This window comes from Abramis brama (assembly GCF_963993115.1).
Source record: "Abramis brama genome assembly, chromosome: 2".
NCBI lineage: Eukaryota > Metazoa > Chordata > Actinopteri > Cypriniformes > Leuciscidae > Abramis > Abramis brama.
Genome location: NC_139964.1, coordinates 27,888,042 through 27,952,610, shown reverse-complemented (window position 1 = coordinate 27,952,610; position 64,569 = coordinate 27,888,042). Strand labels below are relative to the sequence as shown.

The 64,569-nt window shown below is 42.0% G+C and overlaps 1 protein-coding gene across 1 annotated transcript; it reads left to right on the top strand.

Annotated features, from left to right (window-relative positions):
- Window positions 1-4,934: 4,934 nt before the first annotated feature.
- Window positions 4,935-41,630, top strand: LOC311077988 (uncharacterized protein; the record flags this gene model as incomplete). Its single annotated transcript, XM_084106634.1, has 5 exons — window positions 4,935-5,079; window positions 38,667-40,033; window positions 40,291-40,352; window positions 40,524-40,681; window positions 40,880-41,630. 5 exons carry the CDS (start codon window positions 4,935-4,937, stop codon window positions 40,996-40,998), a joined length of 1,851 nt encoding a protein of 616 aa, XP_083962760.1. The 3' UTR covers window positions 40,999-41,630.
- Window positions 41,631-64,569: the final 22,939 nt, after the last annotated feature.

The window sequence follows — 64,569 nt, the reverse complement described above, 5'->3', positions numbered from 1 at the left end:
CCAGCCACAACAACTGTTAGTACAGCAGAAACAACTACACCAGTCACAACAACTGAGAGCACAACTGTTAGTACAACTGAGACAACTACACGAGCCACAACAACTGAGAGCACAACTGTTAGTACAGCTGAAACAACTACACCAGCCACAACAACTGTTAGTACAACTGAGACAACTACACCAGCTACAATAACTGAGAGCACAACTGTTAGTACAACTGAGACAACTACACCAGCCACAACAACTGAGAGCACAACTATTAGTACAGCTGAAACAACTACACTACCCACAACAACTGAGAGCACAACTGTTAGTACAACTGAGACAACTACACCACCCACAACAACTGAGAGCACAACTGTTAGTACAGCTGAGACAACTACACCACCCACAACAACTGAGAGTACAACTGTTAGTACAACTGAGACAACTACACCAGCCACAACAACTGAGAGCACAACTGTTAGTACAACTGAGACAACTACACCAGCCACAACAACTGAGAGCACAACTGTTAGTTCAACTGAAACAACTACACCAGCCACAACAACTGAGAGCACAACTGTTAGTACAGCTGAGACAACTACACCACCCACAACAACTGAGAGTACAACTGTTAGTACAACTGAGACAACTACACCAGCCACAACAACTGAGAGCACAACTGTTAGTACAACTGAGACAACTACACCAGCCACAACAACTGAGAGCACAACTGTTAGTTCAACTGAAACAACTACACCAGCCACAACAACTGAGAGCACAACTGTTGGTACAACTGAGACAACTACACGAGCCACAACAACTGAGAGCACAACTGCTAGTACAGCTGAATCAACTACACCAGCCACAACAACTGAGAGCACAACAGTTAGTACAGCTGAAACAACTACACCAGACACAACAACTGAGAGCACACCTGTTAGTACAACTGAGACAACTACACCAGTCACAACAACTGAGAGCACAACTGTTAGTACAACTGAGACAACTACACCAGCCACAACAACTGAGAGCACAACTGTTAGTACAACTGAGACAACTACACCAGCCACAACAACTGAGAGTACAACTGTTAGCACAGCTGAAACAACTACACCAGCCACAACAACTGAGAGCACAACTGTTAGTACAACTGAGACAACTACACCAGCCACAACAACTGAGAGCACAACTGTTAGTACAACTGAAACAACTACACCAGCCACAACAACTGAGAGCACAACTGTTAGTACAACTGAGGCAACTACACCAGCCACAACAACTGAGAGCACAACTGTTAGTACAACTGAAACAACTACACCAGCCACAACAACTGAGAGCACAACTGTTAGTACAACTGAAACAACTACACCTGCCACAACAACTGAGAGCACAACTATTAGTACAACTGAAACAACTACACCAGCCACAACAACTGAGAGCACAACTGTTAGTACAACTGAGACAACTACACCAGCCACAACAACTGAGAGCACAACTGTTAGTACAACAGAAACAACTACACCAGCCACAACAACTGTTAGAACAACTGAAACAACTACACCAGCCACAACAACTGAGAGCACAACTGTTAGTACAACTGAATCAACTACACCAGCCACAACAACTGAGAGCACAACTGTTAGTACAACTGAAACAACGACACCAGCCACAACAACTGAGAGCACAACTGTTGGTACAACTGACACAACTACACCAGCCACAACAACTGAGAGCACAACTGTTAGTACAACTGAATCAACTACACTAGCCACAACAACAGTTAGTACAACTGAAACAACTACACCAGCCACAACAACTGAGAGCACAACTGTTAGTACAACAGAAACAACTACACCAGCCACAACAACTGTTAATACAACTGAAACAACTACACCAGCCACAACAACTGAGAGCACAACTGTTAGTACAACTGAATCAACTACACCAGCCACAACAACTGAGAGCACAACTGTTAGTACAACTGAAACAACTACACCAGCCACAACAGCTGAGAGCACAACTTTTAGTACAACTGAAACAACTACACCAGCCACAACAACTGAGAGCACAACTGTTAGTACATCTGAAAAAACTACACCAGACACAACAACTGAGAGCACAACTGTTGGTACAACTGACACAACTAGACCAGCCACAACAACTGAGAGCACAACTGTTGGTACATCTGACACAACTACACCAGCCACAACAACTGAGAGCACAACTGTTGGTACATCTGAAACAACTACACCAGCCACAACAACGGAGAGCACACCTGTTAGTACAACTGAGAGAACTACACTAGCCACAACAACTGAGAGCACAAATGTTAGTACAACTGAAACAACTACACCAGCCACGACAACTGAGAGCACAACTGTTAGCACAGCTGAAACAACTACACCAGCCATGACAACTGAGAGCACAACTGTTAGCACAGCTGAAACAATAACACCAGCCACATCAACTGAGAGCACAAGTGTTAGTACAACTGAGACAACTACACCAGCCTCGACAACTGAAAGCACAACTGTTAGCACAGCTGAAACAACTACACCAGCCACATCAACTGAGAGCACAACTGTTAGTACAACTGAGACAACTACACCAGCCACAACAACTGAGAGCACAACTGTTACTACAGCTGAAACAACTACACCAGCCACATCAACTGAGAGCACAACTGTTAGTACAACTGAGACAACTACACCAGCCACAACAACTGAGAGCACAACTGTTAGTACAACTGAGAGCACAACTGTTACTACAGCTGAAACAACTACACCTGCCAAATCAACTGAGATCACAACTGTTAGTACAATTGAGACAACTACACCAGCCACATCAACTGAGAGCACAACTGTTAGTAAAGCTGACACAACTACACCAGCCACAACAACTGAGAGCACAACTGCTATTACAGATGAAATAATTACACCAACCACAACAACTGAGAGCACAACTGTTAGCACAACTGAAACAACTACACCAGCCACAACAACTGAGAGCACAACTATTAGTACAGCTGAAACAACTACACCAGTCACAACAACTGAGAGCATAACTGCTAGTACAACTGAAACAACTACACCACCCACAACAACTGAGAGCACAACTGTTAGTACAACTGAAACAACTACACCAGCCACAACAACTAAGAGCACAACTGCTATTACAACTGAAACAACTACACCAGCCACAACAACTGAGAGCACAACTGTTAGCACAACTGAGACAACTACACCAGCCACATCAACTGAGAGCACAACTTTTAGTACAACTGAGATAACTACACCAGCCACATCAACTGAGAGCACAACTGTTAGTACAACTGAAACAACTACACCAGCCACAACAACTGAGAGCACAACTGTTAGTACAGCTGAAACAACTACACCAGCCACAACAACTGAGAGCACAACTGTTAGTACAACTGAAACAACTACACCAGCCACAACAACTGAGAGCACAACTATTAGTACAGCTGAAACAACTACACCAGCCACAACAACTGAGACCACAACTGTTAGTACAATTGAGACAACTACACCTGCCACATCAACTGAGATCACAACTGTTAGTACAATTGAGACAACTACACCAGCCACATCAACTGAGAGCACAACTGTTAGTACAACTGAGATCACAACTGTTAGGACAATTGAGACAACTACACCAGCCACATCAACTGAGAGCACAACTGTTAGTACAACTGAAACAACTACACCAGCCACAACAACTGAGATCACAACTGTTAGTACAGCTGAAACAACTACACCAGCCACAACAACTGAGAGCACAACTGTTAGCACAACTGAGACAACTACACCAGCTACATCAACTGAGAGCACAACTGTTAGTACAACTGAAACAACTACACCATCCACAACAACTGAGAGCACAACTGTTAGTACAATTGAAACAACTACACCAGCACCAACAACAACTCTCGCTGTAGTACAAATAATTGTGGTTTTCCGCTCTGAAGCTGAATTTATAGATGACCTCCTTGAATCAGTGTCTCTTGCTTTTAAAAACAGGGCTCAGCTTGTTCAGCAATATGTGAGTGAAACCCGAAATACTCTGTTCACTATATAATCCTTGAGTGAATAAACAGCAATTATATTTAATTACAAACATTACATGTTTATCATGCATAGCCTATTCATAAGTGGTTATTGTAACTGCCTGTATTTTTTTACAGTTTGAAGCCATCTACATAAAATATCGCTCCTTCCTAAGAGTCTCCGTCCTACGATTCAGGTAAATACATTACATTGTAATGCTGCATATTTTATATACACTGCCTATGTGTGCTTATTTTATATACAGTGCCAAGAGCATGGGATTAATACATCAGGTGGGGATAATAAGAAAGGTTTCCAAATGACAGTGTTTCTAAAAAAATGTATTCCAGCAAGGGGTCAGTCGAAACCACAACAGAACTCACTTTCAAAGCTACACAGGATGTGCCATCGAATACAGCAATTGCTTATGCATTATTGAATGACGAAGCAACTGTCAATGGCCTGAACATAACTTCTAATTCAGTTAACGTCAATGATACAGGTAGGTCTGACAACACATAAAAGCAAATTGTCTAAATAATATCTCACTCTCTCTCTCTCTCTCTCTCTCTCTCTCTCTCTCTATATATATATATATATATATATATATATATATATATATATATAGTATATACACACATATATATATATATATATATGTGTGTGTGTGTGTGTGTGTGTGTGTCTGAGAAAGTGTACAGTTAAAACAAAGTGTTAAATCAAAGATAGTTTTAGCTGAACTTAAAATTTTTTGGAAAATAATAATGACTTACACAAGTATTCTTTAAAAAAAAATCAATCTTCATACAACTTCTGTCTTTTGTCAGTGCTGTCACGAGTTCCATCTAAACTGTTAATTTTTTTCTTGTATCAGACTATACAATGGTAACAACCTCAACTGCTGAACCAACAACAGAATACTCAACAGCCACAACAACTATTGATGTATCATCCACCACTAGTGCAGCAGATTCTACAACAGAGTCACAAACAACATTGACTACTGAATTTGAGAGCACAATTGCTAGTACAACTGAAACAACTACACCAGACAAAACAACAGAATCGTCATCAGCCACAACAACTGAAAGCACAACTGTTAGTACAGCTGAAACAACTACACCAGCCACAACAACTGAGAGCACAACTGTTAGTACAACTGAAACGACTACAACAGCCACAACAACAGAATCGTCATCAGCCACAACAACTGAGAGCACAGCTGTTAGTACAACTGAATCAACAACCCCAGCCACAACAACTGAGAGCACAACTGTTAGTACAACTGAGACAACTACACCAGCCACAACAACTGAGAGCACAACTGAGACAACTACACCAGCCACAACAACTGAGAGCACAACTGTTAGTACAACTGAAACAACTACACCAGCCACAACAACTGAGAGCACAATTATTAGTACAACTGAATCAACAACACCAGCCACAACAACTGAGAGCACAGCTATTAGTACAACTGAAACAACTACACCAGCCACAACAACTGAGAGCACAACTGCTATTACAGCTGAAACAACTACACCAACCACAACAACTGAGAGCACAACTGTTAGTACAACTGAAACAACTACACCAGTCACAACAACTGAAAGCACAACTGTTAGTACAGCTGAAACAACTACACCAACCACAACAACTGAGAGCACAACTATTAGTACAACTGATACAACTACACCATTTACAACAACTGAGAGCACAACTATTAGTACAACTGAAACAACTACACCAGTCACAACAACTGAAAGCACAACTGTTAGTACAACTGAAACAACTACACCAGCCACAACAACTGAGAACACAACTGCTATTACAGTTGAAATATTTACACCAACCACAACAACTGAGAACACAACTATTAGTACAACTGAAACAACTACACCATTCACAACAACAGAGAGCACAGCTATTAGTACTACTGAATCAACAACACCAGCCACATCAACTGAGAGCACAACTCTTAGTACAGCTGAAATAATTACACCAACCACAACAACTGAGAGCACAACTGTTAGTACATCTGAAACAACTACACCAGCCACAACAACTGAGAGCACAACTGTTAGTACAGCTGAAACAACTACACCAGCCACAACAACTGAGAGCACAACTGTTAGTACAGCTGAAACAACTACACCAGCCACAACAACTGAAAGCACAACTGCTAGTACAACTGAAACAACTACACCAGCCACAACAACTGAGAGCACAACTGTTAGTACAACTGAGACAACTACACCAGCCACATCAACTGAGAGCACAACTCTTAGTACAGCTGAAACAACTACACCAGTCACAACAACTGAGAGCACAACTGTTAATACATCTGAAACATCTACACCAGCCACAACAACTGAGAGCACAACTATTAGTACAACTGAGACAACTACACCAGCCACATCAACTGAGAGCACAACTCTTAGTACAGCTGAAATAATTACACCAACCACAACAACTGTTAGCACAACTGAGACAACTACACCAGCCACATCAACTGAGAGCACAACTTTTAGCACAACTGAGACAACTACACCAGCCACAACAACTGAGAGCACAACTGTTATTACAGCTGAAATAATTACACCAACCACAACAACTGTTAGCACAACTGAGACAACTACAGCAGCCACATCAACTGAGAGCACAACTGTTAGTAAAGCTGACACAACTACACCAGCCACAACAACTGAGAGCACAACTGTTAGTACAGCTGAAACAACTACACCAGCCACAACAACTGAGAGCACAACTGCTATTACAGCTGAAATAATTACAGCAACCACAACAACTGAGAGCACAACTGTTAGCACAACTGAGACAACTACACCAGCCACATCAACTGAGAGCACAACTTTTAGCACAACTGAGACAACTACACCAGCCACAACAACTGAGAGCACAACTGTTATTACAGCTGAAATAATTACACCAACCACAACAACTGTTAGCACAACTGAGACAACTACACCAGCCACATCAACTGAGAGCACAACTGTTAGTAAAGCTGACACAACTACACCAGCCACAACAACTGAGAGCACAACTGTTAGTACAGCTGAAACAACTACACCAGCCACAACAACTGAGAGCACAACTGTTAGCACAACTGAGACAACTACACCAGCGACATCAACTGAGAGCACAACTGTTAGTACAACTGAAACAACTACACCAGCCACAACAACTAAGAGCACAACTGCTATTACAACTGAAACAACTACACCAGCCACAACAACTGAGAGCACAACTGTTAGCACAACTGAGACAACTACACCAGCCACATCAACTGAGAGCACAACTTTTAGCACAACTGAGACAACTACACCAGCCACAACAACTGAGAGTACAACTTTTAGTACAACTGAGATAACTACACCAGCCACATCAACTGAGAGCACAACTGTTAGTACAACTGAAACAACTACACCAGCCACAACAACTGAGAGCACAACTGTTAGTACAGCTGAAACAACTACACCAGCCACAACAACTGAGAGCACAACTGTTAGTACAACTGAAACAACTACACCAGCCACAACAACTGAGAGCACAACTATTAGTACAGCTGAAACAACTACACCAGCCACAACAACTGAGACCACAACTGTTAGTACAATTGAGACAACTACACCTGCCACATCAACTGAGATCACAACTGTTAGTACAATTGAGACAACTACACCAGCCACATCAACTGAGAGCACAACTGTTAGTACAACTGAGATCACAACTGTTAGGACAATTGAGACAACTACACCAGCCACATCAACTGAGAGCACAACTGTTAGTACAGCTGAAACAACTACACCAGCCACAACAACTGAGATCACAACTGTTAGTACAGCTGAAACAACTACACCAGCCACAACAACTGAGAGCACAACTGTTAGCACAACTGAGACAACTACACCAGCTACATCAACTGAGAGCACAACTGTTAGTACAACTGAAACAACTACACCATCCACAACAACTGAGAGCACAACTGTTAGTACAATTGAAACAACTACACCAGCACCAACAACAACTCTCGCTGTAGTACAAATAATTGTGGTTTTCCGCTCTGAAGCTGAATTTATAGATGACCTCCTTGAATCAGTGTCTCTTGCTTTTAAAAACAGGGCTCAGCTTGTTCAGCAATATGTGAGTGAAACCCGAAATACTCTGTTCACTATATAATCCTTGAGTGAATAAACAGCAATTATATTTAATTACAAACATTACATGTTTATCATGCATAGCCTATTCATAAGTGGTTATTGTAACTGCCTGTATTTTTTTACAGTTTGAAGCCATCTACAAAAAATATCGCTCCTTCCTAAGAGTCTCCGTCCTACGATTCAGGTAAATACATTACATTGTAATGCTGCATATTTTATATACACTGCCTATGTGTGCTTATTTTATATACAGTGCCAAGAGCATGGGATTAATACATCAGGTGGGGATAATAAGAAAGGTTTCCAAATGACAGTGTTTCTAAAAAAATGTATTCCAGCAAGGGGTCAGTCGAAACCACAACAGAACTCACTTTCAAAGCTACACAGGATGTGCCATCGAATACAGCAATTGCTTATGCATTATTGAATGACGAAGCAACTGTCAATGGCCTGAACATAACTTCTAATTCAGTTAACGTCAATGATACAGGTAGGTCTGACAACACATAAAAGCAAATTGTCTAAATAATATCTCTCTCTCTCTCTCTCTCTCTCTCTCTCTCTCTCTCTATATATATATATATATATATATATATATATATATATATATATATATATATAGTATATACACACATATATATATATATATGTGTGTGTGTGTGTGTGTGTGTGTGTGTCTGAGAAAGTGTACAGTTAAAACAAAGTGTTAAATCAAAGATAGTTTTAGCTGAACTTAAAAATTTTTGGAAAATAATAATGACTTACACAAGTATTCTTTAAAAAAAAATCAATCTTCATACAACTTCTGTCTTTTGTCAGTGCTGTCACGAGTTCCATCTAAACTGTTAATTTTTTTCTTGTATCAGACTATACAATGGTAACAACCTCAACTGCTGAACCAACAACAGAATACTCAACAGCCACAACAACTATTGATGTATCATCCACCACTAGTGCAGCAGATTCTACAACAGAGTCACAAACAACATTGACTACTGAATTTGAGAGCACAATTGCTAGTACAACTGAAACAACTACACCAGACAAAACAACAGAATCGTCATCAGCCACAACAACTGAAAGCACAACTGTTAGTACAGCTGAAACAACTACACCAGCCACAACAACTGAGAGCACAACTGTTAGTACAACTGAAACGACTACAACAGCCACAACAACAGAATCGTCATCAGCCACAACAACTGAGAGCACAGCTGTTAGTACAACTGAATCAACAACCCCAGCCACAACAACTGAGAGCACAACTGTTAGTACAACTGAGACAACTACACCAGCCACAACAACTGAGAGCACAACTGAGACAACTACACCAGCCACAACAACTGAGAGCACAACTGTTAGTACAACTGAGACAACTACACCAGCCACAACAACTGAGAGCACAACTGTTAGTACAACTGAAACAACTACACCAGCCACAACAACTGAGAGCACAATTATTAGTACAACTGAATCAACAACACCAGCCACAACAACTGAGAGCACAGCTATTAGTACAACTGAAACAACTACACCAGCCACAACAACTGAGAGCACAACTATTAGTACAACTGAAACAACTACACCAGCCACAACAACTGAGAGCACAACTGCTATTACAGCTGAAACAACTACACCAACCACAACAACTGAGAGCACAACTGTTAGTACAACTGAAACAACTACACCAGTCACAACAACTGAAAGCACAACTGTTAGTACAGCTGAAACAACTACACCAACCACAACAACTGAGAGCACAACTATTAGTACAACTGATACAACTACACCATTTACAACAACTGAGAGCACAACTATTAGTACAACTGAAACAACTACACCAGTCACAACAACTGAAAGCACAACTGTTAGTACAACTGAAACAACTACACCAGCCACAACAACTAAGAGCACAACTGCTATTACAGTTGAAATATTTACACCAACCACAACAACTGAGAACACAACTATTAGTACAACTGAAACAACTACACCATTCACAACAACAGAGAGCACAGCTATTAGTACTACTGAATCAACAACACCAGCCACATCAACTGAGAGCACAACTCTTAGTACAGCTGAAATAATTACACCAACCACAACAACTGAGAGCACAACTGTTAGTACATCTGAAACAACTACACCAGCCACAACAACTGAGAGCACAACTGTTAGTACAGCTGAAACAACTACACCAGCCACAACAACTGAGAGCACAACTGTTAGTACAGCTGAAACAACTACATCAGCCACAACAACTGAGAGCACAACTGCTAGTACAACTGAAACAACTACACCAGCCACAACAACTGAGAGCACAACTGTTAGTACAACTGAGACAACTACACCAGCCACATCAACTGAGAGCACAACTCTTAGTACAGCTGAAACAACTACACCAGTCACAACAACTGAGAGCACAACTATTAGTACAACTGAGACAACTACACCAGCCACATCAACTGAGAGCACAACTCTTAGTACAGCTGAAATAATTACACCAACCACAACAACTGAGAGCACAACTGTTAGTACATCTGACACAACTACACCAGCCACAACAACTGAGAGCACAACTGCTAGTACAACTGAAACATCTACACCAGCCACAACAACTGAGAGCACAACTGTTAGTACAACTGAGACAACTACACCAGCCACATCAACTGAGAGCACAACTCTTAGTACAGCTGAAACAACTACACCAGTCACAACAACTGAGAGCACAACTGTTAGTACAGCTGAAACAACTACACCAGCCACATCAACTGAGAGCACAACTCTTAGTACAGCTGAAACAACTACACCAGCCACATCAACTGAGAGCACACCTCTTAGTACAACTGAAACAATTACACCAGCCACAACAACTGAGAGCACAACTGTGAGTACAACTGAGAAAACTACACCAGCCACATCAACTGAGAGCACAACTGTTGGTACAACTGAAACAACTACACCAGCCACAACAACTGAGAGCACAACTGTTAGTACAACTGAAACAACTACACCAGTCCCAACAACTGAAAGCACAACTGTTAGTACAGCTGAAACAACTACACCAGCCACAACAACTGAGAGCACAACTGTTAGTACAACTGAAACAACTACACCAGTCACAACAACTGAAAGCACAACTGTTAGTACAACTGAAACAACTACACCAGCCACAACAACTGAGAGCACAACTGCTATTACAGCTGAAATTATTACACCAACCACAACTGAGAGCACAACTATTAGTACAACTGAAACAACTACACCATTTACAACAACTGAGAGCACAACTATTAGTACAATTGAAACAACTACACCAGTCACAACAACTGAAATCACAACTGTTAGTACAACTGAAACAACTACACCAGCCACAACAACTGAGAGCACAACTATTAGTACAGCTGAAACAACTACACCAGCCACAACAACTGAGAGCACAGCTATTAGTACAACAGAAACAACTACACCAGCCACAACAACTGAGAGCACAACTATTAGTACAACTGAAACAACTACACCATTCACAAAAACAGAGAGCACAGCTATTAGTACAACTGAGAAAACTACACCAGCCACATCAACTGAGAGCACAACTGTTGGTACAACTGAAACAACTACACCAGCCACAACAACTGAAAGCACAACTGTTAGTACAACTGAAACAACTACACCAGTCACAACAACTGAAAGCACAACTGTTAGTACAGCTGAAACAACTACACCAGCCACAACAACTGAGAGCACAACTGTTAGTACAACTGAAACAACTACACCAGCCACAACAACTGAGAGCACAACTGCTATTACAGCTGAAATTATTACACCAACCACAACTGAGAGCACAACTATTAGTACAACTGAAACAACTACACCATTTACAACAACTGAGAGCACAAATATTAGTACAATTGAAACAACTACACCAGTCACAACAACTGAAAGCACAACTGTTAGTACAACTGAAACAACTACACCAGTCACAACAACTGAAAGCACAACTGTTAGTACAGCTGAAACAACTACACCAGCCACAACAACTGAGAGCACAACTGTTAGTACAACTGAGAGCACAACTGTTACTACAGCTGAAACAACTACACCAGCCACAACAACTGAGAGCACAACTTTTAGTACAACTGAGACAACTACACCAGCCACATCAACTGAGAGCACAACTGTTATTACAACTGAAACAACTACACCAGCCACAACAACTGAGAGCACAACTCTTAGTACAACTGAAACAACTACACCAGCCACAACAACTGAGAGCACAACTGTGAGTACAACTGAGAAAACTACACCAGCCACATCAACTGAGAGCACAACTGTTGGTACAACTGAAACAACTACACCAGCCACAACAACTGAGAGCACAACTGTTAGTACAACTGAGACAACTACACCAGCCACATCAACTGAGAGCACAACTCTTAGTACAACTGAAACAACTACACCAGTCACAACAACTGAAAGCACAACTGTTAGTACAACTGAAACAACTACACCAGCCACAACAACTGAGAGCACAACTGCTATTACAGCTGAAATTATTACACCAACCACAACTGAGAGCACAACTATTAGTACAACTGAAACAACTACACCATTTACAACAACTGAGAGCACAACTATTAGTACAATTGAAACAACTACACCAGTCACAACAACTGAAAGCACAACTGTTAGTACAACTGAAACAACTACACCAGCCACAACAACTGAGAGCACAACTATTAGTACAGCTGAAACAACTACACCAGCCACAACAACTGAGAGCACAGCTATTAGTACAACAGAAACAACTACACCAGCCACAACAACTGAGAGCACAACTATTAGTACAACTGAAACAACTACACCATTCACAAAAACAGAGAGCACAGCTATTAGTACAACTGAGAAAACTACACCAGCCACATCAACTGAGAGCACAACTGTTGGTACAACTGAAACAACTACACCAGCCACAACAACTGAAAGCACAACTGTTAGTACAACTGAAACAACTACACCAGTCACAACAACTGAAAGCACAACTGTTAGTACAGCTGAAACAACTACACCAGCCACAACAACTGAGAGCACAACTGTTAGTACAACTGAAACAACTACACCAGTCACAACAACGGAAAGCACAACTGTTAGTACAACTGAAACAACTACACCAGCCACAACAACTGAGAGCACAACTGCTATTACAGCTGAAATTATTACACCAACCACAACTGAGAGCACAACTATTAGTACAACTGAAACAACTACACCATTTACAACAACTGAGAGCACAACTATTAGTACAATTGAAACAACTACACCAGTCACAACAACTGAAAGCACAACTGTTAGTACAACTGAAACAACTACACCAGTCACAACAACTGAAAGCACAACTGTTAGTACAGCTGAAACAACTACACCAGCCACAACAACTGAGAGCACAACTGTTAGTACAACTGAGAGCACAACTGTTACTACAGCTGAAACAACTACACCAGCCACAACAACTGAGAGCACAACTTTTAGTACAACTGAGACAACTACACCAGCCACATCAACTGAGAGCACAACTGTTATTACAACTGAAACAACTACACCAGCCACAACAACTGAGAGCACAACTCTTAGTACAACTGAAACAACTACACCAGCCACAACAACTGAGAGCACAACTGTGAGTACAACTGAGAAAACTACACCAGCCACATCAACTGAGAGCACAACTGTTGGTACAACTGAAACAACTACACCAGCCACAACAACTGAAAGCACAACTGTTAGTACAACTGAAACAACTACACCAGTCCCAACAACTGAAAGCACAACTGTTAGTACAGCTGAAACAACTACACCAGCCACAACAACTGAGAGCACAACTGTTAGTACAACTGAAACAACTACACCAGTCACAACAACTGAAAGCACAACTGTTAGTACAACTGAAACAACTACACCAGCCACAACAACTGAGAGCACAACTGCTATTACAGCTGAAATTATTACACCAACCACAACTGAGAGCACAACTATTAGTACAACTGAAACAACTACACCATTTACAACAACTGAGAGCACAACTATTAGTACAATTGAAACAACTACACCAGCCACAACAACTGAGAGCACAACTATTAGTACAACTGAAACAACTATACCAGCCACAACAACTGAGAGGACAACTATTAGTACAATTGAATCAGCAACACCAGCCACAACAACTGAGAGAACAACTATTAGTACAACTGAAACAACTACACCAGCCACAACAACTGAGAGCACAACTATTAGTACAACTGAAACAACTACCCCAGCCACATCAACTGAGAGCACAACTGTTGGTACAACTGAAACAACTACACCATTCACAACAACAGAGAGCACAGCTATTAGTACAACTGAATCAAGAACACCAGCCACAACAACTGAGAGCACAGCTATTAGTACAACTGAAACAACTACACCAGCCACAACAACTGAGAGCACAACTATTAGTACAACTGAAACAACTACACCAGCCACAACAGCTGAGAGCACAACTGTTAGTACAGCTGAAACAACTACACCAGCCACAACAACTGAGAGCACAACTGCTAGTACAACTGAAACAACTACACCAGCCACAACAACTGAGAGCACAACTGTTAGTACAACTGAGACAACTACACCAGCCACATCAATTGAGAGCACAACTCTTAGTACAGCTGAAACAACTACACCAGTCACAACAACTGAGAGCACAACTGTTAGTACATCTGAAACATCTACACCAGCCACAACAACTGAGAGCACAACTATTAGTACAGCTGAAACAACTACACCAGCCACAACAACTGAGAGCACAGCTATTAGTACAGCTGAAACAACTACACCAGCCACATCAACTGAGAGCACAACTATTAGTACAGCTGAAACAACTACACCAGCCACAACAACTGAGAGCACATCTATTAGTACAACTGAAACAACTACACCAGCCACAACAACTGAGAGCACAACTGTTAGCACAACTGAGACAACTACACCAGCGACATCAACTGAGAGCACAACTGTTAGTACAACTGAAACAACTACACCAGCCACAACAACTAAGAGCACAACTGCTATTACAACTGAAACAACTACACCAGCCACAACAACTGAGAGCACAACTGTTAGCACAACTGAGACAACTACACCAGCCACATCAACTGAGAGCACAACTTTTAGCACAACTGAGACAACTACACCAGCCACAACAACTGAGAGTACAACTTTTAGTACAACTGAGATAACTACACCAGCCACATCAACTGAGAGCACAACTGTTAGTACAACTGAAACAACTACACCAGCCACAACAACTGAGAGCACAACTGTTAGTACAGCTGAAACAACTACACCAGCCACAACAACTGAGAGCACAACTGTTAGTACAACTGAAACAACTACACCAGCCACAACAACTGAGAGCACAACTATTAGTACAGCTGAAACAACTACACCAGCCACAACAACTGAGACCACAACTGTTAGTACAATTGAGACAACTACACCTGCCACATCAACTGAGATCACAACTGTTAGTACAATTGAGACAACTACACCAGCCACATCAACTGAGAGCACAACTGTTAGTACAACTGAGATCACAACTGTTAGGACAATTAAGACAACTACACCAGCCACATCAACTGAGAGCACAACTGTTAGTACAACTGAAACAACTACACCAGCCACAACAACTGAGATCACAACTGTTAGTACAGCTGAAACAACTACACCAGCCACAACAACTGAGAGCACAACTGTTAGCACAACTGAGACAACTACACCAGCTACATCAACTGAGAGCACAACTGTTAGTACAACTGAAACAACTACACCATCCACAACAACTGAGAGCACAACTGTTAGTACAACTGAAACAACTACACCATCCACAACAACTGAGAGCACAACTGTTAGTACAATTGAAACAACTACACCAGCACCAACAACAACTCTCGCTGTAGTACAAATAATTGTGGTTTTCCGCTCTGAAGCTGAATTTATAGATGACCTCCTTGAATCAGTGTCTCTTGCTTTTAAAAACAGGGCTCAGCTTGTTCAGCAATATGTGAGTGAAACCCGAAATACTCTGTTCACTATATAATCCTTGAGTGAATAAACAGCAATTATATTTAATTACAAACATTACATGTTTATCATGCATAGCCTATTCATAAGTGGTTATTGTAACTGCCTGTATTTTTTTACAGTTTGAAGCCATCTACAAAAAATATCGCTCCTTCCTAAGAGTCTCCGTCCTACGATTCAGGTAAATACATTACATTGTAATGCTGCATATTTTATATACACTGCCTATGTGTGCTTATTTTATATACAGTGCCAAGAGCATGGGATTAATACATCAGGTGGGGATAATAAGAAAGGTTTCCAAATGACAGTGTTTCTAAAAAAATGTATTCCAGCAAGGGGTCAGTCGAAACCACAACAGAACTCACTTTCAAAGCTACACAGGATGTGCCATCGAATACAGCAATTGCTTATGCATTATTGAATGACGAAGCAACTGTCAATGGCCTGAACATAACTTCTAATTCAGTTAACGTCAATGATACAGGTAGGTCTGACAACACATAAAAGCAAATTGTCTAAATAATATCTCTCTCTCTCTCTCTCTCTCTCTCTCTCTCTCTCTCTCTCTCTCTCTCTCTATATATATATATATATATATATATATATATATATATATAGTATATACACACATATATATATATATATATGTGTGTGTGTGTGTGTGTGTGTGTGTGTGTGTGTGTGTGTGTGTCTGAGAAAGTGTACAGTTAAAACAAAGTGTTAAATCAAAGATAGTTTTAGCTGAACTTAAAATTTTTTGGAAAATAATAATGACTTACACAAGTATTCTTTAAAAAAAAATCAATCTTCATACAACTTCTGTCTTTTGTCAGTGCTGTCACGAGTTCCATCTAAACTGTTAATTTTTTTCTTGTATCAGACTATACAATGGTAACAACCTCAACTGCTGAACCAACAACAGAATACTCAACAGCCACAACAACTATTGATGTATCATCCACCACTAGTGCAGCAGATTCTACAACAGAGTCACAAACAACATTGACTACTGAATTTGAGAGCACAATTGCTAGTACAACTGAAACAACTACACCAGACAAAACAACAGAATCGTCATCAGCCACAACAACTGAAAGCACAACTGTTAGTACAGCTGAAACAACTACACCAGCCACAACAACTGAGAGCACAACTGTTAGTACAACTGAAACGACTACAACAGCCACAACAACAGAATCGTCATCAGCCACAACAACTGAGAGCACAGCTGTTAGTACAACTGAATCAACAACCCCAGCCACAACAACTGAGAGCACAACTGTTAGTACAACTGAGACAACTACACCAGCCACAACAACTGAGAGCACAACTGAGACAACTACACCAGCCACAACAACTGAGAGCACAACTGTTAGTACAACTGAAACAACTACACCAGCCACAACAACTGAGAGCACAATTATTAGTACAACTGAATCAACAACACCAGCCACAACAACTGAGAGCACAGCTATTAGTACAACTGAAACAACTACACCAGCCACAACAACTGAGAGCACAACTATTAGTACAACTGAAACAACTACACCAGCCACAACAACTGAGAGCACAACTGCTATTACAGCTGAAACAACTACACCAACCACAACAACTGAGAGCACAACTGTTAGTACAACTGAAACAACTACACCAGTCACAACAACTGAAAGCACAACTGTTAGTACAGCTGAAACAACTACACCAACCACAACAACTGAGAGCACAACTATTAGTACAACTGATACAACTACACCATTTACAACAACTGAGAGCACAACTATTAGTACAACTGAAACAACTACACCAGTCACAACAACTGAAAGCACAACTGTTAGTACAACTGAAACAACTACACCAGCCACAACAACTGAGAGCACAACTGCTATTACAGTTGAAATATTTACACCAACCACAACAACTGAGAACACAACTATTAGTACAACTGAAACAACTACACCATTCACAACAACAGAGAGCACAGCTATTAGTACTACTGCATCAACAACACCAGCCACATCAACTGAGAGCACAACTCTTAGTACAGCTGAAATAATTACACCAACCACAACAACTGAGAGCACAACTGTTAGTACATCTGAAACAACTACACCAGCCACAACAACTGAGAGCACAACTGTTAGTACAGCTGAAACAACTACACCAGCCACAACAACTGAGAGCACAACTGTTAGTACAGCTGAAACAACTACACCAGCCACAACAACTGAGAGCACAACTGCTAGTACAACTGAAACAACTACACCAGCCACAACAACTGAGAGCACAACTGTTAGTACAACTGAGACAACTACACCAGCCACATCAACTGAGAGCACAACTCTTAGTACAGCTGAAACAACTACACCAGTCACAACAACTGAGAGCACAACTGTTAATACATCTGAAACATCTACACCAGCCACAACAACTGAGAGCACAACTATTAGTACAACTGAGACAACTACACCAGCCACATCAACTGAGAGCACAACTCTTAGTACAACTGAAACAATTACACCAACCACAACAACTGAGAGCACAACTGTTAGTACATCTGACACAACTACACCAGCCACAACAACTGAGAGCACAACTGCTAGTACAACTGAAACATCTACACCAGCCACAACAACTGAGAGCACAACTGTTAGTACAACTGAGACAACTACACCAGCCACATCAACTGAGAGCACAACTCTTAGTACAGCTGAAACAACTACACCAGTCACAACAACTGAGAGCACAACTGTTAGTACAGCTGAAACAACTACACCAGCCACATCAACTGAGAGCACAACTCTTAGTACAGCTGAAACAACTACACCAGCCACATCAACTGAGAGCACACCTCTTAGTACAACTGAAACAATTACACCAGCCACAACAACTGAGAGCACAACTGTGAGTACAACTGAGAAAACTACACCAGCCACATCAACTGAGAGCACAACTGTTGGTACAACTGAAACAACTACACCAGCCACAACAACTGAGAGCACAACTGTTAGTACAACTGAAACAACTACACCAGTCCCAACAACTGAAAGCACAACTGTTAGTACAGCTGAAACAACTACACCAGCCACAACAACTGAGAGCACAACTGTTAGTACAACTGAAACAACTACACCAGTCACAACAACTGAAAGCACAACTGTTAGTACAACTGAAACAACTACACCAGCCACAACAACTGAGAGCACAACTGCTATTACAGCTGAAATTATTACACCAACCACAACTGAGAGCACAACTATTAGTACAACTGAAACAACTACACCATTTACAACAACTGAGAGCACAACTATTAGTACAATTGAAACAACTACACCAGTCACAACAACTGAAAGCACAACTGTTAGTACAACTGAAACAACTACACCAGCCACAACAACTGAGAGCACAACTATTAGTACAGCTGAAACAACTACACCAGCCACAACAACTGAGAGCACAGCTATTAGTACAACAGAAACAACTACACCAGCCACAACAACTGAGAGCACAACTATTAGTACAACTGAAACAACTACACCATTCACAAAAACAGAGAGCACAGCTATTAGTACAACTGAGAAAACTACACCAGCCACATCAACTGAGAGCACAACTGTTGGTACAACTGAAACAACTACACCAGCCACAACAACTGAAAGCACAACTGTTAGTACAACTGAAACAACTACACCAGTCACAACAACTGAAAGCACAACTGTTAGTACAGCTGAAACAACTACACCAGCCACAACAACTGAGAGCACAACTGTTAGTACAACTGAAACAACTACACCAGTCACAACAACGGAAAGCACAACTGTTAGTACAACTGAAACAACTACACCAGCCACAACAACTGAGAGCACAACTGCTATTACAGCTGAAATTATTACACCAACCACAACTGAGAGCACAACTATTAGTACAACTGAAACAACTACACCATTTACAACAACTGAGAGCACAACTATTAGTACAATTGAAACAACTACACCAGTCACAACAACTGAAAGCACAACTGTTAGTACAACTGAAACAACTACACCAGTCACAACAACTGAAAGCACAACTGTTAGTACAGCTGAAACAACTACACCAGCCACAACAACTGAGAGCACAACTGTTAGTCCAACTGAGAGCACAACTGTTACTACAGCTGAAACAACTACACCAGCCACAACAACTGAGAGCACAACTTTTAGTACAACTGAGACAACTACACCAGCCACATCAACTGAGAGCACAACTGTTATTACAACTGAAACAACTACACCAGCCACAACAACTGAGAGCACAACTCTTAGTACAACTGAAACAACTACACCAGCCACAACAACTGAGAGCACAACTGTGAGTACAACTGAGAAAACTACACCAGCCACATCAACTGAGAGCACAACTGTTGGTACAACTGAAACAACTACACCAGCCACAACAACTGAGAGCACAACTGTTAGTACAACTGAGACAACTACACCAGCCACATCAACTGAGAGCACAACTCTTAGTACAACTGAAACAACTACACCAGTCCCAACAACTGAAAGCACAACTGTTAGTACAGCTGAAACAACTACACCAGCCACAACAACTGAGAGCACAACTGTTAGTACAACTGAAACAACTACACCAGTCACAACAACTGAAAGCACAACTGTTAGTACAACTGAAACAACTACACCAGCCACAACAACTGAGAGCACAACTGCTATTACAGCTGAAATTATTACACCAACCACAACTGAGAGCACAACTATTAGTACAACTGAAACAACTACACCATTTACAACAACTGAGAGCACAACTATTAGTACAATTGAAACAACTACACCAGTCACAACAACTGAAAGCACAACTGTTAGTACAACTGAAACAACTACACCAGCCACAACAACTGAGAGCACAACTATTAGTACAGCTGAAACAACTACACCAGCCACAACAACTGAGAGCACAGCTATTAGTACAACAGAAACAACTACACCAGCCACAACAACTGAGAGCACAACTATTAGTACAACTGAAACAACTACACCATTCACAAAAACAGAGAGCACAGCTATTAGTACAACTGAGAAAACTACACCAGCCACATCAACTGAGAGCACAACTGTTGGTACAACTGAAACAACTACACCAGCCACAACAACTGAAAGCACAACTGTTAGTACAACTGAAACAACTACACCAGTCACAACAACTGAAAGCACAACTGTTAGTACAGCTGAAACAACTACACCAGCCACAACAACTGAGAGCACAACTGTTAGTACAACTGAAACAACTACACCAGTCACAACAACGGAAAGCACAACTGTTAGTACAACTGAAACAACTACACCAGCCACAACAACTGAGAGCACAACTGCTATTACAGCTGAAATTATTACACCAACCACAACTGAGAGCACAACTATTAGTACAACTGAAACAACTACACCATTTACAACAACTGAGAGCACAACTATTAGTACAATTGAAACAACTACACCAGTCACAACAACTGAAAGCACAACTGTTAGTACAACTGAAACAACTACACCAGTCACAACAACTGAAAGCACAACTGTTAGTACAGCTGAAACAACTACACCAGCCACAACAACTGAGAGCACAACTGTTAGTACAACTGAGAGCACAACTGTTACTACAGCTGAAACAACTACACCAGCCACAACAACTGAGAGCACAACTTTTAGTACAACTGAGACAACTACACCAGCCACATCAACTGAGAGCACAACTGTTATTACAACTGAAACAACTACACCAGCCACAACAACTGAGAGCACAACTCTTAGTACAACTGAAACAACTACACCAGCCACAACAACTGAGAGCACAACTGTGAGTACAACTGAGAAAACTACACCAGCCACATCAACTGAGAGCACAACTGTTGGTACAACTGAAACAACTACACCAGCCACAACAACTGAAAGCACAACTGTTAGTACAACTGAAACAACTACACCAGTCCCAACAACTGAAAGCACAACTGTTAGTACAGCTGAAACAACTACACCAGCCACAACAACTGAGAGCACAACTGTTAGTACAACTGAAACAACTACACCAGTCACAACAACTGAAAGCACAACTGTTAGTACAACTGAAACAACTACACCAGCCACAACAACTGAGAGCACAACTGCTATTACAGCTGAAATTATTACACCAACCACAACTGAGAGCACAACTATTAGTACAACTGAAACAACTACACCATTTACAACAACTGAGAGCACAACTATTAGTACAATTGAAACAACTACACCAGCCACAACAACTGAGAGCACAACTATTAGTACAACTGAAACAACTATACCAGCCACAACAACTGAGAGGACAACTATTAGTACAATTGAATCAGCAGCACCAGCCACAACAACTGAGAGAACAACTATTAGTACAACTGAAACAACTACACCAGCCACAACAACTGAGAGCACAACTATTAGTACAACTGAAACAACTACCCCAGCCACATCAACTGAGAGCACAACTGTTGGTACAACTGAAACAACTACACCATTCACAACAACAGAGAGCACAGCTATTAGTACAACTGAATCAAGAACACCAGCCACAACAACTGAGAGCACAGCTATTAGTACAACTGAAACAACTACACCAGCCACAACAACTGAGAGCACAACTATTAGTACAACTGAAACAACTACACCAGCCACAACAGCTGAGAGCACAACTGTTAGTACAGCTGAAACAACTACACCAGCCACAACAACTGAGAGCACAACAGCTAGTACAACTGAAACAACTACACCAGCCACAACAACTGAGAGCACAACTGTTAGTACAACTGAGACAACTACACCAGCCACATCAATTGAGAGCACAACTCTTAGTACAGCTGAAACAACTACACCAGTCACAACAACTGAGAGCACAACTGTTAGTACATCTGAAACATCTACACCAGCCACAACAACTGAGAGCACAACTATTAGTACAGCTGAAACAACTACACCAGCCACAACAACTGAGAGCATAACTATTAGTACAGCTGAAACAACTACACCAGCCACAACAACTGAGAGCACAGCTATTAGTACAGCTGAAACATCTACACCAGCCACAACAACTGAGAGCACAACTATTAGTACAGCTGAAACAACTACACCAGCCACAACAACTGAGAGCATAACTATTAGTACAGCTGAATCAACTACACCAGCCACATCAACTGAGAGCACAACTATTAGTACAGCTGAAACAACTACACCAGCCACAACAACTGAGAGCACATCTATTAGTACAACTGAAACAACTACACCAGTCACAACAACTGAGAGCACAGCTATTAGTACAGCTGAAACAACTACACCAGCCACAACAACTGAGAGCACAACTATTAGTACATCTAAAACAACTACACCAGCCACAACAACTGAGATCACAGCTATTAGTACAACTGAAACAACTACACCAGTCACAACAACTGAGAGCAGAACTGTTAGTACAACTGAGACAACTACACCAGCCACATCAACTGAGAGCACAACTCTTAGTACAGCTGAAACAACTACACCAGTCACAACTACTGAGAGCACAACTGTTAGTACAGCTGAAACAACTACACCAGCCACATCAACTGAGAGCACAACTCTTAGTACAGCTGAAACAACTACACCAGCCACATCAACTGAGAGCACACCTCTTAGTACAGCTGAAACAACTACACCAGCCACAACAACTGAGAGCACAACTGTGAGTACAACTGAGAAAACTACACCAGCCACATCAACTGAGAGCACAACTGTTAGTACAACTGAAACAACTACACCAGCCACAACAACTGAGAGCACAACTTTTAGTACAACTGAGACAACTACACCAGCCACATCAACTGAGAGCACAACTTTTATTACAACTGAAACAACTACACCAGCCACAACAACTGAGAGCACAACTCTTAGTACAACTGAAACAACTACACCAGCCACAACAACTGAGAGCACAACTGTGAGTACAACTGAGAAAACTACACCAGCCACATCAACTGAGAGCACAACTGTTGGTAAAACTGAAACAACTACACTAGCCACAACAACTGAAAGCACAACTGTTAGTACAGCTGAAACAACTACACCAGCCACAACAACTGAGAGCACAACTGTTAGTACAACTGAAACAACTACACCAGTCACAACAACTGAAAGCACAACTGTTAGTACAACTGAAACAACTACACCAGCCACAACAACTGAGAGCACAACTGCTATTACAGCTGAAATTATTACACCAACCACAACTGAGAGCACAACTATTAGTACAACTGAAACAACTACACCATTTACAACAACTGAGAGCACAACTATTAGTACAATTGAAACAACTACACCAGTCACAACAACTGAAAGCACAACTGTTAGTACAACTGAAACAACTACACCAGTCACAACAACTGAAAGCACAGGTATTAGTACAACTGAAACAACTACACCAGCCACAACAACTGAGAGCACAACTATTAGTACAGCTGAAACAACTACACCAGCCACAACAACTGAGAGCACAGCTATTAGTACAACAGAAACAACTACACCAGCCACAACAACTGAGAGCACAACTATTAGTACAACTGAAACAACTACTCCATTCACAAAAACAGAGAGCACAGCTATTAGTACAACTGAATCAACAACACCAGCCACAACAACTGAGAGCACAACTATTAGTACATCTGAAACAACTACACCAGCCACAACAACTGAGAGCACAACTATTAGTACAACTGAATCAGCAACACCAGCCACAACAACTGAGAGCACAACTATTAGTACAACTGAAACAACTACACCAGCCACAACAACTGAGAGCACAACTATTAGTACAACTGAATCAGCAACACCAGCCACAACAACTGAGAGCACAACTATTAGTACAACTGAATCAACAACACCAGCCACATCAACTGAGAGCACAACTATTAGTACAGCTGAAACAACTACACCAGCCACAACAACTGAGAGCATAACTATTAGTACAGCTGAAACAACTACACCAGCCACAACAACTGAGAGCACAGCTATTAGTACAGCTGAAACATCTACACCAGCCACAACAACTGAGAGCACAACTATTAGTACAGCTGAAACAACTACACCAGCCACAACAACTGAGAGCATAACTATTAGTACAGCTGAAACAACTAAACTAGCCACATCAACTGAGAGCACAACTATTAGTACAGCTGAAACAACTACACCAGCCACAACAACTGAGAGCACATCTATTAGTATAACTGAAACAACTACACCAGTCACAACAACTGAGAGCACAGCTATTAGTACAGCTGAAACAACTACACCAGCCACAACAACTGAGAGCACAACTATTAGTACAGCTGAAACAACTACACCAGCCACATCAACTGAGAGCACAACTATTAGTAAATCTGAAACAACTACAACAGCCACAACAACTGAGAGCACATCTATTAGTACAACTGAAACAACTACACCAGTCACAACAACTGAGAGCACAGCTATTAGTACAGCTGGAACAACTACACCAGCCACAACAACTGAGAGCACAGCTATTAGTACAACTGAAACAACTACAGCAGTCACAACAACTGAGAGCACAACTGTTAGTACAACTGAGACAACTACACCAGCCACATCAACTGAGAGCACAACTGTTAGTACAGCTGAAACAACTACACCAGCCACATCAACTGAGAGCACACCTCTTAGTACAGCTGAAACAACTATACCAGCCACAACAACTGAGAGCACAACTGTGAGTAGAACTGAGAAAACTACACCAGCCACATCAACTGAGAGCACAACTGTTAGTACAACTGAAACAACTACACCAGCCACAACAACTGAGAGCACAACTTTTAGTACAACTGAGACAACTACACCAGCCACATCAACTGAGAGCACAACTGTTATTACAACTGAAACAACTACACCAGCCACAACAACTGAGAGCACAACTCTTAGTACAACTGAAACAACTACACCAGCCACAACAACTGAGAGCACAACTGTGAGTACAACTGAGAAAACTACCCCAGCCACATCAACTGAGAGCACAACTGTTGGTACAACTGAAACAACTACACCAGCCACAACAACTGAAAGCACAACTGTTAGTACAACTGAAACAACTACACCAGTCACAACAACTGAAAGCACAACTGTTAGTACAGCTGAAACAACTACACCAGCCACAACAACTGAAAGCACAACTGTTAGTACAACTGAAACAACTACACCAGCCACAACAACTGAGAGCACAACTGCTATTACAGCTGAAATGATTACACCAACCACAACTGAGAGCACAACTATTAGTACAACTGAAACAACTACACCATTTACAACAACTGAGAGCACAACTATTAGTACAATTGAAACAACTACACCAGTCACAACAACTGAAAGCACAACTGTTAGTACAACTGAAACAACTACACCAGTCACAACAATTGAAAGCACAACTATTAGTACAACTGAAACAACTACACCAGCCACAACAACTGAGAGCACAACTATTAGTACAGCTGAAACAACTACACCAGCCACAACAACTGAGAGCACAGCTATTAGTACAACAGAAACAACTACACCAGCCACAACAACTGAGAGCACAACTATTAGTACAGCTGAAACAACTACACCATTCACAAAAACAGAGAGCACAGCTATTAGTACAACTGAATCAACAACACCAGCCACAACAACTGAGAGCATAACTATTAGTACATCTGAAACAACTACACCAGCCACATCAACTGAGAGCACAACTGTTATTACAACTGAAACAACTACACCAGCCACAACAACTGAGAGCACAACTCTTAGTACAACTGAAACAACTACACCAGCCACAACAACTGAGAGCACAACTGTGAGTACAACTGAGAAAACTACCCCAGCCACATCAACTGAGAGCACAACTGTTGGTACAACTGAAACAACTACACCAGCCACAACAACTGAAAGCACAACTGTTAGTACAACTGAAACAACTACACCAGCCACAACAACTGAAAGCACAACTGTTAGTACAGCTGAAACAACTACACCAGCCACAACAACTGAAAGCACAACTGTTAGTACAACTGAAACAACTACACCAGCCACAACAACTGAGAGCACAACTGTTAGTACAGCTGAAACAACTACACCAGCCACAACAACTGAGAGCACAACTGCTATTACAGCTGAAATTATTACACCAACCACAACTGAGAGCACAACTATTAGTACAACTGAAACAACTACACCATTTACAACAACTGAGAGCACAACTATTAGTACAATTGAAACAACTACACCAGTCACAACAACTGAAAGCACAACTGTTAGTACAACTGAAAAAACTACACCAGTCACAACAACTGAAAGCACAACTGTTAGTACAGCTGAAATAACTACACCAGCCACAACAACTGAGAGCACAACTGTTAGTACAACTGAGAGCACAACTGTTACTACAGCTGAAACAACTACACCAGCCACAACAACTGAGAGCACAACTTTTAGTACAACTGAGACAACTACACCAGCCACATCAACTGAGAGCACAATTGTTATTACAACTGAAACAACTACACCAGCCACAACAACTGAGAGCACAACTCTTAGTACAACTGAAACAACTACACCAGCCACAACAACTGAGAGCACAACTGTGAGTACAACTGAGAAAACTACACCAGCCACATCAACTGAGAGCACAACTGTTGGTACAACTGAAACAACTACACCAGCCACAACAACTGAAAGCACAACTGTTAGTACAACTGAAACAACTAGACCAGTCCCAACAACTGAAAGCACAACTGTTAGTACAGCTGAAACAACTACACCAGCCACAACAACTGAGAGCACAACTGTTAGTACAACTGAAACAACTACACCAGCCACAACAACTGAGAGCACAACTGCTATTACAGCTGAAATTATTACACCAACCACAACTGAGAGCACAACTATTAGTACAACTGAAACAACTACAGCAGTCACAACAACTGAGAGCACAACTGTTAGTACAGCTGAAACAACTACACCAGTCACAACAACTGAAAGCACAACTGTTAGTACAACTGAAACAACTACACCAGCCACAACAACTGAGAGCACAACTGCTATTACAGCTGAAATTATTACACCAACCACAACTGAGAGCACAACTATTAGTACAACTGAAACAACTACACCATTTACAACAACTGAGAGCACAACTATTAGTACAATTGAAACAACTACACCAGTCACAACAACTGAAAGCACAACTGTTAGTACAACTGAAACAACTACACCAGTCACAACAACTGAAAGCACAGCTATTAGTACAACTGAAACAACTACACCAGCCACAACAACTGAGAGCACAACTATTAGTACAGCTGAAACAACTACACCAGCCACAACAACTGAGAGCACAGCTATTAGTACAACAGAAACAACTACACCAGCCACAACAACTGAGAGCACAACTATTAGTACAACTGAAACAACTACACCATTCACAAAAACAGAGAGCACAGCTATTAGTACAACTGAATCAACAACACCAGCCACAACAACTGAGAGCACAACTATTAGTACATCTGAAACAACTACACCAGCCACAACAACTGAGAGCACAACTATTAGTACAACTGAATCAGCAACACCAGCCACAACAACTGAGAGCACAACTATTAGTACAACTGAAACAACTACACCAGCCACAACAACTGAGAGCACAACTATTAGTACAACTGAATCAGCAATACCAGCCACAACAACTGAGAGCACAACTATTAGTACAACTGAATCAACAACACCAGCCACAACAACTGAGAGCACAACTGTTAGTACAACTGAAACAACAATACCAGCCACAACAACTGAGAGCACAACTATTAGTACAACTGAATCAGCAACACCAGCCACAACAACTGAGAGCACAACTATTAGTACAACTGAAACAACTACACCAGCCACAACAACTGAGAGCACAACTATTAGTACAACTGAAACAACTACACCATTCACAACAACAGAGAGCACAACTATTAGTACAGCTGAAACAACTACACCAGTCACAACAACTGAAAGCACAACTGTTAGTACAACTGAAACAACTACACCAGTCACAACAACTGAAAGCACAACTGTTAGTACAGCTGAAACAACTACACCAGTCACAACAACTGAAAGCACAACTGTTAGTACAACTGAAACAACTACACCAGTCACAACAACTGAAAGCACAACTCTTAGTACAGCTGAAACAACTACACAAGCCACAACAACTGAGAGCACAACTGTTAGTACAACTGAAACAACTACAGCAGTCACAACAACTGAGAGCACAACTGTTAGTACAGCTGAAACAACTACACCAGTCACAACAACTGAAAGCACAACTGTTAGTACAACTGAAACAACTACACCAGCCACAACAACTGAGAGCACAACTGCTATTACAGCTGAAATTATTACACCAACCACAACTGAGAGCACAACTATTAGTACAACTGAAACAACTACACCATTTACAACAACTGAGAGCACAACTATTAGTACAATTGAAACAACTACACCAGTCACAACAACTGAAAGCACAACTGTTAGTACAACTGAAACAACTACACCAGTCACAACAACTGAAAGCACAGCTATTAGTACAACTGAAACAACTACACCAGCCACAACAACTGAGAGCACAACTATTAGTACAGCTGAAACAACTACACCAGCCACAACAACTGAGAGCACAGCTATTAGTACAACAGAAACAACTACACCAGCCACAACAACTGAGAGCACAACTATTAGTACAACTGAAACAACTACACCATTCACAAAAACAGAGAGCACAGCTATTAGTACAACTGAATCAACAACACCAGCCACAACAACTGAGAGCACAACTATTAGTACATCTGAAACAACTACACCAGCCACAACAACTGAGAGCACAACTATTAGTACAACTGAATCAGCAACACCAGCCACAACAACTGAGAGCACAACTATTAGTACAACTGAAACAACTACACCAGCCACAACAACTGAGAGCACAACTATTAGTACAACTGAATCAGCAATACCAGCCACAACAACTGAGAGCACAACTATTAGTACAACTGAATCAACAACACCAGCCACAACAACTGAGAGCACAACTGTTAGTACAACTGAAACAACAATACCAGCCACAACAACTGAGAGCACAACTATTAGTACAACTGAATCAGCAACACCAGCCACAACAACTGAGAGCACAACTATTAGTACAACTGAAACAACTACACCAGCCACAACAACTGAGAGCACAACTATTAGTACAACTGAAACAACTACACCATTCACAACAACAGAAAGCACAGCTATTAGTACAACTGAATCGACAACACCAGCCACAACAACTGAGAGCACAACTATTAGTACAGCTGAAACAACTACACCAGCCACAACAACTGAGAGCACAGCTATTAGTACAACTGAAACAACTACACCAGCCAGAACAACTGAGAGCACAACTGCTAGTACAACTGAAACAACTACACCAGCCACAACAACTGAGAGCACAGCTATCACAACAGCTGAGAGCACAGCTATTAGTACAGCTGAAACATCTACACCAGCCACAACAACTGAGAGCACAACTATTAGTACAGCTGAAACAACTACACCAGCCACAACAACTGAGAGCATAACTATTAGTACAGCTGAAACAACTACTCCATTCACAAAAACAGAGAGCACAGCTATTAGTACAACTGAATCAACAACACCAGCCACAACAACTGAGAGCACAACTATTAGTACATCTGAAACAACTACACCAGCCACAACAACTGAGAGCACAACTATTAGTACAGCTGAAACAACTACACCAGCCACAACAACTGAGAGCACAACTATTAGTACAGCTGAAACAACTACACCAGTCACAACAACTGAAAGCACAACTGTTAGTACAACTGAAACAACTACACCAGTCACAACAACTGAAAGCACAACTGTTAGTACAACTGAAACAACTACACCAGTCACAACAACTGAAAGCACAGCTATTAGTACAACTGAAACAACTACACCAGCCACAACAACTGAGAGCACAACCGCTATTACAGCTGAAATAATTACACCAACCAGAACAACTGAGAGCACAACTATTAGTACAACTGAAACAACTACACCAGCCACAACAACAGAGAGCACAACTATTAGTACAGCTGAAACAACTACACCAGTCACAACAACTGAAAGCACAACTGTTAGTACAACTGAAACAACTACACCAGTCACAACAACTGAAAGCACAACTGTTAGTACAGCTGAAACAACTACACCAGTCACAACAACTGAAAGCACAACTGTTAGTACAACTGAAACAACTACACCAGTCACAACAACTGAAAGCACAACTCTTAGTACAGCTGAAACAACTACACAAGCCACAACAACTGAGAGCACAACTGTTAGTACAACTGAAACAACTACAGCAGTCACAACAACTGAGAGCACAACTGTTAGTACATCTGAAACAACTACACCAGCCACAACAACTGAGAGCACAACTATTAGTACAGCTGAAACAACTACACCAGCCACAACAACTGAGAGCACAACTATTAGTACAGCTGAAACAACTACACCAGTCACAACAACTGAAAGCACAACTGTTAGTACAACTGAAACAACTACACCAGTCACAACAACTGAAAGCACAACTGTTAGTACAATTGAAACAACTACACCAGTCACAACAACTGAAAGCACAGCTATTAGTACAACTGAAACAACTACACCAGCCACAACAACTGAGAGCACAACCGCTATTACAGCTGAAATAATTACACCAACCAGAACAACTGAGAGCACAACTATTAGTACAACTGAAACAACTACACCAGCCACAACAACAGAGAGCACAACTATTAGTACAGCTGAAACAACTACACCAGTCACAACAACTGAAAGCACAACTGTTAGTACAACTGAAACAACTACACCAGTCACAACAACTGAAAGCACAACTGTTAGTACAGCTGAAACAACTACACCAGTCACAACAACTGAAAGCACAACTGTTAGTACAACTGAAACAACTACACCAGTCACAACAACTGAAAGCACAACTCTTAGTACAGCTGAAACAACTACACAAGCCACAACAACTGAGAGCACAACTGTTAGTACAACTGAAACAACTACAGCAGTCACAACAACTGAGAGCACAACTGTTAGTACAGCTGAAACAACTACACCAGTCACAACAACTGAAAGCACAACTGTTAGTACAACTGAAACAACTACACCAGCCACAACAACTGAGAGCACAACTGCTATTACAGCTGAAATTATTACACCAACCACAACTGAGAGCACAACTATTAGTACAACTGAAACAACTACACCATTTACAACAACTGAGAGCACAACTATTAGTACAATTGAAACAACTACACCAGTCACAACAACTGAAAGCACAACTGTTAGTACAACTGAAACAACTACACCAGTCACAACAACTGAAAGCACAGCTATTAGTACAACTGAAACAACTACACCAGCCACAACAACTGAGAGCACAACTATTAGTACAGCTGAAACAACTACACCAGCCACAACAACTGAGAGCACAGCTATTAGTACAACAGAAACAACTACACCAGCCACAACAACTGAGAGCACAACTATTAGTACAACTGAAACAACTACACCATTCACAAAAACAGAGAGCACAGCTATTAGTACAACTGAATCAACAACACCAGCCACAACAACTGAGAGCAAAACTATTAGTACATCTGAAACAACTACACCAGCCACAACAACTGAGAGCACAACTATTAGTACAACTGAATCAGCAACACCAGCCACAACAACTGAGAGCACAACTATTAGTACAACTGAAACAACTACACCAGCCACAACAACTGAGAGCACAACTATTAGTACAACTGAATCAGCAATACCAGCCACAACAACTGAGAGCACAACTATTAGTACAACTGAATCAACAACACCAGCCACAACAACTGAGAGCACAACTGTTAGTACAACTGAAACAACAATACCAGCCACAACAACTGAGAGCACAACTATTAGTACAACTGAATCAGCAACACCAGCCACAACAACTGAGAGCACAACTATTAGTACAACTGAAACAACTACACCAGCCACAACAACTGAGAGCACAACTATTAGTACAACTGAAACAACTACACCATTCACAACAACAGAGAGCACAGCTATTAGTACAACTGAATCGACAACACCAGCCACAACAACTGAGAGCACAACTATTAGTACAGCTGAAACAACTACACCAGCCACAACAACTGAGAGCACAGCTATTAGTACAACTGAAACAACTACACCAGCCACAACAACTGAGAGCACAACTATTAGTACAACTGAAACAACTACACCAGCCACAACAACTGAGAGCACAACTCTTAGTACAGCTGAAATAATTACACCAGCCACATCAACTGAGAGCACAACTCTTAGTACAGCTGAAATAATTACACCAGCCACAACAACTGAGAGCACAACTGTTAGTACATCTGAAACAACTACACCAGCCACAACAACTGAGAGCACAACTGTTAGTACAGCTGAAACAACTACACCAGCCACAACAACTGAGAGCACAACTGTTAGTACAGCTGAAACAACTACACCAGCCACAACAACTGAGAGCACAACTGCTAGTACAACTGAAACAACTACACCAGCCACAACAACTGAGAGCACAACTGTTAGTACAACTGAGACAACTACACCAGCCACATCAACTGAGAGCACAACTCTTAGTACAGCTGAAACAACTACACCAGTCACAACAACTGAGAGCACAACTGTTAGTACATCTGAAACATCTACACCAGCCACAACAACTGAGAGCACAACTGCTATTACAGCTGAAATTATTACACCAACCACAACTGAGAGCACAACTATTAGTACAACTGAAACAACTACACCATTTACAACAACTGAGGGCACAACTATTAGTACAACTGAAACAACTACACCAGTCACAACAACTGAAAGCACAACTGTTAGTACAACTGAAACAACTACACCAGTCACAACAACTGAAAGCACAGCTATTAGTACAACTGAAACAACTACACCAGCCACAACAACTGAGAGCACAGCTATTAGTACAACAGAAACAACTACACCAGTCACAACAACTGAGAGCACAACTATTAGTACAACTGAAACAACTACTCCATTCACAAAAACAGAGAGCACAGCTATTAGTACAACTGAATCAGCAATACCAGCCACAACAACTGAGAGCACAACTATTAGTACAACTGAATCAACAACACCACCCACAACAACTGAGAGCACAACTATTAGTACAACTGAAACAACTATACCAGCCACAACAACTGAGAGCACAACTATTAGTACAACTGAATCAGCAACACCAGCCACAACAACTGAGAGCACAACTATTAGTACAACTGAAATAACTACACCAGCCACAACAACTGAGAGCACAGCTATTAGTACAACTGAAACAACTACACCAGTCACAACAACTGAGAGCACAACTATTAGTACAACTGAAACAACTACACCATTCACAACAACAGAGAGAACAGCTATTAGTACAACTGAATCAACAACACCAGCCACAACAACTGAGAGCACAACTATTAGTACAGCTGAAACAACTACACCAGCCACAACAACTGAGAGCACAGCTATTAGTACAACTGAAACAACTACACCAGCCACAACAACTGAGAGCACAACTATTAGTACAACTGAAACAACTACACCAGTCACAGCAACTGAAAGCACAACTGTTAGTACATCTGAAACAACTACACCAGCCACAACAACTGAGAGCACAACTGTTAGTACAGCTGAAACAACTACACCAGCCACAACAACTGAGAGCACAACTGTTAGTACAGCTGAAACAACTACACCAGCCACAACAACTGAGAGCACAACTGCTAGTACAACTGAAACAACTACACCAGCCACAACAACTGAGAGCACAACTGTTAGTACAACTGAGACAACTACACCAGCCACATCAACTGAGAGCACAACTCTTAGTACAGCTGAAACAACTACACCAGTCACAACAACTGAGAGCACAACTGTTAGTACATCTGAAACATCTACTCCAGCCACAACAACTGAGAGCACAACTGCTAGTACAGCTGAAACAACTACACCAGCCACAACAACTGAGAGCACAACTGTTAGTACAACTGAAACAACTACACCAGCCACATCAACTGAGAGCACAACTCTTAGTACAGCTGAAATAATTACACCAACCACATCAACTGAGAGCACAACTGTTAGTACATCTGAAACAACTACACCAGCCACAACAACTGAGAGCACAACTGTTAGTACAACTGAAACAACTACACCAGCCACAACAACTGAGAGCACAACTGTTAGTACAGCTGAAACAACTACACCAGCCACAACAACTGAGAGCACAACTGCTAGTACAACTGAAACAACTACACCAGCCACAACAACTGAGAGCACAACTGTTAGTACAACTGAGACAACTACACCAGCCACATCAACTGAGAGCACAACTCTTAGTACAGCTGAAACAACTACACCAGTCACAACAACTGAGAGCACAACTGTTAATACATCTGAAACATCTACACCAGCCACAACAACTGAGAGCACAACTGTTAGTACAACTGAAACAACTACACCAGCCACAACAACTGAGAGCACAACTGCTAGTACAACTGAAACAACTACACCAGCCACAACAACTGAGAGCACAACTGTTAGTACAACTGAGACAACTACACCAGCCACATCAACTGAGAGCACAACTCTTAGTACAGCTGAAACAACTACACCAGTCACAACAACTGAGAGCACAACTGTTAGTACATCTGAAACATCTACTCCAGCCACAACAACTGAGAGCACAACTGCTAGTACAGCTGAAACAACTACACCAGCCACAACAACTGAGAGCACAACTGTTAGTACAACTGAAACAACTACACCAGCCACATCAACTGAGAGCACAACTCTTAGTACAGCTGAAATAATTACACCAACCACATCAACTGAGAGCACAACTGTTAGTACATCTGAAACAACTACACCAGCCACAACAACTGAGAGCACAACTGTTAGTACAACTGAAACAACTACACCAGCCACAACAACTGAGAGCACAACTGTTAGTACAGCTGAAACAACTACACCAGCCACAACAACTGAGAGCACAACTGCTAGTACAACTGAAACAACTACACCAGCCACAACAACTGAGAGCACAACTGTTAGTACAACTGAGACAACTACACCAGCCACATCAACTGAGAGCACAACTCTTAGTACAGCTGAAACAACTACACCAGTCACAACAACTGAGAGCACAACTGTTAATACATCTGAAACATCTACACCAGCCACAACAACTGAGAGCACAACTGTTAGTACATCTGAAACATCTACACCAGCCACATCAACTGAGAGCACAACTCTTAGTACAGCTGAAATAATTACACCAACCACAACAACTGAGAGCACAAATGCTAGTACAACTGAGACAACTACACCAGCCACATCAACTGAGAGCACAACTCTTAGTACAGCTGAAACAACTACACCAGTCACAACAACTGAGAGCACAACTGTTAGTACAGCTGAAACAACTACACCAGCCACATCAACTGAGAGCACAACTCTTAGTACAGCTGAAACAACTACACCAGCCACATCAACTGAGAGCACACCTCTTAGTACAGCTGAAACAATTACACCAGCCACAACAACTGAGAGCACAACTGTGAGTACAACTGAGACAACTACACCAGCCACATCAACTGAGAGCACAACTCTTAGTACAGCTGAAATAATTACACCAACCACAACAACTGAGAGCACAACTGCTAGTACAACTGAGACAACTACACCAGCCACATCAACTGAGAGCACAACTCTTAGTACAGCTGAAACAACTACACCAGTCACAACAACTGAGAGCACAACTCTTAGTACAGCTGAAACAACTACACCAGCCACATCAACTGAGAGCACAACTCTTAGTACAGCTGAAACAACTACACCAGCCACATCAACTGAGAGCACACCTCTTAGTACAGCTGAAACAATTACACCAGCCACATCAACTGAGAGCACAACTGTTAGTACAACTGAGACAACTACACCAGCCACATCAACTGAGAGCACAACTCTTAGTACAGCTGAAACAACTACACCAGTCACAACAACTGAGAACACAACTGTTAGTACATCTGAAACATCTACACCAGCCACAACAACTGAGAGCACAACTGCTAGTACAGCTGAAACAACTACACCAGCCACAACAACTGAGAGCACAACTGTTAGTACAAGTGAGACAACTACACCAGCCACATCAACTGAGAGCACAACTCTTAGTACAGCTGAAATAATTACACCAACCACAACAACTGAGAGCACAACTGCTAGTACAACTGAAACAACTACACCAGCCACAACAACTGAGAGCACAACTGTTAGTACAGCTGAAACAACTACACCAGCCACATCAACTGAGAGCACAACTCTTAGTACAGCTGAAACAACTACACCAGCCACATCAACTGAGAGCACAACTGTGAGTACAACTGAGAAAACTACACCAGCCACATCAACTGAGAGCACAACTGTTAGTACAACTGAAACAACTACACCAGCCACAACAACTGAGAGCACAACTTTTAGTACAACTGAGACAACTACACCAGCCACATCAACTGAGAGCACAACTGTTATTACAACTGAAACAACTACACCAGCCACAACAACTGAGAGCACAACTCTTAGTACAACTGAAACAACTACACCAGCCACAACAACTGAGAGCACAACTGTGAGTACAACTGAGAAAACTACACCAGCCACATCAACTGAGAGCACAACTGTTGGTACAACTGAAACAACTACACCAGCCACAACAACTGAGAGCACAACTTTTAGTACAATTGAAACAACTACACCACCCACAACAACTGAGAGCACAACTCTTAGTACAACTGAAACAACTACACCAGCCACAACAACTGAGAGCACAACTGTGAGTACAACTGAGAAAACTACACCAGCCACATCAACTGAGAGCACAACTCTTAGTACAGCTGAAACAACTACACCAGCCACATCAACTGAGAGCACAACTCTTAGTACAGCTGAAACAACTACACCAGCCACATCAACTGAGAGCACAACTCTTAGTACAGCTGAAACAACTACACCAGCCACATCAACTGAGAGCACAACTGTTATTACAACTGAAACAACTACACCAGCCACAACAACTGAAAGCACAACTGTTAGTACAACTGAAACAACTACACCAGCCACAACAACTGAGAGCACAACTGTTATTACAACTGAAACAACTACACCAGCCACAACAACTGAGAGCACAACTGTTAGTACAGCTGAAACAACTACACCAGCCACAAAAACTGAGAGCACAACTGCTAGTACAACTGAAACAACTACACCAGCCACAACAACTGAGAGCACAACTGTTAGTACAACTGAGACAACTACACCAGCCACATCAACTGAGAGCACAACTCTTAGTACAGCTGAAACAACTACACCAGCCACAACAACTGAGAGCACAACTCTTAGTACAGCTAAAACAACTACACCAGTCACAACAACTGAGAGCACAACTGTTAGTACAGCTGAAACAACTACACCAGCCACATCAGCTGAGAGCACAACTCTTAGTACAGCTGAAACAACTACACCAGCCACATCAACTGAGAGCACAACTGTTAGTACAGCTGAAACAACTACACCAGCCACAACAACTGAGAGCACAACTGTTAGTACAACTGAGACAACTACACCAGCCACAACAACTGAGAGCACCACTGTTAGTACAAATGAAACAACTACACCAGCCACATCAACTGAGAGCACAACTGTTAGTACAACTGAAATAACTTCACCAGCCACAACAACTGAGAGCACAACTGTTAGTACAACTGAAACAACTACACCAGCCACAACAAAAGAATCATCATTAGCCACAACAACTCCTACTGCAACATCCACCACTAGTGTAACAGAAACATCTACAACAATAAAATCATCTACAATTACGTCAACTTTTGCTGATAACTCCACCAGTTTCACCAGCAGTGGAGCAGTTACTACAACAGTGCAACCAACAGCTTCTTCATTAAACTTATCGACTCTCTCCTCAACAGCCTTTAAAAATACAACTCTTAGTACAGCCGAAATGTCTACAAGACCAATGACAGCATTCTCAGCACTCATAACAAATATCACAAGTAGAGCAAATGACACAAGACCAAATACAACAACTTCTGTTTTTACTTCATTAACTCCCTCTTCAACTACCTTTAACACAACGACTGGTAGTACAACTAGAACATCAACAAAATTACTTGCCTCAACCACTAATACAACCACTGCCTCAACCACTAAAAGCACTGCTTCAACCACTAACACAACAACAACAACAAGACCCTTGACATCTTCCACAACTCAAGTGGTTACAATTACAACTACAGAATTTGTACCTGTGTTTATAACAGATCTGGTTTTCCGCTCTTTGGACGAATTTATTCCTGAACTCAACGATTCAAACTCTCAGGTCTTCAAGGAAAGGGCTCGGCTTGTCATTACACAGGTGAGTTAAAATTAACATGAAAAATAGATCATATCTTGACTGTACTCAAGAGAACAGACAACAGATATTTTAGGCCAAATCCAAGAGTTTGTTAGGGTATTATTATTGTTAAAATTGAGTAGTTTACCATAAATATTTTTTTTTTTTTAATTTATAATATACCTCTGGAAATCAACAGTTATCATAAACTGTTGTTTCACAAACAAACGAACAGAAAGTTAATTCTGATTGTGGTTGTGACTGCCTGTATGTTACAGCTTGAACCAATCTACAGAAAAAAATATCCTTCCTTCATCAGAGTGATTGTCATAAGTTTCAGGTAAAAATTAAATATTGCAATGCTCCTTTTTATGTGCGCTGTGTGAGTTGGTGTTCTTGAAAAAACAAACAAACAAGAGAATGCAGTATACAGTACTTATTATATAATGGTAATATGCTCATATTAAGGAATCCTACCATATATGACATTCTTCTATACTGTATATTCCAGACAAGGGTCAGTCATCACAACAACACAACTGATTTTCAACTCCACGGTAACTCTCCCATCAGTTCAAGAGATTTCAGACACCCTTCTGACAGCAGTGGGAGAAGGAGGTGTCAATCAACTGAACATACTTCCTGGATCAATTTCAGTCAATGGTTCAGGTAAGTTTCCATTTTAAAACATATCTTGCACATTTGCAAGGCCTCAGAAACTGTCTTGCACTTTTGCTCCATAGAATAGTCTTACGGATATAAGAATATGACACACAAAACATACAGTACATTTGGACTGGAATGAAATAAAAAAGGTCCTAAGACCTTATATTCTGTTTGTCTAATTTGTTCATCTTTTTCTTACAGTTATTGCTACGACTGTAGCTGCTTCAACTACAGTTTCAAGTGGATTAAAGATTGAATCCAGTCTGCTCCGAACAACATGGATCATTATTGTGGCAAAAATATTAAGGCTTTTTCTATAGATCCTTTAACAATGAATCAACTAAGGATGTGATTTAATTAAAGCATGCTCTAACGAATTTGTTAGAGCATGCTTTGTATGTTTATTATGCATTATTTACAGTTGTAGCTCACTCTTAAAATATATATTAGATGGAAATAATAATAAATGGCATATGATTGATATAAATTGCATTGATTTCCAAGGGCACAATTTGTAAAGAGAGAAATTATTATATATTAATCAGAGGCTGTTGAAATCAATCCTATTTTGATCTTTTTCCTTACAGTATTTTCATATGTAATGCTTTTGTTCAGCTCACTGCAGGATAAAGACTCTTTATTCTCTTTTGTCTAGTATATGACATTGCAAGATCTTATTATTTATTTTAATAATCAAACAAACATATTTATTGAGTTCATATAATCCAAAATTGTTTGAAATGAAACGAGAAAGAGACGAAAATCAAGAGATTTAGAAAAAATAAAAAACACATTTTTTATGTATTTGTTTACATCTAAATAAATGCATGTGTATATATCCACAATGAACTTATAATATATGTTTATTTAAAAAATGTATATGAAAAGTATGTATATTTATTTAAAATGTACTGGGTTTAATGTCAATTTAAATAAAGTCTTGATGCAACTTAAACCTGTGCACAATTTCTTCCATTTCAAATGGAATCTCTCAGGGCTCTTTATAGCTAGATTTAAAATAATTAAAAACTAAGAATTAAGGACTATGAGAAGATTTTATGCATTAATGAGGCCTGTGGGGGGGGGGGGGGGGGGGGGGGTATTGCTATTTCTTTTATAGCAACATGACAAGTACTTAAGACATGGTAACAAGACATGTTTATGGTATTAATGAGTTTAATTTATTGAAGGATTTTTTTTTACGTAACACACCTCTGACAGCTGAGTGGTCCACATAATATTATGTTCCTTACTTAACAATAGCCACTTAAACCACCTTACTACAATTTTTTTTTTTTTTTTTATTATAGAAATTGTATAGCCAGAGTGGGTAAATGACTGGAAAAGTAATGAAAGTGTCTTTAAACAAAAACTATCTTTAAAAAGTGTTTTTTGCATATATTTTTTTTTATATCACCCACTTGTCACGGTTGTTAGATCCGCTGTCTCTCTCTCTCTCGTCTTGTGTGTGTGTGTGTGTGTGTGTGCGTACTGATTGTTTCGTGTGGGCGTTACCGCTGATTATCTGATTCTCTCATCAGCATCTGCATTCCATCAGACAGCCTATTTAATGCCTTGTCTTTCGTTTGTGTTTGTCAGATCGTTGTTGGAGCTTCCCTGTGTTGTTTCCTGTTACTGTTCTCCTCGTGTGTTCTCTATTCTGATTTTGAGTTCATCGTGTCGTGCTGTTTCCTGTTCCAGTCTCGTTTTGGATTCTACACTTGGTTTATCATTCATCACTCCGGGGAATTCAACACTCAGTTCCCTTTCAAGGGAACTCGCGTTGCGTCGAGAATGACGCTATGGGGAACGCTTTGCGTGATGACGTCTTGAAGCACATGTAAAATCAGTCCAATGGTGTGGCGGAACGTCAGAGGCGGGTGACGTCACATACCAGGAAGCTATAAAAGCCGTCCCGAAACAGAAAACGAAAGCTTTCTGAGTCTTCAGTCGCGCTCTGTGTTGAAATCTGTCCTTGTTATTTGGTGTTGTCTGTCTATATATATATATTATTCAGTATGGCGAGCAAGCAGCAGTTTAGAGTGTGTGTTCATCCCTGCCCGCGTTATTTAACGGGAGGTGATACTCACACTCTTTGTGTTGTTTGTTTGGGAGAGGAGCATGCCCAGTCAGCACTCGAGGGTGGTGACTGTGTGCATTGCTGTGCGCTTCCATTGCGTACGCTCCGATCCCGCTTGGCTCGGTTCAATCCCGATCATGTTCCCCAGGGCTTTGGTCCCGCCGCTGCCGAGGCACGGCGTCGATCTCAGACCTGGGGTTCACAAATGGATCTATCAGTGGATGTTGAGACGGGCTCTGCCTTATCTCAGCAACCTTCTGATAGATCCAGTGCCTCTCATCAGGGTGTGGAAGCACGCGCGGCGGTTTCTTCCCCCTCGATAGAGGCACCAGTACTGCAACTATCCAGCTCTGAGGAGTTGGATGTTGTGAGTATTGACGCTGAGTCTGAGGATTCGCCACCTCAGTCTCACGCGTTTGAGGAACTGCTCGATGTAATCACTAGAGCAGTTGACAGACTTTCTATTGAGTGGCCAGAGGATAGGCAGGACGTTCGTTCGAAAAGCAAGCTCGACGAACGCTTCCTGCCATCTCGTGCGCAGCCCCAGCGCAGGAGCCTTCCGTTTTTCCCCGATCTCCACACCGAGGTGTCGAGATCGTGGGGAAAACCAGTGTCTTACAGAGTTTTTACACCACACACATCTCACTACTCTTCAATTTATAAATATAAAGAGTATGGTTATGGGGAGATGCCGAAGGTGGAGGAGACGCTTGCGAGCTATCTCTCTCCAGCAACGGCATCTTCCCTGAAGGCTCCTACACTTCCATCCAAGCCAGTTAGAATGACATCTTCCCTGGTTCATAAGTCGTATGCAGCCGCTGGTCAAGCTGCAGCGTGTCTGCATACGATGTCCATTATGCAGGCTTATCAAGCTGAATTACTGGGGGATTTAGAGGAGGGCGGGGGAATTGGTCCTGACACAGTGGCTGAACTACGCAGAGCCACAGATCTGTCTCTCAGGGCCACCAAGGAGACCGCTAAATCAATCGGGCGGTCTATGGCAGCCCTGGTGGCCACTGAGAGGCATCTGTGGCTCAATCTGAGCGACATAAAAGATAAAGAAAAGCATGTTCTCTTAGATGCTCCGGTCTCCACTGTTGGTCTGTTTGGTGATGCTGTTAACAGTGCGGTTGCTAAATCACAAGAGGCTTCTAAACAGGCAGTTGCACTTCAAAAACTTCTCCCCCGCCGTTCATTCTATGAGGCTGCTGAGCGGGAGCAGCCTCACTCCTCTAAAAAAAGCGCTGAACATCATGCCACTCAAAAACAGAGTGTGTCCTCCCGTGCTCCCCCACAAAAATCTCGGGGACACGGAGGGCGCTCTCAAACCCAGCAGCCCTCGAGGGGTAGAACGGATCTGCGGACCGTTATTACCGCCAAGAAGGCTGCTGGGAAAAAGTCCTGATGTCCGAGGGCTCAGGACGAATGAGGGTAGTCCCCCCCGAAGCAGAGCGGTCAACACCTCTTTTTACGGTGCCCGTCTCTCTTCGGTACCCTCAGGGGACCGTTCTGCCAACCCTGCCGCCTCCGGTGTTACAAGGCGCAGCGGTCTCCGGCGAGCACATATCTCAAGGACCACCCGGAAACGTAGTGGCCTCGGGATGCCCGCCCCCTCTGAGGAGGGTGTTAGAGCAGTCTGTTCGGTCGTTCCCTGCCGGTGCGCCGCTACAGGGCGACGAACTGACTACTCAACAACAACAAAATCCAGAAACCAGTCTCGAGAGGCTGGTACCTTTAGTAGAATTTCTGACAGCGTGGAAGCTAACTGTCAAATGTTTCTCGTTGGGTCCTGCAGACCGTGGAAAAAGGGTATCAGATACAGTTCAAGAAACGCCCACCTCGGTTTATGGGGGTCCTGCCCACACTGGTGGGCCCCGAGCAGGTTCTGGTTATGGAACAGGAAGTAAACACTCTGTTAGAGAAAGGGGCCATAGAATATGTACCTCCCTCCAACAGGGAAACCGGGTTCTCTTACGAGAGTTCTCTCGTACTGCGTTTTTACTAAAACGCTACGGGAAAAGTCTCTTTTCACGAAACACTGAAGCAAAAAATTATCCTTTAATTTTCATATATGTAAAACGCGTTGCAGCAGCAGTCAGCTATGGCGAGACGGCTTGCTCGCTCATTGGCTGCTCTGCGGCAACTGCATAAGCCTATCGAGCGAGGCCTGGGGTGACGTCAGGCCAATGAGACGGGCGTGGCTTACCTCTATAAAAGGAGCTCAAGAAGGCTGATTCACTTGATTTTAATCTCTTCAGCGAAGCGCACGCATCGCTGGATCACGAGGAAGCACGCGTCGTCTGATGCAAGCACTTCAGCGGGACGAGCCCTTGAAGCCGCTGGCCAACGCCGCCTTCTACCGCCGTACCTGGTGCGCTTTCCGACGCCATATCCTTTACATTCTTTGTTCTTGTGTATGTGTGTGTGTGTGTGTTCGCTTTGCAACACGCACCCCTAAAAGAGCTGCGTCTTTTTCAAGATGCCTTCTCATGCAGCGCTCGCGCTCGCTGACGGCGAAACGCCTTCACTCCGAGCCAATTGCCTACGGTGACTCTGAGGACTCGCCGGGCATCCTTTCCGAGGCTGCCCTTCCTGGAAGCGGATGGCGCTAGTTTTTCTTTACGTTACAAGAAAAGCTACCCTGCCTCTGCACGCGTCATTCACCGGCGAAGGAGAAAAGAGTGTTCTTAGTCCCACCGTTGGTCGGTCTGACCTCTTTTCTCTCACATTTCTCAGTTCCCTGTTCGGCGACTGGAAATATTATTGCAGCAAGTGAGTCTGTTACACGCTTGCCTGCCAGCAAACGCCGAAGAATACATGTTGACGCCACTCTTCTCACATTCTGGCATTTTGCAGGCGTCTGAAAATGCAAATCACTCTGTCTGTTCCCCGAGAGGCAACTGCAGACGTGTTTTTTGCTGCCCACGAGCACGTGGTACATGCCTGCAAGCAAACGCCAGTGTGGATAATACTCGCGCTGACTATATCTATGTATCTTCACTGTGGTCCAGTGGTAGATTCTTAGACTTGCGCGCGGGGGATCCGAGGTTCGAATCCCAGGCCTGCCGACAGAAAATATTATGCCGCCGAATGCAATCACTCTGTTTGTTTCCCGAGAGGCAACTGCAGACGTGTTTTTTGCAGCCCACGAGCACGTGGTACATGGCCGGACTTCTACCGAAGTCCCGGCCACGGCCGATGATGCTATATGTGTAAAGAAGATGCCCACTGCTAGTGCCCATCCCTACACACTAGCACAGCCCTTCACACAGGGCCCGCGCTCATATATTCGACTCGGGTCGATCACGCACACAACATAGTGAACGTGCGTGCCCACTGCCTAGTGCCCACAAACACTATGTTCTGCATGCCTTGTGGTTTCTGTAAAGACGAAACCTGTGTGCATTCACTCTGCTCAGACAGACAGTGCACTCATTGCAGTAACTGTGCCCGCTCTCCCGCGCCCACACTTACTCACGGTATTTTCTGGTGTCCCGGCCACGGCCGATGGTGCTATAAGTGTAGTGTCGATGCCCACTCCTCAGTGCCCATCTCTACACACAAGCACAGCCCTACACTTAGGGCTCGCGCACATAAAATCGACTCAGGTCGATTGCGCTTCCAACATAGTGAAAGTGCCCGCACAAACACTATGTCTCACAGACCACAGGCTCTCTGTAAAAACGAGACCTGTGCGCGCTCGCTCTGCTCAGTCAGACAGCGCGCCCAAAGCAGTGAATGTGCCCGCTTCCCGCCCACATTTACTCGCAGACATGAGTCCCGCGGGACCCGCTCAGCCCTCCCTCACTCAGTCAAGCGCTGTAGTAAGGTCGAGGACGAGCGCTCTGCCCGCTGTAATAAGCGCGCCCCCCGCCTCGAATGCCACAGGCATAACGCCTACGTTATTGCGCCCCGAAGCGCCTCTGTCGCACGGCGAACAGAGCGCGCTTCGCATCCAGCCCTTAGCCAACCATGCAGAAGCATGGGCAGCGCTTCCAGGGGTTTCGGACTGGGTGCTAGGCATTATAAAGAGAGGCTTCTCGCTATAGTTTTGTCGACGCCCTCCCCGCTTCACAGCGCGCGTCCAACTACGGTGGTTTCAGAAGTAGCACACCTACTTCGCGCCGAAATATCAAAACTGATAAGCAAAGGGGCGATAGAGCGTGTGCCCCAAGCTCAAAGCGAAGGGGGGCTATACAGCAGATACTTTCTAGTCCCCAAAAAGGACGATGGTATCAGACCCATACTGGATCTAAGATGGCTGAACAAAGCATTAGTGAAACGCAGTTTCAAAATGCTCACGACCAGGAAAATCCTCGCGCATGTTCGCCGAGGAGACTGGTTTATGTCAATAGATCTGAAGGACGCGTATTTTCAAATACAGATAGCGTCACATCACAGGCGATACTTGAGATTCGCCTTCGAGGGTCAGACATACCAGTATACAGTCCTGCCGTTCGGTTTGTCCCTGGCACCTCGTACATTTACGAAATGCATGGACGCAGCGCTCGCTCCTCTCAGACTCAGAGGCATGCGAGTGCTGAACTATTTGGATGACTGGTTGATCCTAGCCCAATCACGATCTCAGCTCGTGGAGCACAGAACCATTTTACTCGATCACCTCGAGAATCTTGGTATCACGGTCAATTGGGCGAAGAGTTCACTGAACCCCAGTCAAACGATTTCGTTTCTGGGTATCGTTCTGGACTCGCAGTCTATGACAGCGCGGCTGTTGCCACAGCGCGTGCTGCACATTCAGCGCGCGGCGAAGTCTTTCCGCCGCGGCGCTTTCACCCCGCCCAGGAAGTTTCAAAGGATGCTGGGTCTTATGGCCTCAGCATCGTCAGTTCTCCGGCTGGGCTTGCTCCGCATGCGCCCGCTGCAGTTCTGGTTGAAAGCGCGGGTGTCCGGTCGATTATGCCTCAAGGTCGATCAGAACTGTGTTACAGCCCTGGTGCCTTGGATGGCGGACGACTGGTACCGATCAGGTGTAAGCCTGGGGACTTCCTCGGGAATGAGGATGGTGTCGACAGACGCATCCACCTCGGGATGGGGAGCGCTGCTCGAGGGCAGACCGTTCTTCGGCCTGTGGTCGGAACGAGAAAAGCTCCAACACAAAAACTTAGAAATGCTGACAGTGCACAACGCGCTGACGCGTTTTTGTCCCCACATCAAGGACCAACACGTCATAGTCCGTTCGGACATCATGGCTGTGGTGTCCTACATAAATCGCCAGGGCGGTCTGAAATCCACATCCCTGTACAGGTTGGCGAAACGCCTCCTAATATGGGCTCAGCACAACTTACGCTCGCTGAGAGCAGTGCATGTACCTGGGCTTCAGAATGTGGGCCCAGACAGACTGTCCAGGAACAACGTTCCCCCGGGCGAGTGGTCTCTACACCCACAAACAGTCCGGCTGTTGTGGGAGAGATTCGGCAGAGCGGAGGTGGACCTATTCGCGTCCCACGAAAACGCCTACTGCCCTGCGTTCTTTTCAAAGAGCGACAGCGCGCTGTCCCAAAGATGGCCGCGCTGCCCGCTATACGTTTTTCCCCCCGTCTCCCTCCTGCCACAGGTGTTGGAACGGGTCAGGGAAACAAAATGCCCAGTGCTGCTTGTAGCACCGTTCTGGAAGAACCAAGCATGGTTCCCAGTCCTGATGCAGTTAGCAGACATCGCTCCATGGCCAGTGCCGTTGAGGAGAGATCTCCTCTCGCAGGCCGGGGGCTCGATTTGGCACCCACACCCGGAGCTGTGGTCCCTTCATGTGTGGGCGCTCAACGGATATCCGTTGGTCTCGCAGAGGGAGTCATGAATACCATCACTCAGGCTAGAGCACCGTCGACTCGGCGGCTTTATGCTTCGAAGTGGTCGGTTTTCTCCGGCTGGTGTACAGCTCGGAGCCTATCACCCCTCGAATGTGAGGTAACGGAGGTTCTCTCCTTCCTACAAGAGCTGTTGGATAAGGGCAGATCCCCTTCCACGCTCAAAGTATATGTGGCGGCTATTTCAACGTTCTCCGGTTCAACGCTGGGTCAGTCACTGGGAAGGAACGATTTAGTCATCCGCTTCCTCAGGGGAGCTAGGAGACTGAATCCACCCAGACCTCCTTCAGTCCCTATGTGGGACCTTTCTACGGTCTTGGCGGCCATGAAAGGTGCCCCTTTCGAGCCTATCCAGTCTATTAGCCTCAAACATTTGTCTTTCAAAACAGTGTTTTTGATGGCTCTCGCTTCAGTGAAGCGCATAGGCGATCTGCACGCGCTCTCCGTGAGCCCGGCATGCTTGGAGTTTGGTCCTAATGACTCTAAAGTCATACTCAAACCTAAGCACGGCTATGTGCCGAAATCCCTCAACACGCCTTTTCGGGCTCAGGTTATTTCCCTGTCTGCCCTGCCGGCATCGAGTGAGGAGGGGGACTCGAGTTTTCTTTGCCCTGTTAGGGCTTTAAGAGCTTATATGTCCCGCTCTGCTGTCTTCAGACAGACAGAGCAGCTCTTTGTCTCGTTCAGCGGACGTTCCAAAGGAATGGCTGTTTCGAAACAAAGTCTATCCAGATGGATAGTTGACGCCATAGCGCTGGCTTATACTGTCAAGGGCATTCAATGCCCGTTGGGAGTTAGAGCGCACTCTACGAGAGGCGTTGCCTCCTCGTGGGCTTGGTCTAGCGGGATTTCCCTACAGGATATATGTACGGCGGCAGGCTGGGCCTCTCCGTCTACATTTATCAGGTTTTATAACCTAGAGGTTCCCGCCTTACAGGCTAAGCTTTTGTCGGTGTAGTCGATTCAGCTGTCTAGCTAGACCTCTGAAATCGCAGGCGCAATGCGCTACCGACTATCTTGGGCAGAACTGTGTAAGACCCACATTTCCCACATTAGTTCAGGCTCCCTACCCTGTCTATGTGATGTCATATTCGCGTCTGTGGACATGTCTATATAAGGACGGAGGGAATCCCCTCTTGTCTTTAGACTCTCCCTGTGAGGTCGCGTTAAGCCTGCGGACGCTACAGTATAGGGAATTAAGGCTCCCCTCCCTTATTCCCTGACTCTGTGTGAGTCTATCTGGTGATTATGCACTGTATGCCTGAAATAGCTTCCGGTGATCGGTGTTTTTATCCCAGCACGCACGGCGTTTTACAAGGGGTTCCCGTAGCGTTTTAGTAAGAACTCTCGTAAGAGAACGTACTCGGTTACTAACGTAACCTCGGTTCTCTCTAGAAGAGGGAACGAGTACTGCGTTCTCTGCCGTGCGTATGGTTCACTCTGGTTCGCTTCGGCGATCAAAATCAAGTGAATCAGCCTTCTCGAGCTCCTTTTATAGAGGTAAGCCACGCCCGTCTCGGCGGGAAGTGGCGAGGAGGGCGCGAAGCGCCCTCATTGGCCTGACGTCACCCCAGGCCTCGCTCGATAGGCTTATGCAGTTGCCGCAGAGCAGCCAATGAGCGAGCAAGCCGTCTCGCCATAGCTGACTGCTGCTGCAACGCTTTTTAACATATATGAAAATTAAAGGATAATTTTTTGCTTCAGTGTTTCGTGAAAAGAGACTTTTCCCGTAGCGTTTTAGTAAAAACGCAGTACTCGTTCCCTCTTCTAGAGAGAACCGAGGTTACGTTAGTAACCGAGTACGTTTTACAGCCGGTACTTGATAGTTCCGAAAAAGGACGGGGGATTGCGTCCCATTTTAGATCTTCGAGTTCTGAACGAGTCAGTCATGCAGCTCAAGTTCAAAATGTTAACATTGAGACAGATCGTGCCACAGATCAGGTCCGAGGACTGGTTTGTCACGATAGACCTCAAGGACGCATATTTCCATATTTCCATCCGTCCGTGTCATTGGAAGTTCCTGAGGTTTGCTTTCGGGGGCAAAGCATACCAATATCGAGTACTTCCATTCGGCCTAGCTTTATCACCCCGCACTTTCACCAAATGCATGGATGCAGCTCTGGCGCCCCTGCGCCTCCAGGGTATTCGCATCATGAACTACATCGACGATTGGTTGATTTTAGCTCATTCGCATCAGTTGGCGGTTCAACATCGAGATGTTGTTCTCGCCCACATGAGAGAGTTGGGGTTACGGCTGAACGCCAAGAAGAGTGTGCTTTCTCCACTCCAGAGGACCACTTTCTTAGGCGTGGTTTGGGATTCAGTGTTGATGCAGGCGCGCCTGTCACCGCCACGTATAGAGTCCATCCTTGCAGCTGTGAAAAGTGTAAAGCTAGGCCAGCTACTCACTGTCAAACAGTTCCAGAGACTGTTGGGTCTCATGGCAGCAGCTTCCAACGTGATACCTTTTGGACTACTGCACATGAGGCCCCTGCAGTGGTGGCTCAGGACCAGGGGGTTTTCCCCGAGGGGCAACCCATTTCGCACAATCAGGGTCACGCGGCGATGCTTACGTGCCCTGGTTATGTGGAAGAAACCTTGGTTCCTGTCCCAGGGCCCAGTGTTGGGAGCTCCTTGTCGTCGCAAACTGCTAACGACGGATGCTTCCCTCACGGGTTGGGGAGCGATCCTGGAGGGTCGCTCATCTCAAGGTCTGTGGGAAGACCATCATCGTTCCTGGCATATCAATCGCCTAGAGATGTTAGCTGTCTTCCGGGCTCTGAGGAGCTTTATCACAGATCTCAGGGGACACCATGTGTTAGTACACACGGACAACACGTCGGTAGTCGCCTATATCAACCACCAAGGGGGTTTGCGCTCGCGCCCGTTATCCAACTTGGCACGCCATATCCTCTTGTGGTCCCAGGGGAAGTTACTGTCACTCAGGGCAGCTTACATCCCCGGGGTCCAGAATATAGGAGCAGACACTCTGTCGAGACAGGGGCCAAGGCCCGGGGAATGGAGGCTCCACCCCGAGGTGGTGGAGCTGATATGGAGGGAGTTTGGCCAAGCTCAAGTGGATCTGTTTGCGTCTCGAGAGACGTCTCACTGTCCACTTTGGTTCTCCCTCACGCATCCAGCTCCTCTGGGACTGGATGCTATGGTACAGGCGTGGCCGAGGCTACGTCTGTACGCCTTTCCCCCAGTTGCTCTGCTCCCGGGAGTTCTGGAGAGAGTTCGCAGGGACCGGGTTTGCCTGCTTCTTATAGCCCCGCGCTGGCCGGGCAGAGTATGGTTTCCCGATCTTGTGTCCCTCCTCGACGGGCATCCTCTGGAGCTTCCTGTCAGGAGGGACCTTCTGTCCCAAGCAGGGGGCTCAATATTTCACCCCCGCCCAGAACTGTGGAACCTGTGGGCTTGGCCTCTGAGGGGGCCCAGCTCATAGAGTCAGGTCTCTCAACTGAGGTTGTTGAGACCATTCTACAGTCCAGAGCTCCCTCCACGAGGAAACTTTATGCCCTGAAGTGGAGAGTCTTCACTTCTTGGTGTAGTGACCGTCGGTTGGACCCAGTTAACTGCCCAATTGGTACAGTGCTGGAGTTCCTGCAGGACCGGTTCACTGCAGGTCTGACCCCGTCCACCTTAAAGGTTTATGTGGCGGCCATAGGTGCTTACCACATTCCTTTGGGTGGAATGTCTGTGGGGAAAGACCCTTTGGTATCTCGTTTCCTTCGTGGCACTTGGAGGCTGAGGCCTGCAGTTCGCTCTAGGGTGCCACCATGGGACTTGTCCATTGCATTACAAGGCTTGTCCCTGGCCCCCTTTGAGCCCATTGAGGAGGTTCCTGAGAAGTTTTTAACTCTGAAAGCTCTTTTCCTTCTTGCTATTTCTTCTCTCAAGAGAATAGGGGAACTGCAAGCATTGTCGGTTGCTCCGTCATGCTTAGAGTTTGCTCCGGGTATGGTTAAAGCTTTTCTTCATCCGAGACCGGGTTATATCCCCAAGGTCCCCACTAATGTGGTCAGACCTATTGTTCTGCAGGCCTTCTGTCCTCCTCCTTTTCAAAATGCTGACCAGGAGGCTAATAATTTGCTTTGCCCTGTTCGGGCGTTAGACGCTTATGTCCACAGAGCTGCTCTGTGGCGTAAAAGTGATCAATTATTTGTGTGCTTTGGGTCTCCTAACAAGGGAGGTCCAGTGTCTAAGCAGAGGATGAGCAAGTGGGTGGTCGAGGCTATCTCACTTGCTTATGAGGCGGCTGGGCAGCCTTCTCCTATGGCTGTCCGGTCCCATTCTACAAGGAGTATGGCGGCCTCTAAGGCCCTTATATCAGGAGTATCGTTACAGGACGTCTGTGATGTGGCAGGCTGGTCCTCACCGCACACTTTCGTCAGGTTCTACTCTCTGGATCTAGACTCTGCTCCAGGGTCTCATGTTTTGTCTTCCTAGTGCTGCTCACCAGATTTCACACAGGACAGACACTTGTAGCTATGGAGGCGTTGGTATAGACGTTCCCCATAGCGTCATTCTCGACGCAACGCGAGTTCCCTTGAAAGGGAACGCCTCGGTTACGACTGTAACCTCGGTTCCCTGAAGAGGGAACGAGCGTTGCGTCGCCTTGCCATATCTCCTTCATGCCTGTCAGCTCGACTTCAGACTCTTACGAAGCTTTCGTTTTCTGTTTCGGGCCGGCTTTTATAGCTTCCTGGTATGTGACGTCACCCGCCTCTGACGTTCCGCCACACCATTGGACTGATTTTACATGTGCTTCAAGACGTCATCACGCAAAGCGTTCCCCATAGCGTCATTCTCGACGCAACGCTCGTTCCCTCTTCAGGGAACCGAGGTTACAGTCGTAACCGAGGCGTTCATCACTCATCTGTCCGGGATTGCCCATCGAAGTCACCACTCTCCTGCTGTCTGCAACGTGTTGGACTTTGTTGTTTCTCAATAAAGAGATATTTTACTTGCAACTTGCATCCGCGTATATTTTATGTAACACCACTTTAGGTAGCTATGTACCACTTGCAAACAGTGAAAAGCATTTAAAAAAGAAAATATGGTGTACCAACCCAGTCTAATATGATCCATTTTCATCAACAACAACAAAATAATAAAGAGAAGCACTCAGTAAAATGAAATGCTAATAGTTTTTTTTTTAGTTTTTTTATCTCAGGTCTACATTTGTACATGCCATATTATACTTAATAGATATTGAGGTGTTTATGTACAGTACTATCAAACTTAACATCAAACACTGTATTGTAGTGACTTATTTTTGTATACTTTCTCTACTAGGTATTATCATACTGTGACTTGACCTAATTTTCCTAGGCAGGACTTGGCTTGGTTGCATTGAACCAATGACTTGACGAGTTTTGCTTGCTTGTTTGCATTACAGACTTGACACCTAAGGATGTGTGACTTGTTTGTTATTAGTGATATGCAAATTACTCTCAGCTATGGTAAATAAGTGCTAAATGAGTTTAGATGTGACAAAATTTGCAATCTTATAAGTTTGTAATCTGAAGATCTTTTAATTGCCAGAAAGCTTGTTTCTCAACAGAGAGCAGAAGATTAGCACCTATTTTACTTTATTTATTATTTATCTATGTTACAATTGCAGTACTATACCTGCTCTTATACAGAAGGTGATGTTTTTATAAGTAGATATTAACAATTCAGACACACTTTATGCGTGCATTCTGAGATGACTGGATATTGTTCTCTGTCTCTTTGTTGTTTGTTTTCATTCATTCATTTGAATGCAGACAGAAGACTCATCTTATATAACAGTTTTGCTTTTTTTTAACTATGTATGTCATAATATTGTGTGTTTTGGAAAAGACTGAAATAAAGACTAAGTATAACATTAAATAGGCTTACATTAATCTTTAAGGCTTCTTCTTCACTGTAAAAATAGAAAACATCAGAACCACAATTGTAAACGTTCAATCCTCAATCGCGCCTTATAATTCAGCCTCAATTATCCCCCCGCAAGAACAATTACAGTGCTTTACAACTATAGAACAAAAAGAGTTAAATAAACTTATCACTTCATCTAAAACAACAACATGTTTATTAGATCCTATACCAACTAAACTACTGAAAGAAGTGTTACCTGTAGTGGAAGAGCCTCTCCTCAATATTATTAACTCATCTTTATCTTTAGGTCATGTTCCAAGAACATTTAAACTGGCAGTTATAAAACCTCTCATTAAGAAACCACAATTAGATCATAATAATCTAGCAAATTATAGACCCATTTCAAATCTTCCATTTATGTCTAAAATACTAGAAAAAGTTGTGTCCGCTCAACTGGGCTCTTTCTTGCAAGAAAATGATATCTATGAAAAGTTTCAGTCAGGATTCAGGCCGCATCACAGCACTGAAACTGCACTCGTTAAAATCACAAATGATTTACTTTTAGCTTCTGACCAAGGCTGTATCTCAATACTAGTTTTACTTGATCTAAGTGCTGCGTTCGATACTATAGATCACACAATACTCTTAGATCGACTACAAAATTATACTGGTGTTCAAGGACAAGCATTAAGCTGGTTTAGATCATACTTATCTGACCGCTACCATTTTGTCTATTTGAATGGAGAAAAATCGATCATAACTTCAGTAAACTATGGAGTGCCACAGGGATCTGTGTTGGGCCCTCTATTATTCTCAATATGATGCCACTTGGAAATATTATAAGGAAACATGGAATTAGTTTCCATTGTTATGCTGATGACACTCAAATATATATTTCATCACGGCCGGATGAAAACGCTAAATTATCCAAATTGACAGAGTGTGTTAAAGATATAAAAGATTGGATGACGCGTAATTTTCTTTTATTAAATCCAGACAAGACAGAGGTAATACTTATCGGTTCAAAAAAACGCCCACAGAACCTCTCACAATACAACTTTGACATCGTAGGATGTCCTGTTACTTTATCCTCTACTACAGTAAAAGACCTGGGTGTTATACTCGATTGTAACCTGTCTTTTGAAAATCATATTTCATATGTTACAAAAACAGCCTTTTTCCACCTTAGAAACATTGCTAAGCTACGTAATATGCATATATATATATATATATAATATATATCAGTTTCCGATGCAGAAAAGTTAGTTCATGCATTCATGACCTCGAGACTAGATTACTGTAATGCTTTATTAGCTGGTTGTCCTGCATCCTCAATAAACAAGCTACAGTTAGTCCAAAATGCAGCCGCTAGAGTTCTTACTAGATCAAGAAAATATGATCATATAACACCGATTTTATCATCACTGCATTGGTTACCTATAAAGTTCCGTATTAATTACAAGGTATTGACACTGACTTATAAAGCCCTAAACGGCTTAGCTCCAGTCTATTTAACAGATCTTCTATCGCCCTATAATCCATCGCGCTCTTTAAGATCACTAAATTCGAGGCTTTTGGTCATACCTAGGATATCCAGATCCACCAAAGGAGGGAGAGCATTTTCACATTTGGCTCCGAAACTCTGGAATAGTCTTCCTGATACTGTTCGTTGCTCGGACTCGCTCTCCCAGTTTAAAACTAGATTAAAGACGCATCTTTTCGGCCAGGCATTCATATAATATTTTTAATCTTACAGTTCAAACTACAATCCGGCCTCTAGTTCATAAATGCCAGAGGAGAACTGGCCCCGACTGAGCCTGGGTTCTCCCAAGGTTTTTTTTTTCTCCATTAGGTCACCTGATGGAGTTTTAGGACACCAGGTCACTTGATGGAGTTTTTTCGGTTCCTTGCCACTGTTGCCTTTGGCTTGCTCAGTTGGGGATATTTTGGGGATATTTAATTTTATTTTATCAATCAATAAATTCCACTAGAAACAAACCTTGTTGTATTATTTTATTTTAATTTAATACTGTGAAGCTGCTTTGATACAATCTGTATTGTGAAAAGCACTATACAAATATACTTGATTTGATTTGATTTGATTTAAGAGGTCTTTCAGGTGTTCAAATTACAAAGCATTTCTTTCATTATCAGTCTTATTTTTGAAACGAGTGAGTTTTGGGTCACTGCCTGAGGTATTCTACTTCCACATTCACACCTTACATATTTTCCTTGTTACTGACAGTTCTTTATAAAATGATTCACACGATAAAACGCCCATTTTCAGAATGTCTGCCTGAAAGGAATGTCACATGGTCACATTCTTTGCTTCTGAATAACATTGCACAACCTACAATGTTCACACCAGATAATTATTGGATCCTTTTATCTCTATGTGAAGACAGGTTCCTTGTGAATGGGACTTCAAAGTGATAATCTTTGAATAATTGTCCTGCAATGTGGTACCTTCATGTCTTTTTCAAAGGTGTTTTTATTATATTTTTTCTAATTTATGCTATGATGAACTGACAAAAGTAATGGCACTGAATTGTGATCAGCCTGGGCAGTTAAATCGCAACGATAGATTAAAGTTTTTAAGTTTTTATAACCAGGTTTATTTTCTTTGTATACCAGCCTGCAGTACAAAACTTAAAAGGATAGTTCACCCCAAAATTTAAATATTATTACAGATGCCTAATAAGGCATTAATTCCTTAAAGAGTTTGTCCACCAACAGTATTTTACAGTGAAGTCAAGTCTGCCCTCTGCTGGACAAATACAAGCTCATCTATAAAAAAACCAAGAGTAGGTCATATGAGGTCAAAGAGTCTAGTCAATCACTTTCATTTATATAGGGCTTTATACAATACAGATTGTTTCAAAGAAGCTTTACAGTGATAACAGGAAAATGATGCATTTCGGCTGTTCAATTGAAGTCAGTCGGTGTTGATTAATTTCATTTATAAAGATGATCAATTATCAAATTAGTTCAATTATCAAATTAGTTAATTTCATCTATAAAACAGCAAAAACTGATGTCATGGTCTAGCTCAGTTCAGTTCTCATACAACAGCGTCAGTACAGTTACAACTAAATAAACAATTATAAAAAATAAAAAATACAGTGGTCTTATCTAATTCCCTGGCTCTCCCAAACACAGGAGAAAAGATATATACAAAAAAGAAAATGGCACCCAACCCCTACCGCTTCAGTAATAAAGGAAAAATTAGGTATACAATATTTATAGAAAAAGGGCAACACAAATAACTACCACAAATAGAGACACAGTGAAACAGTAGTCAAATGGGAAAACGGATAAAAACATATAGGGACCAAAGTCAAAATGAGGATGCTTTTTAAAAGTAAATGATAATTGGTAACGAGTTAAAAGAATATACACAATTTACACTGATCACAAGCCAACTACTCCACTGTAACACTTTCTCAGTAACTACAACACGCCAACAACAACTATCTCCCCGCCCCGTCAGCATCCCTGGCGTATTTCAAAGGGACGCTCTGTTCCAGTCCGTCAATCCCTGTGTGCGTCTCGAATACGTCCAATTAAGGCGGAGCCACATGAAAGAGTGAGAGAGAGAGCGAAAGAGAAAGAGATAAAAAAGAGATAGACACACGTACACAGGCACCTCCCCACACACAGGAACAGGGAAACAGCAATACGTCTTCGGATGCAACACAACCACCAATCAAAACTCAAAACAGGTTTTTTGTTGTTGACACACTTTACACAAATCAATTAACTGTGATAGACACGGTAAAAGCATCTGTCAACACATTCTCAATACCCTTTTTGTGGTGTATTTCAAGGTTGAAATTTTGAACCATTAATATCCACCTCATCAGCCTTTGATTTGAGAGGAACATTCGCAAAAGGAAGACTACGGGGTTATGGTCAGTATATACTACCACTGGTAAAGAACTCCCACCAACATAAACTTCAAGGGGTAATGCAAGGGCTTCCTTCCTAAATGTACTGTAGTTACGTTGTGCTCCAGAAAAATTCTTAAATAACTCATTTGATGATCAATTCTGATTCTCCTGAATCAACACAGAACCTGCTCCTAAAGCACCTCCAATCTGAATGGACGGGTGAAATTAAGGGTAGTGAGAACAGGAGCATTAAATTGAAGATCTTTGGCAGCCTTAAACGCAACCTCACAATCTGCATTCCAGCAAAAAACTCTTAACGAACTTAGCAAATCTGTAAAGAGAGACAAATGGGTTTCCCAGGAACTAGAATAGACCACCTAGATATGTCATATTTCTTTTCAATGGGTTCACGCGGTACGGATGTTGCTCAATAGGAGCAGCATCATAACATCAATGTCGTGAAAGGGAACATTGGTTTGCGAAAGGTTATCTGAGAATAATGAAGGGAATTCGTAAACCAACGATCCAATGTTTTTGCGATGTCCCTCAGAAAGATAATCTAGGTGACTTAGTACATAATGTTGTTTCTTCACTAAAACCTAGATTATCATCCTCACAGGTGACAGAAGACATATTTACAGTGTCCATATTTACATCTGCTCTTTTCACATTTTGGCTTGAGCATATCTTGCCTGCAGCGGAGAACCAGGACTTGGGAGCAGAACAAGAACCGAATCACTAGGCTGAAAACTTCTGTGCGCATTCCGTGTGTCGTAAATCTTTTTCATTTTCGTTTGAGCTCCAGTCAGATTTTTCTTAGGAATTTCACTCACACAAAGTAATCGCTCACAAACTTGACTCATGTATTCACGTAAGGACACCAAAGAGGAAGTCTCTAGTTCCAGTATTTTCTCTTTTAACAATTTTAGTGGTCCATGCACAGTATTTTGTTTTTATGAAAGTTTGCCACAGAAAATGGCAGACAGCAACCAAGGCAGCTTTGGCATAATGTCAATAACACTGTTATAACGCAGTTTCTTTACAGTTATTGAGGTAAACATGCTTAGTACCGAAAAAAGGTATCATATAGGCTACTACCGGCACCGAATTTCAGGTACGGGGTAAAAATGTGAACGGTACCCAACCCTACTTCTGCTGAATGATCACTACGGTACGCCTATAATAAGTGTTTATATTTTGTCTATTTTAGACCGAGCGGGCCGACCGCTGCGGAGTAGCCCAGTACCTGCGTGTCATATACATAAACAGAGAGAAGTAGTTCTTCAATACAGTGTTCATCCGAAAGACGCATGAAGTTTTGTTTATTAAATGCTAGAGCACCAAAAGTTATATAGTGTACCTTTAAGGGAGGGATGCAATATCTATATAGAGGACAGAATATCAAAGGTTTGGAAGGTGGGCTCTTCTGATTCAGACCAGTATGTAACAACCAAGAACACCATTAACTAGCCTACATAGCAATCCACTAAAAACAACTGAGAAGCAACTGCATAGCAATGCTCTGACAAGGCTGTTTTTCATGATTCCAAGTCAAACTGCATTGTGCAAGTTGTCCAGCAGACGGCGCTTTTCTTCCCTGAATCTCTCCGGGTACAGTATGTCATTTAAAATCTTATCTGCAGTCTCCTGTTTGGTTGGTCAAGGTGTGGAAGTTGATCGAGATGCTGAAAATGAGTATCATGATCATCAAGTTTGATATTATTCTTATTGTACTACTTTTAATTTCCTGAAGGTAGGCTAATACCGGTTTTTCTATGAAAACCAATGGTGTTAAAATGTTTGAATCGAGGAATGCGGAAATTTAATCTGATTTTCTTTATTTCAATAAAGTTCTGCATTGCTACTGTAATGAATATTCATGAAAATTCTGTCTATATTCCAAGTCTTTTGGACATCGGCTGTTATAGATGAAAGAAAATTACATTATAACCTAACTATGCTTGTGAATGATCAATTCATGCTGTCATTCAAAATCCATTGATTATTAGAAATCTGGATTTTATACAATTTCACTATCTAGGCTGGATCATCATCCATTCAGGCTATCAAGACAATACTGTAGGTGGCACCATGTCATTTTAAATGCACATCTACGCTCTAAAAATGCTGGGTTGTTTCAACCCTTGTTTGAGTCAAATATAGACAAACCCAATAGCTGGTTTACTTTTTTTTTATTAACATTTTGATTTAGATTTAGATTTTTTATTTAGATTTTTGCAATTATTATTATTATTATTATTATTATTATTATTATTATTACTATTATTCCTTCATAGCATATAACATAGCTTTTGTCTTCCAAGTGTTGCAGTTTAAGGAAGTTATGGGTGTTCACCTTTACCCACCACACCTAGGATTCATGCCATAGACTTGATTGTAATGAGAAGAATGACAACTACCTCACTTGACTTGATCATAAAAGATGGCACTTACAGTAAAATCAAATGACTGTACTTATTCTTTTATTATAGCCCACTTACAGCTACTTAGTAAAACGTCTCTCCTCTTCAATTCAACAAACGTCATTTCATGAAATAATTTTTTATATTTTTCAAACTATAAATAGGCCTAAATTGTTGGTTTTCCTATTATAACAAGACAACACATTTCAAGAAGATTCTTTCAAAAGGAAAATTGTCATCTCTTCGATAAAGTATAAATCTAATCTTGAGGAAACATAAGCTCACCGAATTTTTCAGAAATGTCTAATAGCCCTATAATGATTTTAAATGTAGATTAATAAAACCATTTAGGCTGTAGTCATAATTTCAAACAAATTAAACATGAAGCCTACTGATTAAGAAAAAGGACAAATTAAATGATAGCGAGTTCATGTCAGAAGCACCATTTGATTTTCAGGTGTATTTTTACATTTTACATTTCTCTAAAAGACATTGTGCGTCATTATCCTTTTATGTCAAACATTCCTTTAAAGCAGTTAATTAAAATACATTGTCTGTCTGAATAATTGTTTTTATAAGTCTAGAATAGATTTTTTTATTTTTTAATAGAATAGAAACAATCAATTGTTTTAAATAATAAATAAAAAGCCATTTAAAAAGCCTTTTTTTTTTACTACAACTATGTAAGGAAAAGTTGTAGAGTATATTTATAAACCTGGTTTAGGAAATACACCAGGTTTATAGAATACTAAAAATATGCATGTCTCTGCACTACAAGTTTATCTGTTGAGTGTTGGGGTCAGTGACGCTTTCTTTGAGAATGACTGAGGTAAAACGCTCTTAAAAACGTCAAGGAAGGCGATGAAACTATGTGTCAGAATGTGAGGAATGCTTAGGTAAACCTGGTGTCTTTTGTTTGACCTCTTGTTTAGTCATCTCACTTGTGTTGTAATCATGATTAGCGGGATAAGTGGATCCTTAAAAAGTACATGCTCCACGATCATAAGAATATATAGACGCAATCTGCCCATATAATTAATGGGAAACTCTGTTTTTGATGTTATTGTTGTTTTTTGAAATGTGAAAACTATTTGAGTAATTTTCTATTTTCTTTCCACTTTCTTTCCTTCATGCAGTAATAACGACAAATTCAAAGATTTATTCCTAAACAAAATTGTATGCAAGTGTTATTAAGGAATTGCTCTGTCCCGCGAATGACATACATTTATGTGAATGACATAAATATATAAATTAAAAATGAGAAACAATATGGCTTTGTCAAGTTATTTAACAGTTTCTATAAATAAGCCTGGCTATAATTAATTGTTGCGCAGACCACACCTTTTAGACAACCACAATACAAAAGATATAAATAAAAAAAACCTCACCGTGTCTGGCAAGGTACATTCCATATAGCTTATCTGTGCATATCAGGGAAGTAAAAAAGCCCAATCAGGACGTCATTGAGTGGTATTTAAGAAGAAGCGGCACAGGTTATTCAGGAGACGTGAAAAACTGGAGTACTAGTACTTAAGTAGGCTACTTACCAGTGCTTAAAGCCACTGTGACGACAGCGGATTACAAATCAACATTAAAATAATCTACCCAAGAATTGGTAAGGATATTTTATTTCCCTAAATATATTTGTGTTAATTATATATTTATATTATAAAGTACTTTTTATTGCTGGAAATAGTGCAAAGAGACATAATAAATATTAAAGCATTTCTATGTTAATGACATTTAGAATATAATATGATAAAATGTACCAGTTTTTTTTTTTTTTTCTTTGACAGAGATTGCAGTTGTCTATTTTGTATAAAATGTGTCTGGTCAGAATATTTAAGCGGTCACAGGAAACTGCAGTTACAGTATGATATTCTGTTCACAAAGTAATTAATTTATCTTGATATTGATTAGAAAACGTATTATCTATTGGACATGCCCATTATCAGGCATCCATTTGTTTACTGAACCATTTGTGTTTTGCTATTAAGGAGTTATAATAAGAGAATATTGTAGTTTGGATAATGATTATCAGTTGGAATGTGCGTTCAATTTTGTGATAAATAGAAGTTAAAAACTAATCATGATGTCAAGATGTATGGTGTCCAAATTCCTTCAGTTGGAGTAGAACAAGGACATGAATAGATCACTGTTAATTCTAGAGTGTAAACTTTTGCATGGTAATTTACTGTCATTTCTGATGTTGGGTAGAGGGTGGAGAATTGTCCAAATAAGTTAATAGTTTGTGGATTAAGTTTATTCTAACTGATGTTGTTTCGTAACTGCATCTGATGTTGGTGTCTGGCATTGTCTGACATTTGTTATATGCAGTGATGTGTGTTATATGCAGTGATATATATATATATGCTTATGAATGTATGTAGATTGCTACAAAGTCTGTTACTGAATACAAATTACATGATGAAAATTGTAGTTAGTAATCTAATGCATTACATTACACATTTTAGGTAATATACTTTACTTTTTGATTACTTTTGACCTACTTCATTTATTATTGAAGCTTGCTTCTGCCCCGGAAGGAAAATAATATTTTTATCTCACAATTCTGAGATTATATCTGAATTTGAGAAATAAAGTCATGATAAAATAAGTCATGTGATAAGATTTCCGCGAGACATTCCTATTGATGATAAAATTTGACCTTGATTTCAGTTGAAAATGTACCACTTTAAAACACTATGGAGAAAGTCAAACATGATCTAAAACAGCCACATAAACTAAAAAGACTCATAAAAAGAGGGGAAATCATCATCCTGCACCAATATAAATTTAAAAGCTTTAGAAAACTATGGCCATCATGTTCTATTGTATTTATTGTGGTAAATTTTGACTAACTTTTTTGAATTTATAATAGATAATCCACTGGGACCTTGTTAAATGATTCACACTTCAACAACCCTCAATGTTCAAACTAAAACAACTTGGAACAAAGGGAGACACCCATATTTGGGAGTGCCGGCACTATTTTCCCACTTCAAGCATTGACAGTGTGTATAAATGTAGCCTATGTGTATATAAACTTTATGCATATTAATTGCTTTGCAGACTCTTATCGTCACCACTGGACTTTTCCCAGAATGAAGAGGAAAGCTTTCATTATCATATGCATTTTTATTGGTAGGTGAATTTAATCATATTAAAAAAACAATAATATTGCTTCAATACACTTGTGTGTAAAATATACATGTGCAAAATATGAAATAGAAAAAAACTTTAAAAGTACACTAACTTTTTGTTTTTTTTCTAGCAACAGTCCAAAATGCAACAACTCAGACCACAACATATTCAACATCATCTGTTAGTACAGCTGACACAACAACTCCCCCAGCTACAACATTGTCATCAGCAGTCACAACAATTCTTGCTGAAACATCCACCAGTACTGTAGTTACCACAACACCACCACAAACAACAGCTGAATCCTCCAAAACACCTACAACAACAACAACAACAACAGTGTCCTCAACAACCACTACAGTTCCTGTTGAAACATCCACCACTACAGTAGGAGAAACCACCACAACACCACAAACTACTGTTACAACAGCTGAATCATCCACAACACCAACAACAACAACAGTGTATTCAGCAACCACTACAGTTCCTGTTGAAACATCCACCAGTACAGCAGGAGAAACCACAACAACACCACAAACTACTGTTACAACAACTGAATCCTCCACAACACCTACAACAACAACAACAACAGTGTCCTCAACAACCACTACAGTTCCTGTTGAAACATCCACCAGTACAGCAGGAGAAACCACAACAACACCAC